Here is a 72,089-nt window from a genome sequence, read left to right on the forward strand (position 1 = left end):
CCGGCACTGTCTGGATAAGATTGCCCACCCCTGGTCTACAACATCTACGCACACTCTACGGCGTGGGTCAAGTGTACGGTGTGGGGTGAGGTCAAACTAAAGTAGAGCAGCGCGCACTTTATTTCACGTTATGACAGGTCATTAGTGCCAATGGATCGGCGCGGGCAGACATTTGGCTCTCGCGGGCCGCACCTGGAATCTGTCAGACTCTCTATTTAAAGTTTAAACTAGAAATTATAGTCTGACGGAGTCGGTCTTCCGTCACGCTAGAGGGCGCACTGGTCTTTTATACTGGGTCATTTTGAGAGTGCCCTCGCAGCCACCTTGCGTAGTTTAGACAGCCTGATCTGTCGGAACTATAAAGTCGTAATTAAAACACCCCGTCGGTCATAATGTCGAAACGCGTGGCCGTGGTTCTCGCAGGTTGTGGGGTTTTTGACGGGAGTGAAATCCACGAAGCCTCCGCCGTTCTGGTTCATCTCAGCAGAGGAGCCGCCACGGTGAGTCCCGACAAGCTTTTCATCTGAAGTAGTTTAGTTAAAAGTCATTCATTCAACTCAAGACTAGTTTAATGTTAATGTGTTCGCGAGAAGCTGTTCCGACCAAAAAAGGCAGTATCATGATGACATCACAGAATGGTTTAGTGTGAAAATATCGGAAGCAACGAGATCAGCCCAGGACCGAAACGGTGGGAGCAGACTTGTTTAGCAAGTATGACGTCCTGATGGTGCTGGCAACCCTCGCTGACGAGGAGTCCCTGAAGAAGAAGAAGAAGAAGAAGAAGAAGCTGTCCCGAAACCTCACCATGACTTGAGAATTCCTCACATAATTGTTGTTTGTCAATCTTATTAATTGTTATTATTATTATTATTTTTTGTGGCGATCAGTCGGTCAAGCCTTTTTCATGGAGCAAATGCGCTTTACATTCAGCAAAAGTGGACGGATAAAAGTAGGAAAGAAGAGAACTTCTTTATAATTTTATAGGAAAGGAAAACAAAAAAAACCTACTACTACCATCAATGATGATGACGCTAATACTACTACTACTACTACTTTCGGCTGCTCCCGTTAGGGGGCGCCACAGCGGATCATCCGTTTCCATTTCTTCCTGTCTTCTGCATCTTCCTCTGTCACACCAGCCACCTGCATGTCCTCCCTCACCACATCCATAAACCTCCTCTTTGGCCTTCCTCTTTTCCTCTTCCCTGGCAGCTCCATATTCAGCATCCTTCTCCCAGTATACCCAGCATCTCTCCTCCACACATGACCAAGCCATCTCAATCTTGCCTCTCTTGCTTTGTCTCCAATCTGTCCAACCTGAGCTGTCCCTCTAATATACTCGTTCCTAATCCTGTCCTTCTTCGTCACTCCCAATGAAAATCTTAGCATCTTCAACTCTGCCACCTCCAGCTCCACCTCCACCTCCTGTCTTTTTGTCGGTGCCACTGTATCCAAACCATATAACAAAGCTGGTCTCACAACCATCTTGTAAACCTTCTCTTTAACTCTTGCTGGTACCCCTCTGTCGCAAATCACTCCTGACACTCTTCTCCACCCACTCCACCCTGCCTGCACTCTCTTCTTCACCTCTCTTCTGCACGCCCCGTTACTTTGGACAGTTGACCCCAAGTATTTTTTTAAAATTTATTTCTGATTTTCTCCCAATTTAGTGACCAATCGATCCCTATTTTAGTTCAAACACCCACCCCCATACTGCATGCATTCGCCAACTGCATCTCTCCGGCTGGCAGTCTCAAAGGAGATGCGTCGCCACTTTCGTGACGAGGCGAATCCAGGCCAAACCACTGCTTTTTCTGACACACACAGAGACGCATTCATGTGTCGAACACAAGCCGACTCCGCCCCCCTCCCAAAGACAGCGTTGCCAATGATTGCTGCTTCATCGAGTCCGGCCGTAGTCGGATCTGACGAGACCGAGGTGCGAACCCCGGTCTCCAGTGGGCAACTGCATCGGCACAAAGCTGATGCTTAGACCGCTACACCACTGCAGACCCTGGCCCCAAGTACTTAAACTCATATGCCTTCGTCACCTCTACTCCTTGCATCCTCACCATTCCGCTGTCCTCCCTCTCATTTACGCATATGTATTCCGTCTTACTCCTACTGACTTGTCATTCTTCTTCTCTCCAGTGCATACTTCCACCTCTCCAGGCTCTCCTCAACCTACACCCTACTCTCACTACAGATCACAATGTCATCCGCAAACATCATAGTCCACGGAGACTCCTGCCTGATCTCGTCCGTCAACCTGTCCATCACCATGGTGATGATGATGCTAATAACAATAAGTAATAAAAAGAAATATAATTAAATCAAAATGTTAACGCAATCAAATCAAAATAAGATGTTAAAGAACTAAGAGAATCAGAATCAGTAATTAGCTTGGCAGTATTGGTATTTGAGTGTGATAAAAATAGTCTTAAATAAAATAGAATAAAATAAAAATAATAAAATAATAACAGGCTTTACCTGTGCCCCTGCTCACGGGGTTAGTGGTTGTGTCAGGAAGGGCATCCGACATGAAATTTTGCCAAATCATTATGTGGCGTGACAAGACTGCCATCGGTGCTGTGCCCTCACAGGGTACCGATGGAAACTACCAAATCCGCTGTGGCGACCCCTGGGAAACAGGGAACAAGCCGAAAGAAGAAGAAGAAAATAGAATAAAATAAGTATGTGATATATATAACTTTGTTATAAGAAACACTCAACCGCGGGGAAAGTGCTCAACAAATAAGGAGCAAAATAATCCAGTGAGTCAAGTAAATTCTTTATGAGACAGTACAAGCCATGGCATGGAACAGGCTTGTACTGTCTCATAAAGAATTTACTTTTACTTGACTCACTGGATATATATAATATATATATATATTTACAGATCTAGGAAACTATGTACAGATCGCAATATTTTTTACGTTTGTGTGTATGTGTGTGGGAGCGAGGCTGTCAAGGCAGTTCGAGGGACAGGGGTAAAGTTAGTTTTGATTTGGGTACTGGATATTGGACATTCAAGGGAATTCTGATCATTTGATAAGTGAGCAGCTGCTGTGCGTCCAGCACGTTATCTTGTTGTGGAATGTAAACACTGACCAGAATGAATGATGCGAACTCACAGGGGTATAAAGGGGTTTGCAGTCAGTGTAAATGATTCCAGATCAGGAGAATGTGTCTGCAACGTCACTGTCACATCTCTGCACCAGCCATCATTGATGTAAAAGCAGATCCCTCCACCCTTAGCCTTGCCCGTCAGATCCATGTCGCAGTCAGCTCAGAAAAGTTGGAAAGCAGGCAGCTGCAGCGCAGAGTCTGATATAATTCCACCCAGCCCCGACTCGGTGAAGCACAACGCTGAGAATAGAGAGAAGTCTTTGTTTTTCTCTGCCGTCAGCAGTAGTTCATCCAGTTTATTGCACGGTGAGCACACATCGGAGAGAAATACGACCAGCAGTGCCATGCGTAAACCTCTCTTCCAACAACACACAAGCACTCCGGAGCACTTTCCACTCCTGCGTCTCACCACTCATCCAAGGGCCACAACTGCTTTCACCACAATGTCAAATAATTCCATGGCAGTAGCAAGAAAAGTTTGGAATAAATCCAGAGGAGTGGCTCCCCTGATGTTGAGGATTTCTTCTCTCATGAAAACTGTCCGTGTACCGTCGTTACAAACATTAAAACAAAAAAAGCACGCAAAACGGTATGTACCACATCGCCGAGGCAGCCATAAGCAGTGCCATCTTAGACAGATTTAGATGTATTTAGAGTGGGAGAACTGCACAAAGTGAAATATGGCATGAATCGAAAGTAAAATTGAAAAAGATACAAGATGTGATTGACATGAGGGGCTTTATTGTAGGTTTTTTTTGTGTGTGTATTTTAAGGTGATAAATTTTCACCTGTGCCTTTTTATTAACTTTTTTTGAATGCAGGTGAAGATTTTCGCCCCGGATGTGGAGCAGATGCATGTCATGGATCACATGCAGGGCATCCAGACTGATGAGAAGCGGAATGTGCTGGTGGAGAGCGCCCGGCTGGCACGCGGGAACATCCAGAAACTGTCCCAACTGAATGTGCACGACTTTGACGCCGTCATCTTCCCAGGTGCGAACGGGACGACCCTCTTTGAATGTACCCGTGGGTCTCATTTCCAGTTTCATTTTGACAAAGATGCTGGATGCACTCATAACAAATACAGAAACACTCCAGGTGTAAAGCTGGGTACACACTGTACGAGTTGAGCTTGGTTTTTAACCCCCGTTTAGTCGTCGCCGACTCATTATAAAGTCAGGCTGAATTTCCTCATCAGCTGTCATTTGATGTGCAGTTTGAGGGGGGTCGCAGCACCCGATTAATTGCCCCCAAATGATCAACGATCTGGCTGTTGGACAATTGGATGGATTTCTGGCATGTCAGACATTATGGTCAGCTGTCTGGCAGTTTGAGTGGTATCATGGTCCGATTTCCCATAACTCAGTGCAAAGCTACCTGAGTGCGCCTGCGCGATCCAACAATAACAACATGGCGCAGACGAGAGAGCGCGTACAGTGGACTGAATGTGTGGAGACCAGATGGATTGAGGTTTGGCAAGCCCATTAGCTTATATAGGGTTTCTGCCATGGTGCTCAAATCCAGTCTTGACTGCAACCTGCACCTTGCTTCTAGCCTTCTTTGCAAACATTTCTTAAAATGTAAAGTAAAACTCAAAAATAAAACTCCGCATTTTGGAGGATGCGTCCATATTGTTTGAATAAAACTTTATTGGAATTGTCAATAGACAAAACTGTTAGGAGTTTTCCATGTAAACCAGCAGTGTGAGCGTAGACATCTTAGGCTTTGGTCATGCAGAAAGAGCGATTTAAACATGTAGTGTGACGTAACACAATGGTCAACATTACTCAAATCGCACAGTGTCTGTCCAGCTTTAGAATTACACTCACTGGCCACTTTATTAGGTACACCTTGCTAGTACCGGGTTGGACCCCCTTTTGCCTTCAGAACTGCCTTAATCCTTCATGGCATAGATTCAACAAGGTACTGGAAACAGTCCTCAGAGAGTTTGGTCCATATTGACATGATAGCATCACGCAGTTGCTGCAGATTTGTAGGCTGCACATCCATGATGCGAATCTCCTGGTCCACCACATCCCAAAGGTGCTCTATTGGATTGAGATCTGGTGACTGTGGAGGCCATTTGAGTACAGTGAACTCATTGTCATGTTCAAGAAACCAGTCTGAGATGATTCGAGCTTTATGACATGGCGCGTTATCCTGCTGGAAGTAGCCATCAGAAGATGGGAACACTGTGGTCATAAAGGGATGGACATGGTCAGCAACAATACTCAGGTAGGCTGTGGCGTTGACACGATGCTCAATTGGTACTAAGGGGCCCAAAGTGTGCCAAGAAAATATCCCCCACACCATTACAGCACCACCACCAGCCTGAACCGTTGATACAAGGCAGGATGGATCCATGCTTTCATGTTGTTGACGCCAAATTCTGACCCTACCATCCGAATGTCGCAGCAGAAATCGAGACTCATCAGACCAGGCAACGTTTTTCCAATCTTCTATTGTCCAATTTTGGTGAGCCTGTGCGAATTGTAGCCTCAGTTTCCTGTTCTTAGCTGACAGGAGTGGCACCCGGTGTGGTCTTCTGCTGCTGTAGCCCATCTGCCTCAAGGTTCGACGTGTTGTGCGTTCAGAGATGCTCTTCTGAATACCTCGGTTGTAATGAGTGGTTATTTGAGTTACTGTTGCCTTTCTATCAGCTCGAACCAGTCTGGCCATTCTCCTCTGACCTCTGGCATCAACAAGGCATTTTCGCCCACAGAACTGCCGCTCACTGGATATTTTCTCTTTTTCGGACCATTCTCTGTAAACCTAGAGATGGTTGTGCGTGAAAATCCCACTAGATCAGCAGTTTCTGAAATACTCAGACCAGCCCGTCTGGCACCAACAACCATGCCACGTTCAAAGTCACTTAAATCACCTTTCTTCCCCATTCTGATGCTCGGTTTGAACTGCAGCAGATCGTCTTGACCATGTCTACATGCCTAAATGCATTGAGTTGCTGCCATGTGATTGGCTGATTAGAAATTTACGTTAACGAGCAGTTGGACGGGTGTGCCTAATAAAGTGGCCGGTGAGTGTATAAGAAGTCATCAAAACAAGGGGACCCCCCCCCCCCAAAAAAAAGAAAAAAAGACTGCACGCTGCAAAAGAGATGCTGGGACAGTGTTGTAGTCCAAAAATCTAAAGTAATTTATTCAGTGTGCTACTGAGGTCCAGATGAGAAAAAACAAAACAAAACTGCATCCTCCTTTTCCCGCTCTTTATGCAGGCAAGCGATGTGCATGTGTTCCACGTCCCTGCACTTATACTAACTGAGCTCACATATACTGTTTTAGCTATGGGCTTTAATGGCACCATTACATATTTATAATTCATAAAAACATCAGACTATGGAGTCTGAATTGGTCGTGGATCGGTAACGTCAGTCTGATATCTGATGAGTGAATTACACCAGTATTGGCATCTGATACCGATACTGGATCGGCTCACTCCTAGCTCTAGTTTTGGTTACATTAAGCTGTAAAAAGGCAGCATCACAACAAAATCATCAACAACTGGAGCATGGCCTGTCTCTTCCTCCTCCAGTAAGCTGACAGTAACAGAATCATCAGTAAACTTCAAGATGTGTCTGTTCTCGTATTGGCTACAGCAGTCATTTGTGTACAGAATATACAACAGGGTCGACAGGACACCCCGCTGTGGCGATCCAGTAGAGGACACTGGTATTTCAGAGAGGCAGCAATGGGCTTTTACCCTCTGGGTTCTCCGAGTCAAAAAGTCTAAAATCCATCCCACCATTTTCAAATCTAGATTAAAGACTAAAATATGGGGCTGGATCGTATTAAAAGTAGATGAAAAATCAATAAAATCAGTTTTGTGTATTTCGTAGAGCACTACAAATGCTTGAACGCCATATTTAGCAGTGTGGCAGTTGCGTCGTCCACCCCTCAGTTTGCCCTTACTTTTAATCAGGAACATTTGTCATTTCACTCCATGCACCTGCGCACATGAAATGAAATATTGTTTCCCCCAGCAGTGCAACACAAAGACAAAAACATATCCAAACTACAAGAACATATACGTATATTCAAACTACAAAAAAACTACAAAAATACATATATCTAACATATAAAAAAAAAAAATCACGAAAATCATGTGAAAGTTCCCATGATATTTTCCATATTGCCAAGCACTAGCTAAATTTCTGTTTTGCTTCCTCTCTGTATCGTCCCGTATTCTTGTACAGGAGGCTTTGGGGTAGCCAAGAACCTTTGCACCTGGGCGGTTGAAAGTAAGGACTGTTCCGTCAACTCGGAGGTGAAGGCCACGCTCCAGGCCTTCCACAGCCAAAGCAAACCCATCGGCCTGTGCTGTATCTCACCAGTTCTGGCGGCCAAAGTGTTCCCGGGATGTGAGGTCACTGTGGGCATTGAGAAGGATAAAAAGTGCGTGTCATTCAGCCAAATAGACTAGATAGATAAGCCTGTCCTCAGTCTGAAAGTGCAGGAACCCAAATACAGCTGCCAGGCAACATCTGCACATGAATGACGTCATATTTCCGTCCTTGCAGGTACCCGAACACAACTGACACAGCAGAAGCCATCGCACAGCTCGGTTGCAAGCACGTGAGTAAGAGTGTCGGTGAAAGCCACGTGGATGTAAAGAACAAGCTGGTCACCACCTGCGCCTTCATGTGCGATGCCCCTCTGCATGACATCTTCGACGGAATTGGAACGATGGTGCAGAATGTGCTAAAGCTTGCCTGAGTTTCTGCAGACTGCACGAACGACGGAAGCAGAGAAAAACTTGGCACTTTTTATGATGTTTTTTTCTGCTCCGCGTAACGCACTCCACTGCAAATGGTTAATGAACTGACGTAGACGGTGGCAGCAAACCCACTAAATTTGCACCGTTTCAGGAAATATTTGCGTCTGCCACCTCTTTTGCACTTTGTTCTACCGCAACGATTGAAGTCAAATGATATTTTGCATGTGATGTGCATTGCCCTGTGTACTCACACAATATGGTGCCTGTGTTTTTACATTATTATTTATCTTTTATCAGCCAAGGATCTTTCTCTGTTCAGCTCATCTCATGCGGAGTATTTTCTTAGGTGGCAGATTCACTGTAACCTTCACACCAGTTTTTTTTTTAATAAATATGAAACTTTGGTTTGGAACTGTATGAGGCATTCAATAAAATATGCTATAAAACAATGTTTATTTCATCTTTGTGGATTTCTTGTGGAAATGCTAATTATTGCAAGTACATGACCCATTAAACATTTGCGCAGAAGGGACATTTGCCAAAGAAGCCCTCATAAAATTCATTTACAAAATGCTTGGTATAATGTCAAATAAGGAGCACTGTACATTACTCTTTTGGTTCACTTGTCATTTTCAGATAAGAAAAAAGACGAGAGCAATCTCTCGTTGTCTCCATGTCTTTGATAACATCAAGAACCCCTTCCACACCCTCTGAGGACAGTGCAGCAGAGGCGTTGGCCCTGAACTTCCCCACCAGGTCGGTGTGGCTCAGCGGCTTCCTCCAGTGGCCATAAAAGGTATTACACCTGGCTGCATAACTTTGCCCCTGTTTCGTCTTTATCACAACCTCACAATACATCCGGTCGAAGCTGGGATGGTTGTCCTCGGGGCTCTCCACCTCCACTTTGGAAAGGAGCTCCTTAAGTGCGGGCCTTTGTATCTGAGCTTCATGGAAGGAGCCCACCGTCACCTGGTTATCCAGCAGCGCTGAACAGGCGTTAAACTGAAATGAGTGCCTGGCCTGGTGTTCTGTGGCTGGAATGGGGCAGTTAATGTACTTAGTTGGAGGCACACGGAGCAACACCCTGCTGATCTGACCAGCGTCGAAGCTCCCAACTTCATTTTCTAGCTTTCTTCTGGCAGTCAGTGCAGCGTCCACCACCCAGTGCATTCCCAAATGGGCTGGGAAGCGTTTGGTGGCCACGGCTTGATCCTCCAGCAACCATCTGAATCCAGCTGTGGCAGAGTCAGCCATGGCTGAAGGACCATAGTCTGTGTAGAAAACTCCAAACCCAGAATCCAGATCCAGGATATCAGGATTCCCCTCCAGGCCCATCCAGGCCAGCTGGGCCGACTCCAGACCTCTCCGAGCGGCATTCCCGATGTGAAGAGGTTTGGTCTGGGTACCTGCGCTAGCCAAGGGAGATCCAGCGGAAGAGGCTGCGATGGCCAGAGCGTGGATACACTGGGACGGGGACAGACGAAGGAGTTTGGCTGAGGCCGCAGCGCTGCCCATCACACCTACGACAGTGGGTGGGTGGAATCTGAGAGAAAGAGAGAGAGAGATAAAGGGGGGAGGGAGACGACATACATCAGGACTTTAATTCACAGTGAATGACACATCGCTTCAGATTCATGTCTCCATTGTACATCAAACCTGCTACAAAGAGTTTTTTACTGATCATTTATCATTCAGTTAAATATTGATGACTATATGACTGACAATTGGTGGCACGGTGATGCAGTGGTTAGTGCTGTCGCTTCACAGCAAGAAGGTCCTGGGTTTGAACCCCAGGTTTGTCCAACCTTGGGGTCATCCCAGGTCGTCCTCTGTGTGGAGTTTGCATGTTCTCCCCATGTCTGCGGTGGGTTTTCTCTGGGTGCTCTGGTTTCCCCCACCATTAAAAAGACATGCATGTTAGGGTTAATACTCCTGTCTGTGCCCTTGACCGAGGCAAGACGAACTGGAGTTGGTCCCTGGGTGCTGCACGGCGGCTGCCCACTGCTCCTAGCTCCACAGCTAGGATGGGTTAAATGCAGAGCTAATTTTTTTTTACGGGGATCATTAAAATAAATAAATAAATAAATATATTTTTTTTAAATCAAATGACCATCAGCAAGAAGATTAGCTATTGTTATATAATGATTCCAAATGCTTGTGTTGAGGTCAGATTCCCTACAAAAGCTGACAAAACAATTTACAACAAACAGACGGGATACATAGCCACAACTGACACATCACCTCCTGGCTGTAACGGCCAGGAGAAAGTGTTACATAGTGTTGTAGATAAGTAGAAAATGCTGGAATACAAACGAGGCATTTCAGGCAGTGTTTTCTTTTGGAGAGAACTCCCTTTGGCTTGAACTTTGGGCTTTGTAACTCTGCAGATGTTCTACATGCACCTCCCAGCTGTATAACACTATTTGCCGGCAGCCATACCAACATGTACCGTGGCTCTGCCAAATGACAGAAGCTAAGCAGGTACGGGCTTGACTAGTACTTGGATGGAAGACCTCCTGGGAAAAACTGAGTTCTACCAGAAGTGGTGTTGGTGGGCCAGTAGGGGGCAGTATTCCCTCTGGTCCTAATTAAAAACAACAAATATCAAAATCCCAATGCCCCAGTGCAGCGACAGGGACACTGTGCTGTAGGAAATGCCATCCTTTGGATGAAACTTTAAACCGAGGTCTTGACTCACTGTGGTCATTAAAGATCCCATGGCACTTATCGCAAAGAGTAGGGGGTTCCCGGTGGCCTGGCAAAATTCCCAACCTGTCTCTCTCCATCTAGCCACCTAAGCATCCCCCCATGTAATTGGCTCAATGGTTCCTCCCTCTCTACCTCAAGCTGATGTGTGGTGAGCGTTCTGGTGCAAAATGGCTGCCGTGCATCACCCAGGTGGGTGCTACACAATTGGTGGTGGTTGAGGTGACTTCCTCGCTTTAACGTGAAGCGCTTTGGGTGCCTAGGAAAGTGCTATATAAATGGAATGATTATTATTATTATTATTATTAAAGGAAAGGGAAAAAAACCCCAAACCATGATATGACCTGTTTAACCTGGAGATGCCCTCAGAGCAAACGACTTTTTTTTCTAATTCTAAAACTGAGATTTGGTTTATTGTTGGCAAAAGCCCGACCTTTTAGGGATGTCGTAGGCTTCTTTGGAGAACCTCAGTAGTCTGCCTTGCACCTCGATGCCAACATTGAAGGCCAGCAGCAGGTCCAGACCAGAGGGCTGACTGGGCATGGCCTCAGCCAGGGCCAGCAGGGCAGGAAGAACTGCCCCGGAAGGGTGAGTAGCAGGGTGCCAGGTGTCATCAAAATCCATAGAGTGTACCTAATGCCAGGTAATTTGACAACAGAGTATCAGAGATCAAACCATACCAGAACCATATCATGTTTAAGTCGTACACATAGATACTATAGTTATTATGATACTATACTGTACTGTACTATAGTTACTCTAATTATGATAGGATGATTATGCAGTGCTCTGTGATGGCAGTTGGTAACAATCAAATGTATCTTTAATTGCTGAGTCTTGGAAGTCCCTTTGAAGAAAACCTGCTACATCATGTAAAGGTACATGTATAGGAACATTAAGTAGATAATGATATAAAGGCTTTGAGAGCCAAGCTTACCGCTACACCGTTAACAAAGGCAGCATACTGAGAAGGAAGAGTTATCGCTGATCTGCCCCAAACGCCAGTCTCCTGGTCTGAGAAATGCCTCTGTAATCACACCATCCCATATATGAAACTAAAGCAGCTCAGGAAGTAAGTCAAGTATATTTATAAAGCACCTTTCACACACTTCACCTTTAATTTGTCACCTTTCACATTACACAGTGCTTCACGGTGAAAGAAAAGGGGGGGGGAACAATATAAATAAATAGATGAATAAATAAAAATCTAAAAGATAGAGATTATATAAGACAAACAATAACAAGCAAGGCACAAATTAGACGACTAAACAAAAGCCAGACTAAATGGGTGAGTTTTTAGCTGCTTTTCAGAAACTGTCCAGAGTCAACAGAACACAAAGCCAAGGGAAGAGTGTTCCACAGTTGAGCGGCAACTACTGTGAAAGCTCGTCCCCCCTCCCCCGGTTTGGAGTCTGGTACGAGGTGCAGACAATGCACATTTATCAGAGGCCCTCAGTGATCTGGATGTCATGTAGGGGCAAATTACATCAGAGATGTAGGAGGGTGCCTGACCATGCAAGGCTCTATATGTAATCACTAAAACCTTAAATTTAACCCTATAGCCAACTGCAAGCCAGTGTGAGGATGCCAGAATGGCAGTAATGTGAGAGCATTACTAGTTCTAGTTACAGCTCTGGCAACAGCATTCTGAATCATGTGTAGCAGATCCAGAGAGGATTTGCTAAGACAAGTAAAAAGTGAAATACAGTAGTTTAGGCATGTAGAGATGAACGCATGAACAATCGTTTCCATCTCAGCACTCGACGCAGCAGGCTTAAAGCCTAGCAATGTTTCTCAAATGATGAAAACAGGAACAGATCAGCATCTTGACATGGGAAGTAAATGATATGCTGTGATCGAATATCACACCAAGGTTTCCAAGACTGAAGCGGACAAAACACTTCTGCTCAAGGTAAAACAACAAAACAGATTGTAGAACTGGATACAGGCAGTAATGTTGAGGTACTCTATCGATAAAGTGACTTAATAAAGAAATAAATTGAATTCCTCTTAACAATTTAACGAGACTTGTCAATCGGGTTCCCTCCGGGTCTACCTGGCTGTACTGGAGGACTTTGTTGAAGACAGCCGTCTTGGTTCCCAGCAGTCCAACGCCGAGCGTGTCCAGCATCATACGTTTGCTTCTGTAAATCACTCCATCTGTCAAGTGGGTGGCGTTCAAGGTGTAAATCGCTGCTCCGAAGCTCTCTGTAATACCCTGTAGAGATCAGACAAGGTTAAAAACATTAAAACTCCATCGAGAGGTCATTAATTAACATCCTGCAAATATTTAAGGTCCTAAATAAAACTAGAAGTTTGAGAGGCTAGTTCTCTGTCTGTCCTTAAACTCTTAAAAAAATAATGGAGAAGGTGTCTGGAGTCCAACTCTTTTGGAGTCTAAAAGTTTGAACAGATGAAAATGGTATATAGCCAAATTATTTCAAGTGTGACAGAGAAAATGTGTCAGTTTGCTATCAATTACCTTTACCCGGCGAAACATTGTGGTGTTTCTCCAATCTCTGGAAGTGGCAAATCATCCTGAAGAAGTGCCTTTTAATACCATATTCCCTCCTCAGATGGTCTGAAGACCGGGCGGCCAACATTCCAGGATGGCAAAACTATGATGTGAGGGGAAGTAAATACTTTCGATATGACAACTATTTCTGGCACTAAAGACACAGGCGTTGGAAACTTCATACACTAGTTACCATCTTTCGCAATGGCCTTTTTCACACTGCATGCAGTGAGGGTTCAGCAGTGTTCCTGCCAGTCAGACACTGGGTTTAAATAAGGAAATGAAACAATGTGGTGAACACAAGACGATGTGTTTTCCAACCTGAAACAATGGGAAATTTACATTGTCTTCACAATAAGGAAGAGAGGTTAATAACAGGCCGGGGAAAGAGAAATACAGACATGGGTATGTGGGAGTTTGAACGCTGTTGACATTTAATATGAAAATAAGGAAATCAAATGAGAACTACCACAACACCATTGAGCAGTTATGCCTAAAACGCGTTCGAGTTGTTATTGTAACTCCGTTACTGCTTTGTTTTCCTGATATTCTTATCTGTTGGAGAATGGGCTGGGATTGTAAAGCCCTTCGTAGCTGAACTGTGAGCTACAGATTAGATTTACACCTGTCTGATTTTGGCCGCTTTTCCATCTCAGCCAGATCCAGTCACCTGTTGATTCCAGGTGACGTATCTGGATAGGCCAACAGATTACATATCAATAGCGTGTGACTATGCATAGGGTGTGAGTGATACAAAAGCCTACATCAGCTGGTAAAAAGCAGCCCTTAATTTTTTGATTTTGATTTTGATATACTTTAATGATCCCCGTGCATTTAACCCATCCTAGCTGTGTAGCTAGGAGCAGTGGGCAGCTGCCGTGCAGTGCCTGGGGACCAGCTCCAGTTCATCTAGCCATACCTCAGTCAAAGGCACAGACAGGAGTACTAACCCTAACATAACATGCATGGTTTTTTTTTAATGGTGGGGGAAACCGGAGCACCCGGAGAAAACCCATGGAAACACGGGGAGAACATGCCAACTCCACACAGAGGACGACCTCAGATGACCCCAAGTTTGGACAACCCTGGGGTTCAAACCCAAGACCTTCTTGCTGTGAGGCGACAGCGCTAACCACTGCGCCACCATGCCGCATGAATTAATAATTAATTAATAATTGTAGAGCCGTAAACTCTACAAGGGGTCTGTCACTGATTAGTTCGTTTGACTTTATGGTATCATTTGCCACAATCAAATAAATGAGACGATTAGACAGTATTGTTAATTAATGATTCTCAGTGCATGTCACTGGACTGGATTCCCCACATCAGACACAACAATTTATGGCACAGACGGGATACACAGCCACAATTACAGCTGTTTTATCAAAACACCACTTCATCTCTCACTCTTCCCTACAAAACAAATGCACTAGTTACTAAAGAATATCGTAAAGGGATGTCATAAAATATCATTATATTGAATATATGCCAATTCATTTATTAAAAATCTTCATTTCATTATATTTTTTCACCTTTCTTGTTATGATGTATAATTATAATCATTATATAGGCTATTTAACATGTTTATCAATCAGTCTAAAGCCATCGCCACTAGCTTCATTTGAGATTTTGATGATATATTTTGATAATCATCAGGAATTTTTAGTGATTACTGATACTTGAAAGAGGGACTGATGACAAGCCTGGTGAATGTAGCTCTTTGTGAAACAAGACACAACATGCGTGTACACACACACACACACACACACACACACACACACACATATATATATATATATATATATATATATATATATATATATATACACACACGACGTTCTTCCACGAAATACTACCATTTTTGTCCACAGGGGGCACAAAATCAACAAAAAACCCAAAGTCCTCATAGCTTAAAGCTGCATAAAATTAAAAAAATAAATAAATAGAGGAATATTTGACCGAGCTACTTTCCCGCCCGGTGCGGGATTCGTTCGAGGTGTACTGCACCACAAGGCGACGTCACTTGCTGCTCGAAGGGGGCCGAACCCCCCCAGCCAATCGGCCAGTGAGTCTTTTGTAGTTTACAGCAGTCACCCTTTCCCTTCCCGGAAGCCTTACGTTAACTCCGTAGACGCCAATGGGCCAATTATTTAACAGCAATGGCGGATCATGGGAGCCCCGGATAGTTCCAAATAGTGCGACCCGGGGCAATAGGATTTCTATGGCGAAGGTATGTTTCTCGCATTAATCAAAGGTTAATTTACAGGTAAGAAGCTACAGTTGACATTTTAATGATGACCATTTTACAAGCACGTTTGAATCAAATTAACGATGTAATTTAAAGCGTGACAGCTCGTCAATTCCTACACATGCGCATAGAATATGTGTCACGTTGGAATATATCTATATCTATATATAAATGTAAAAATCTGAAAATATTGGTTAGTAGTTACCAGAAATCGCGGCTAAGCGGTTCATTTAAATGACCCGCCAAGCTTCGTTTGGAACTATTCGGCGGCTACATGAACCACGTGACCCTCTCGCGTTCTGACCCTTCATACGCCCATTTCACGCCGCGGCCATCGGGTTAAAAAAAAAACCAAGCGTCGGGAATTTAGCCACGCCCCCTTCTTACTCAATCGGGAATCAATGCAGCCGGGGCCAGCAGCAGCAAACATGGTTTGGACTACCAACCTCGAGCACCTACCGTCATTTACCACAATATGAAAACTAAGCTGGATCTTTTCTTTTTCCAGTACTTTCTGCCTCTCCTGTGCCAGTGAGGAGAGACACACACACAGGGCTGTATTCAAAGAAGTTGTTTAAAAAAATAAGATAGATTTCATTTTTATACTGTATGTAATGAATGAAAGGTCACGTGTTTAACTTGACCTACTCACGGGTGTACGTGCAGTGCGTGTGACGTATACAGGAAGTGAGAAGCGCATGTTATGAAGGTTGTATGTCGGATGAACGCTAGTAAAAGCTACACAGTTAAGAACCTACGAAGTCGGCTCGTTCTTGAATTATTCTTATGTCAGTATGACAAGGCGTCTACGGACATTACATGGTGTCAGAATAGTCTGTGTATCTGAACACGAGCGGTCATGCCGAAGTTTAATCCGCCGAGTGAATTCAAGTTTGACTGCCCCGTTGAATGGCCGGAGTGGAGACAACGGTTTTCGCGCTTCAGGCTCGCGACAAAGCTGGATAAAGACGACGGGGAGATTCAAGTGAGTTCGCTGATTTATGCAATGGGCAGCGAGGCTGAAAAGATATTCAGCTCGTTTGACTTTGCGGCGGAGGGTGATAAAGTGGACTATGATATCGTACTGAAAAAGTTCGACGACTACTTTATTCCCCGCCGTAACATCATACATGAGAGGGCGTGCTTCTATCAACGTAGCCAGCAGCCAGGAGAGACAGCGGAGATGTACATCCGGACATTGTACGAGCTGTCTGAACACTGTGAGTTTGGGGACAAGAGGGATGAACATATCAGAGATCGTCTGGTAGTGGGCATAAAAGATAAGGTGCTCTCCCGTCAGTTCCAGCTCACAGCGGACCTTACTCTGGTGAAAGTCATTGAACAAGTGCGCCAGGCGGAGGCAATAACAAAGCAGCTCAGCCTCCAAGCTAACCAACCAGAGGCCCTGCTGGCTAACGTCAACGTTGTCCGATGGCGGGACGAACGCCAAAACAAAAAGGGCGGACAGCGTCATGGTGGCGGCAGTCCGGCAACCAACAAAGTAGACGAATGCGGGAGGTGCGGCAAGACGCAGCACACCGATGAGCGGAAGTGTCCTGCAACGAACAGTAAGTGCAACAAGTGTCATAAAAAGGGACATTGGGAGCGTGTATGTCACTCTAAAGCGGTGAGAGAAGTCACTGAAGAGGTTAAACAGCTGTACTTTCTGGGAGAAGTTGGCAAAGAGAGCAGTCAGGAAGATTGGACTGTTAGTTTAACAATAAGTGATGTACCAATAACCTTTAAAATTGACACGGGGGCTGACGCTACTGTTATCAACCAAGGGACATTTAAAAAGCTGAAGCCAAACATAAAACTGGGACCTCCTGACACATGCTTCATAAGCCCAGGTGGAAACATCCGCTGCATAGGACAGTTTCAAGCCACAACCAACTACAAGGAGAAACAATACTCCTTTCCAGTGTATGTGATCAAGGGGAGAGGCAGCTGTCTGCTGAGTCGTCCAGAGGCAGTGGAGATGGGTCTAGTGAAGCGGATGAATGAGGTCAGTGGAGTTTTCGGTTCAAGTGGACTGCTGAAAACAGACCCAGTGAAAATAGCTCTGGTGGAGGGTGCCCAGCCATACGCGGTGCATACAGCCAGACGGATACCGCTGCCACTTGTACCACTGGTTAAGAAAGAACTGCAGCGCATGGAAAATGAGGGCATTATTGAAAAAGTGACTCAGCCCACAGAATGGTGCGCCGCTATGGTGCCGGTGCTGAAACCGAACAAGAAAGAGGTTCGCTGCTGCGCTGACCTCAGGAGGCTGAATCGAGCGGTGAAACGTGAGAAATACGTGCTGCCCACTATGGAGGAAATAATGCCAAGGCTCGCAGGGTCAAAGTTCTTCACAACGTTGGATGCAGCAAGTGGGTTTTACCAGATCCCCTTGCATGAAGACAGCAGGGGGCTCACCACTTTCATCACCCCATTTGGGAGGTATGCTTTCTGCCGCCTTCCATTTGGTATAACGAGTGCTCCAGAGATTTTCCAGAGAAAGATGGCGGAAACTCTGACCGGGCTAGAGGGCACAGAGGTGTACATGGATGACATCCTTATACATGGAGAGACTGAGGAAATCCATGACCGGCGCCTAGCAGAGGCGCTGGGGGTCATTGAAACAGCAGGTCTCAAACTGAACCAAGCGAAATGCAAGTTCAAACAGAAACAAGTCCGCTTCCTTGGTCATATCATCAACGAGGCAGGCATCAGACCTGACCCGGACAAAGTGGCCGGAATAGAGAACTTTCCTCAGCCCCAGAACGTGACGGAACTCAAGAGGTTCCTCGGGATGGTGAACTATTTGGCAAAATACGTCCCAGAGCTGTCCACTGTAGGTCAGCCGCTTTATGGACTGCTTAAAGCAACGACAGAGTGGCTGTGGGGACCTGCACAGAACACAGCATTCCAAGACCTTAAAGTAGCACTCGCCACTGCCCCGGTACTCACCTTTTATGATGTCACTAAGGCTACGGTGGTGTCAGCAGATGCCAGCAGCTACGGGCTGGGGGGCGTTCTGCTCCAGCAGCACGGGGAACACTGGAAGCCCGTGGCCTACTGCTCCCGACGGCTGAGTGACGCAGAGACAAGGTACGCACAGATCGAGAAAGAGTGCTTAGCCAGCGTCTGGGCATGTGAAAGGTTCGAGAAGTACTTGTTTGGGCTTGACAATTTCAGACTTGTCACCGATCATAAACCACTAGTGCCCCTCATGAACAGCAAAGACTTGGATAATGTGCCCATTAGGTGCCAGAGACTGTTAATGAGGCTGATGCGTTTCAATGCAGTGGCTGAATACGCACCAGGCAAAACTTTAGCTGTGGCTGATGCACTCTCCAGAGGCCCAGAGCAGCGCTACGGAGATGGTGCTTCTCATGATGATGTTGCAGCGCACATTGATGCCATCGTGTGCCAGGTGCCTGCCACACCTCAAAGGATGCAGGAGATAAAACAGAGCACGGATGGGGATCTGCAGCTCCAGACAGTGTTGGGCTTCATCAGACACGGCTGGCCTGAGTATGTCGATAAAGTGCCGGAGACAGTCAGAGACTTTTATCAGGTGAGAGGGGAGTTATCTGAGGTAGATGGTTTAGTCATCAGAGGCAGTCGTATCGTCATTCCCACAGAGATGAGGGAGGTGATCTTAGACAGAATACACGACGGGCACCAGGGGATAGTTAAGTGCAGAGAGAGAGCTAGCCAGTCAGTGTGGTGGCCCAAAATGACAGAGCACATTACAACAAAGATACAGCAATGTCAATTCTGCAGAGAACACAAGAACACACAGAGAAAAGAGCCTTTAATGTCAAGTGAGCTCCCATCCAGACCATGGCAGAAAGTTGGCATAGACCTGTGTGAGTACAAAAAGCAAAACTACTTGATAGTGTCTGACTATTATTCCAGGTTTTTGGAGATCCTAAATCTACCAACAACTACTAGCAGTCAGGTTGTAGCTAGGCTGAAGGCTACATTTGCACGTTTTGGTATCCCTGAAATTGTAGTTAGTGATAATGGGCCACAGCTAGTTTCAGAAGAGATGAGGAGGTTCAGTGAGGATTATGATTTCATCCATGTGACTTCAAGCCCACACTACCCCCAGAGTAATGGACAGGCAGAGAGGGCTGTTCAGATAGCCAAAAGCATATTAAGGCAGGAAGACCCTCTCCTCGCCCTGTTGACATACAGAGCTACACCCTCTTCTTCCACTGGAGCCAGTCCAGCGGAATTGCTCATGGGTAGGAGACTCAGAACCACCTTACCCACATTGCAGCATAACCTGAAACCGGCCTGGCCTAAAGAGGAACTGATCAAAACCACTGACGCCGCAGCCAAATCGAGGCAGGCTTTCTACTACAACCGCAGGAACGGCGTGCGGACACTGCGCCCACTGAACTCGGGTGACGCAGTACTCACCAAACCTGATGGACAGAAAACATGGACAATGCCAGCAGTTGTTCACAGTCAGAGCTCCACTCCCAGATCCTACATAGTGGAGACAGCTCAAGGTGAACATTACAGAAGGAACAGGCGCCACCTGTTGGCCACACCCAAAACACTCACCTTTGTCAGCAGGGATCCTGACCATGTCACTCCAGGGGAGAATGGAAACATGGATGAGTCCCGAGCAGCAGAAATGCCAACTTCCACACCATATGTTACTCGCTCTGGCAGGGTGAGCAAGCCAGCAATCCGGCTGGATTTGTGAGGCGTATGGACTTGTGTACTGTGGGAGATTTTTTATTTTTTTTTGTGAAAAGGGGGGTGATATACAGGTTAAAATTGTTGGCAGTAAATGTTCAGAGAAATGTTTAGAAAATAATCTTAGAGGGGGAGATGTAATGAATGAAAGGTCACGTGTTTAACTTGACCTACTCACGGGTGTACGTGCTGTGCGTGTGACGTATACAGGAAGTGAGAAGCGCATGTTATGAAGGTTGTATGTCGGATGAACGCTAGTAAAAGCTACACAGTTAAGAACCTACGAAGTCGGCTCGTTCTTGAATTATTCTTATGTCAGTAAGACAAGGCGTCTACGGACATTACACTGTACATTCAATATTTATACATTAGATTGTCCCATCTTCAATATTTTCATTCTTTGTCCTTTAACTTTAACAACACTCTTGGTTCATTTTAAACTAAAGTATGTTCGAGGTTGGTTGTCCAAACCATGTTTGCTGCTGCTGGCCCCGGCTGCATTGATTTCCGATTGAGTAAGAAGGGGGGCGTGGCTAAGTTCCCACCACTTGGTTTTTTAAAAATCCAAGATGGCCGCGGCGTGAAATGGGCGTATACCCTTGCGCTGGAGAGGCGATTAGGGCAATGACTCTTCACTGACCAGAGTAGGGAGCAGCTAGCCAGCCGCCGCTGGCAAAAGGGAGGCTTAACGGGTCCCTACGCTGCAGATGTGCAGCTACACGCCCAACACGGTTACCCGCGGCTCAACGCAGCTGCCCAAGAGGAACTGGCCCTCCATGGTTTCCTGCGCGGGCTCACGCCGGAGCGGTTGCGCCAGCATGTTCGTCTCGGGACACCCCGGTCCCTCGGCAAGGCTCTCTGCGAAGCTGAATGGGCCTAGGTCAGCGGTCGGGAACCTATGGCTCGCGAGCCATATATGGCTCTTCCGGTGACGGCATATGGCTCCCAGACAATTTTGAGTTGAAAATTATTTTTTTTTCAAAAAAATCAGTTTGGAACTGATTTTAAAATACTTGTGATATTTCTTAATAATACTGTGTCATTTTAAAGTAAACAGAAATTAGTTTTGAAGATAAATTTCACGGGTCACGGGTCACCCGTGGGTCGGGTCGGGAACCAATGGCTCGCGAGCATGTCCGGGTCATTGTAAAGGTGAAGAAATCAATTTTATCAGATAGCCAACTCGTTTATCCGCTTCAACCCTTGTAACGGAAAAGATGGCGAAAAGAAAAAAAGACGATGATTACCGTGCATTCCAGGCTGCGTGGACAGAGGAATTTGCATTTGTGGAGAGAGCAGGATCTGCGGTATGTCTAATATGCAATGATAAAATTGCATCGATGAAACGGTCAAATATAAAGCGGCACTTCGATACGCACCATGCTTCATTTGCATCGAAATATCCAGCGGGGGAAAGCAGGAAAAGGGCATGCGAGGAGCTACAGCGGAGAGTGCAGACGAGTCAGCAGCAACTACGTGTGGACCAAGCAAGGTGACGGGAATTCCGCTAGCTTTGCGGGGGCTTTGGCAATAGTAAGGAATGGAAAGTCATTCACAGATGGCGAGTATGCCAAAACATTCATGCTTGATGTGGCCAATGAACTGTTTGATGACTTCCCAAATAAAGACAAGATAATCAAACGAATAAAAGACATGCCCCTGTCAGCAAGAACTGTGCACGATCGTAGCATCATGATGGCAAATCAAGTCGAGGAAACACAAATTAAGGACATAAACGCCGGGACATACTTTTCTCTCGCGTTAGATGAGTCAACAGACGTTAGCCATCTATCTCAGTGCAGTATCATTGCCAGGTATGCTGCAGGTGACACACTGCGTGAGGAAAGCTTGGCTGTTTTGCCAATGAAAGGGACAACAAGAGGAGAGGATTTATTCATGTCTTTCATGGAGTTTGCTAAAGAAAAAGAACTACCGATGGATAAACTTATTTCTGTCTGTACTGATGGTGCACCCTGTATGTTGGGGAAGAACAAAGGATTTTTAGCGCTTCTCCGTGAACATGAAAAGAGAGCCATCCTAAGTTTTCATTGCATCCTGCACCAGGAGGCGCTTTGCGCTCAGACGTGTGGCCAGGAGCTTGGTGAGGTGATGTCTCTGGTCATTCGAGTGGTCAACTTTATTGTTGCCCGAGCTTTAAATGATCGCCAGTTTAAAGCTCTGTTAGAAGAAGTTGGGAATCATTATCCCGGTCTGCTTTTACACAGCAACGTGCGTTGGTTGTCAAGGGGGAAGGTGCTCAGCCGTTTTGCAGCTTGCCTGAGTGAAATCCGGACTTTTCTTGAAATGAAAGGCGTCAAGCATCCTGAGCTAGACAACACTGACTGGCTCCTGCAGTTTCACTATCTCGTGGACATAACTGGCCATCTGAACCAGCTCAATGTGAAAATGCAAGGTATTGGAAATACAATCTCATCCCTTCAACAAGCAGTGTTTGCATTTGAAAGCAAGCTGGAAGTCTTTCTCAGGGACATTGAAACAGGTCGTCTTCTGCACTTTGAAAGACTGCAACAATTTAGAGATGCATGCTTAGCAAGTGACTCCACTCAACATCTGGATCTCCAGCAGCTAGCTGGCTTTACGTTCAATCTCCTGCAGTCATTCAAAGCACGTTTTGGAGAATTTCGTGCGCGCACTGGTCTTTTCAAGTTCATCACTCATCCACATGAGTGTGCAGTGGACAAAATCGACCTGACATGCATCCCCGGGGTCTCTATCGGAGACTTTGAGCTGGAAGTTGCTGACCTGAAGGCATCAGACATGTGGATGAGTAAGTTCAAGTCACTTAATGGAGAGTTGGAAAGTCTTGCGCGACAGCGAGCAGAGCTGGCGAGGGAACACAAGTGGACAGAAATGAAAAATCTTCAACCTGAAGACCAGCTGATTCTTAAAACTTGGAACGAGCTTCCTGTGACATACCACACAATGCAGCGTGTGAGTATTGCCGTATTGACCATGTTTGGCTCTACATATGCATGTGAACAGTCTTTCTCGCATATGAGGAACATTAAGACCAACCTACGCTCACGTTTAACTGATGGAAGCCTCAACGCCTGCATGAAGCTCAACCTCACCACGTATGAACCAGACTACAAGGCCATCAGCAAAACCATGCAGCACCAGAAGTCGCATTAAAAGTAAGACATATTTAATTTATTATACGTTAAAAATACTATATGGCTCTCAATGAAATATATTTAGAAATATTTGGCTTTTATGGCTCTCCCAGTCAAAAAGGTTCCCGACCCCTGAATTAAGGTATATAACACGCTTGACTTCGATGAAGACGCAGATGACTATGATAGATTGAAAGAGCTATTCTGCCAACATTGTGAGCCAAGGAAAAATGTGACATATTTGAGGCACCTGTTCTTCACTCGAGTGCAAGGAAAATCAGAATCTGTTGATGCATATGTGACTGAATTAAAGAATAAAGCGAAAGACTGCGAGTTTGAGTACCTTACCGACTCACCGATACGAGATAGAACCGTGTGTGGAATCACGGATGACCAAGTGAGAGGACGACTTCTGAGAGAACCGGACCTCACGCTAAACAAAGCAATAGACATTTGCAGAGCCAGTGAGTTGAGTCGGAGTCAGCTAAACAGTCTACATGAGGAGGTTGAAATCCCTGTTAATAAAGTCACCAAGCAAAAACAACGTGACAAACAGAAAGACAGTGGTGCCACAGCACAGAGGGTAAAGACGAGAAATCAAGGAACCTGCACAAGATGCGGCTACAGGCATGAGCCAAATAAGTGTCCTGCCTATGGACAAGTGTGCAAAGCCTGCCACGGGAAAAATCATGCAAAAATGTGCAACTCACGCAAGCACACAAACAACCATAAGTTGCAGCATATAAACAAAGACAGAAACAATACTTTGACCACGGAACCAGGACACTGTCTGACCTCCAAGATGGTGAAAATGTGAGGATTAGACAAGGCAACAAGTGGGAACCAGCCACTGTGGTACAGAAACACATACAGCCGAGATCATACATTGTTAAAACCACAAGTGGAGAAATGTACAGGAGAAATCGCAGACACCTGCTCAAAACAAGAGAGACTTCATTCCCAGGGACACCTGATGACATCGCACCAGAGCACTCATATCATGTGGAGCAAGACACTCTGCCAAGTGCTGATCCACCCAGCCCTACTCCAGACTGTTCCACTGTACCGCATAGTCCAAGAGTAGTGACTGACAATACTGTATCCACAAACAGTCCTGTGAGAACAACATGCTGTGGAAGGCCTGTTAGAGTGCCAAGGCGTTATCTGTATTAGAAAAAAAAAACTTGAGAAAGGGAGATGTAGTGTATTTGAATAAGAAGTGCATTACTCGGTGTGACTGCTAGGCGGCACTGTAACTTTGCTGTTGTGTTACTGTGTTTGTATTGAGACCACAGAATAAAACCGTCGTTGACTGACTAGACGTGGCTTCCACCACATCATATATTACACTCTCCATTCGGCTTGCCCAGCAGAAGGCCCCCGCTTTCAGACCCTGGCCGACGACGATGAAGAGGAATAGGTCTACCAAGTTCACTTTCCACTACAGCAGTCTCGGCGATGGCCTTCAACATCCAGGCGACGTCCACCCCGGCCGACTGACCGCCGTTGTCTTAGACGAGCATAGTCATATAGCCTGCAACTGCCCAGCACGGCGCCAAAAACCAGAGTCAACCGGCTGGTGGGGAAACGACGGCGGAGCGGCCTGGTGAGGGGACCGCCACTCCAGCCCCCCTTCAAGGCTGATGCAAGCTGGTTGGCTGCTGAGGTCACACCAATGGACTGTATTTGGACTGCCAGCTCAATGGTTGATCCTGCCAGGCCCTGGTAGACATGGGGTCTACCATTTCCCTGGTGCAACCTGGCGTCCTCCCGGTCACCCCCGGCCCCTTCGCAGTGGCATGGTCACGAACCAACACCCGTCTGATGACTGTGACAGGGGAGAAGGCCGGCACGAGAGGGAAGAAGTCACTGTGAGTCCAGGCTGGAGACCAGGAGCTGGCGCACGAGTTCTGGCTCACCAGCATCCAGAACCCGTGCATCATCAGCCTGGACCTGCTGACACGCTGGGGAGCCCGTGTTAACGTGCTGGAGGGAACCATCACCCTTGGCACAAAGACCATGGCGCTCCGGAGGAGCAGGCTTAGAGACCGGTGAGGCAGTTGCCGAGCAACCACCGTTCCGCAGGCAGAGCCCTGCTGCGGCATTGGAGTGCTGCTACTGCCGGCGGCAAGACGAACGGGGCCAGATGACGCTGACAGTGGCGGCCTTCCAGACTGTCAGCAACGAGGAGCGGTAGTTCCCACTGACCACGCAGCAATTGAGGCAACAGCAGGAGGCAGACGTGGCCCTTGCTCTGGTGTGGGGCTGGCTGGAGATGGGGCGGCGCCCCGAGTGTACAGAGGTGTCAGCACTGGGGCCTGAGGTAAAGACCTACCACTCTCCATAGGTTAACCTCGAACGGTTGGCGTACTGGACGGGGCAAGCTCCTGGATGACAGAGCGGTCTCCTGCAGTTACTGGTGCCTCGTGTGCTGCGTCCCTAGGTTCTCCAGATGGTCCATGGCTCAGTGGGGGTGGGGCACTACGGGTACACCAAGACCCTCCACCGCCTCAGGGGGCGGTTCTACTGGCCTGTTTGTCGACGAGACATGGAGCTGCACGTGCAGTGCTGCGACTCCTGCACCCGTTGGTCCCGGGCCGGCTCCGTTGTGCGACAGAAGAGGGTCTATGACACGGTGCTTTGGGCGGTCTGTTCGCCAGCGGCAACACCCTGGTCATTTGAGGGACTATGTATTGGGTGACGGGGTCGTCGGGGACGACTGACCCCTCAGTTGGGGGCTGTGTAGCGGCCGGGGTAGCGCAAGGACTCATGGAAGTATTAATATTTGAGTTGATTGCGTTATATTTTTGCGTGTTCGGGTGTTCTGTTCATGTTGGGATGTGTTGTTGTTCGGGGGTTTGACTTGGACTGGGTAGAGGACTGTTACTGACTGACTGACCTTTAGGACCGTGACTTACGCCTATTGTGACATCGGAAGGGCGGGGGGGGATTTGTAACGTTGTTGTCGGTTCTGGCCATTGTGGAAATGAAAGCGCACTCCTGGGTCACAGGAGCTGCCGTTAAAACGAGGTCTCTGCCGCTCGACTCATTTCTTCCACGCCAGCTCGCCACAATATGCGTCTCGTCTGTTCTCTGATGGTCTGAATAAGTCGCCAAATTTTTTTCGCTAGTAACTTTTTAGAGATAAAGTCGCTAAGACGGTCCGAAAAGTCGCAAAATCTAGTGAGAAAGTCGCCAAATTGACAACGGGTTTAGATTCACTTACGCCATAGATATAATTATAATCAATTAACTTTCCTTTTTTAATCCCCTTGGGGAAATTCAATTACTGCAAATTAACCCATTTTAGCTGTGATGTGTGTAGCTAGGAGCAGTGGGCTGCGCCCGGGGACCAACACCAGTTCTTTTCCTATTGCATTACATGGACAGGAGTACAAGCCCCAACATGCATGTTACTTTTGATGGTGGGGGAAACCGGAGCACCCGGAGAAAACCCACCGCAGATACGTGGAGAACATGCAAACTCCACACAGAGGACGACCTAGGACAAACCCCCCCCAAGGTTGGACAACCCCAGGGTTCGAACCCAGGGCCTTCGTGCTGTGAGGCGACAGCGCTAACCACTGGGCCACCGTGCCGCGATATATGTTAAACATAAGCGAACACACTCTCTGACGTAAGCGCTCCGAGACACAACACCCAACTGACGCTTTATTTGAACATTTACAGAGGAAGGACTAAAATAAAACCAATCACTGCCAAAGGACCAACGCAAATTTTTTAAATCTGGATTTAGTCTACTGGTTAACGTTGTCGCCCATGGTGCTGGAGATTCGGGTTCGTGTCCCGGCTGCCCCCCTGAATTCGCTACAATGTACAGTCCATTTACATTGCAGTCCATTTACCATTTGTATATTGTTAAAAGGGCGGCACGGTGGCGCAGTGGTTAGCGCGGTCGCCTCACAGCAAGAAGGTCCTGGGTTCGAGCCCCGGGGTAGTCCAACCTTGGTAGTAAGTCATCACGGGTTGTCTTCTGTGTGGAGTTTGCATGTTCTCCCCCGTGTCTTCGTGGGTTTCCCCCAAAGACATGTAAATCAGGTGAAATGGTGGTACTAAATTGTCCCTAGGAATGTGTGTGTGTGTGTGTGTTAGTCGGCCCTGTGGTGGCCTTGCGGCTTGTCCAGGGTGTCTCCCCGCCTGCCTCCCAATGACTGCTGGAATAGGCTCCAGCATCCCTGAGAGCGGGATAAGCGGTTCAGATAATGGATGGATGGATTTGATAAACAGTGTCTGCACTTCCATCAATCTGCCAGTAGATGTCGGTCTTCACATATATTCTAAACATATCTCTATTACACACTTACAGCCCGGAATAGTCCAAGTTTGGCGTTGCTCATTTGGCTTTTGACAAAATGTTACCTATCACCTTACTCATCATCCGCGTCAGATGACATTTTCACATGTATGACACACAGATTCATACTCTGATAGGATGTTATAATAGTAGCGTCACACCGGGGATATCGGGAAATGGAGAAATGCTGTGCGCGTCACGCAGTGTCTGGAACACCAGCATGTTGCACGGAAGACAGTCGTTAAATAGTTAAATGGAGAATCGGCGGTCGAAATCCCCTCCTACATCCACTTACAGACGATAGACGACATAAATTACCCGCTTCCACTTTTCGACCCCAGTCTTTCTGTCTGGACATCATGGCTCTGGCTGACGCGGAACGCGGGTCCAGCGGCGCCGAGTCCGGCTCCCCGTTCTCCGACATCATCGAGCTGAACGTGGGCGGACAGGTTTATGTCACCAGGCACACAACTTTAGTGGCCGTGCCAGACTCATTACTATGGACCATGTTCAGCAAGAAGTCCCCCAAAGACTTGGCGAGAGACAGCAAGGGGCGCTTCTTCTTGGACCGGGACGGGTTCTTGTTCCGTTATATTCTAGACTACCTTCGGGACCTCCAGCTGGTCCTGCCGGACTATTTCCCGGAGAAGAGCCGGCTCCAGAGGGAGGCTGAGTACTTCCAGCTGCGGGAGCTTTCCAAGCGTCTGATTCCCAGAATGAGCAAAGAGAATTCAATCAGCGAGGAGATCTGCCAGAGTGACACGGAGGAGGGCGCCCCCCCGAGCAGCCTCGGCTCCTCCGGAGGCGCAGAGACTCAGTTATTACGCACGGCACCCGCGGCCGGTGGCGTCTCCCCCTCGCTGGACCCGCGGAAGTCGGGCTACATCACAGTCGGGTACCGGGGCTCCTACACCATCGGCAGAGACATCCAGACCGACGCCAAGTTCCGGCGGGTGGCGCGCATCACCGTGTGCGGGAAGACGTCCCTGGCCAAGGAGGTGTTTGGGGACACTTTGAACGAGAGCCGGGACCCGGACCGGCCCCCGGAGCGGTACACGTCCCGGTACTACCTCAAGTACAACTTCCTGGAGCAGGCTTTCGATAAGCTGACCGAGGTGGGCTTTCACATGGTGACCTGCAGCTCCACGGGGACGTGCGCGTACACAAGCAATGACCCGAACGAGGACAAAATCTGGACCAGCTACACCGAATATGTCTTTTGTAGGGAATAACTGAGAAATGCTCCAAAATGACGAGCTCGCCTGGCTGACAGGACGCAACTTCGGTGTCTGGTGGTGACCACTGCATATTGGAGTGAATAGGAATCTCATAATCTATAGGAAGATGTACTAAAAAAAAAAATGAAATGTTGGATTTACTTAAACATGTTGACCCATGTCAAGTGGTTCAACAAAGCTGTGTTGAGTAAATTCTGACGACAGAACAATAAATCAACATAGAACCACATGACAACGTTTTGAAAGGAAATCCAACATTTTATTTTATTTTTTTGCACTTGCTGTCTTAATAGTTAAAAAGTTTACCAGAGGCCAGTGAACGGCAGCTATAGTCATGAGTCTGTATATTTATATTTTGCCTTTCAGAAAACTGTTGCTCCGTAACACACCCCAAGAAAAACAGCCTAAGAAGTGAAGAAGAGCTGACAGGTGGGTGCAAAGTTCCACAAACAAGAATAGACCCCCCCCTTTTCTCCCACCCGCCAACATAATTTGACTCTAAAGAAAAAGGGAGATTATGCCAGTCACGTTTCCAAAAAGACAAAAGGGAAGTATTACTGCACAATTGATCCTTGAATTGACACGGACATCAGAAACACCACAAGACATCGTCTTACAAAGCGGCTGGTAGCTGCAGGACCGTCCCGCTCATATCTGACCCAGTCAAGTGTGCAGCGGATGGCGTTGAACGACACTAGAGCCCCACCGTTGCAAGTGTTAATGTAATCACAGTTACTAGTCAGTGTTGATTTAATCTCGAGGTTTGCTTGAACCAGGTTTTGGGTTTGTTTCTTTCTGCAGCAGATTGCTATGGTATGCACTTGCTTTGTAGCATTGTATTTGTTAACCCGTTCAATGAAATAAAATCTTCTACCATGTTCTTCTCAACCTGTTGTTAATCAAACTAAGTGGCTGTTTAGCATCGGTGCGGTGTGAGCTTACGACACAGGCTATATTGATTACCTCCTATTGTTTGTTTTTTTAACTTAAACTGTATTTAATAGGAAACAAAAGAGGGCTGCAAGAAAACAGGGTACCCTGAGAATGAAGTCCATCTGGTTGAGATCTGCCCACTACACACAGTTTTACCCCCGAAGGAACCAAATAAGTCAAATTCTATCACAGGCAGGATTTTGTGTGTATTTTGTATTTCCCAATGGAAGTCTGAATTTTTAAGCAGATTTCAATCACACTGATTGATGGCAGGGGTGGCACGGTGGCGCAGTGGTTAGCGCAGTTGCCTCACAGTAAGAAGGTCCTGGGTTCGAACCCCGGGGTAGTCCAACCTTGGGGGTCATCCCGGGTCGTCCTCTGTGTGGAGTTTGCATGTTGTCCCCGTGTCTGCGTGGGTTTTCTCCGGGTGCTCCGGTTTCCTCCCACGGTCCAAAGACATGAAGGTGAGGTGAATTGGCCTTACTAAATTGTCCCTAGGTATGAATGTGTGTGTGTGTGTGTGTGTGTGTGTGTGTGTGTGTGTGTGTGTGTGTGTGTGTGTGTGTGTGTGTGTGTGTGTGTGTGTGTGTGTGTGTGTGGGCCCTGTGATGGCCTGGCAGCCTGTCTCCCCGCCTGTCGCCCAATGGCTGCTGGGATAGGCTCCAGCATCCCCGCGACCCTGAAAGCAGGATAAGCGGTTTGGAGAATGAATGAATGATTGATGGTATGCTTTCATAACTGATACACAGACACAACACAACACAACTTCTCAAGTTTCCAGTTGAGAAGTAGAGAATGGGCATTCATCCCATGTTGGACCACTTTGAGTGGAAAGGCGCTTGGGGCCCCGATTCTGCCATTTACCATTTCAAATGAGCACTGTGGACGTAATATCCATCCTCACAACCGAGTAACTCCAGTCTGTTATTAACTTAGACCACCGCAGAGCTCCACATCTGAGTGCAGTTAGCGTGCAAATATTGCAGGGGTATTGGTTTCCGCCTCCCCATTTGGTCGCACAAAATTCAGCTGCACGTTATCTGCATGCAAATAGCGCAGCTGTGCACATATGATGTCATTATCATTTCAAGTGTAAATAATGAGAGAGTCCATCTGCAGAGAAATGGAGGGATCAATCTGCCAGGGAGCGTGAATGAGAGGAGCACGTCCCGCCGATGAGGACTGGTGTGCAGCCGAGCCCGCTTTACTTATTCGTTTAAAAAGAAAAGACAAAGTTTGTTGAAAATGCAGCAGAAACCACAAGTCTTATTTTGATTCCCTTCAAGAAAACAAATAGCATGGCTTTGTTTGATTGACTGAATAAAATGATATTTTCTGGGTCTGTTGTAAATATTAATGTTTTAAAGGAGTAAATACGAGCAATGATTTTAAGTAATGTTAGGGATCTTTGATTTGATTTTAGATGATGGCTGCCAGTGTTTAATGTCAATGTTGAATCCGTTACTTGATTTTAGTTTTGGCTTGACTCTGTCGTTGCCAATATTTTAGATTGAGAAACTTAAATTATACATCTCATTAAGGTGTAATTAATTTAGATTTCTCCTTCAATTCTTCATTTTTTCATGATGGCAGCCCTATCAACAGAGTATTCAGCAGTCGACCAGATTGAACCCACTTCTCACTGTTGACAATCAACCATCAGACAAATAGAGAAGCATTATACATCCACAATCAGCCAGCTTCATATGGAAATAAGAAACAGAATCATACAAAGGGTTTTTTTGTTGAACAGTTGTGTCCCTGGCATCACAGGATGAAGGGTGACTCAAGCTTTGCTCATTGCATTTGCAGCTCACAAAGTCTTATGAGGCCAGACAAACATTTTAACAAACACTGGAAACTCATCTACATGTTATCCAACGTGTGAAAACGAATACGTTTCAAATGGCTGAGACAGCAGGCTTTGATATCTCCAGAGTGGTGCTTACCAGCTGTAATCCAAATCAAAAGCTCTACTACTGTATACCTGAGCCAGAGAACACAGGTCAGCATGGGAGCAATGAAAGACCGCTGCCACATGAAAGAAGGCGGTAAACAAAGCATTATAGTAGTACGGGCACAGTGACATAAAAACATGAATAATTTTCTAATTGTCTTTAAAGGTCCAATCCGTGATTTATTTGGCCATAAATGACTGAAAAGTTTCAGTCACAGATTGAAAATAAGCACTTTATATCTTTCTCAACCGGTGGTAATTGAAAACATGGGTCTGTTTTGCTCCAATCTTTACAACCACTGGTGATGTGAACAAACCTTTTACACCATCAGAAAACATTAGAAACTCAGATTTAGCTGTTGTTTAGTGTGTGAAAGGTGGGGTGACGTGCTCTTTTTGGGTTGGTTGAAGACCAAACATGCTGCTGCATTCTGGATCATCTGCAGAGTTTTAAATGTACATGTGGAGAGGCCTGCCAGTAAGGAGTTGCAGTAGTCAATATGCGTGCTATTACAAGAGCCTGTACCAGGAGTTGTGCTGCATGCCAAGACAGGAAGGGTCTAATTTTCCTTATGTTATACAGGGCAAATCAGCATGACTGAGCAATCGAAGGCCACGTGAACTTTAAAGGTTAGTTGGCCATCAATCATGACACCCAGGTTTCGGGCAGACTTTGTTGGCATGAGTTGGGTTGATCCGAGCTGGATACTGATCTCTTTTTGTAAAGAGAGACTGGCAAGGATGACAAGGAGCTCAGTCTTGGAGAGATCAAGTTGAAGGTGGCATTTTTTCACCCATGCCGATATATTGGCACAGCATGAAGAGATCCGAGCCAAAACTGTGTGGTCTTCTGGTGGGAATGAGAGGAAGGGCTGGGTATCATCAACATAGCAATGGTATGAGAAACCATGGGAGCTGATGATTGCATCAAGTGAGATGGTGTATATTGAGAAGAGAAGGGGACCGAGCGCTGACCCTTGAGGAATCCCTGTGGATATGCCGTGCTGTTTGGACACTTCTCCCCTCCAAGATACTCAAAAATGTCTTCCCAAGAGGTAGGACATGAACCAACAGAGGGCAGTTCTTGCTAGTGAGTGTGGAGAGGATGATTTGGTGGGTAACCATGTTTGAGGCATGACAAGGCCAGTTTGATTTTTGTCATGTTTCTCAGCTGAAAAAAAGCACACTGTATAAACTGTTCAAAGTTTAGAGTATGGTCTGAGATGACACCTACATTTAACTTGACACTTAATATAAGTAAGCACTCATTTTCAGCTTGTCTCCTCCACTCAAATTTAGAGATAGGTAAAAAAAAGAAGGGGTGTAGATGTAGAGGACCAAGATGGCAGTGTCCATGTTCATGAGATTCAGAACTTTGTCCAGTGGTGCGACAAACACTTCCTCACCCTCAACATTATGAAATAAAATGATATGGTGTTTGACCCCAAATCCATTGGCGACCATTCACCATTGGTTATCCACGACCAGGACATAGTAGCTCAGATTGACTCTGACTTATACCTGGGCATACACATAGACAACAAACTGGCATGCAGTATTCAGGTAGAAAATGTCTGAACTAGGGTCCAACAGCGGCTACACTTCCTTCGTAGGCTAAGGGTCTTTGGTGTCAACTAGAAAGTGCGGCTCCTCTTCTACCATCCTGTAGCTGACAGTATCCTGTAGGATGGTATCTCAGCCTGGTTTGGCAACCTCAGTGTAGAGCTGAAAGCATAGGCGTTTCTAGCCCATTTTTGGGGGTGCTGCAGCACCCCTAAATTGAACCCCAGCACCCCTAAAATTGAAGAGATTTTTTATTTTTTATTTTTGCTGTATGTCCATGTTTAATAAGCTGAAGAAATGTCAAAACCATATCCAGTATATGGTTTAAACGTAATATTTTAACAACAAAAATACAGCACCCCCATGCTTCGAAAATGGTTTGATCCACCCCCCCCCAAATTTATCTTGCCTGGCCGGCCAGCACTCTGGATACTCAGCACCCCTAAAGCTCTGATCCTAGAATCGCCCCTGGCTGAAAGTCCAGATTACCCAGCTAATACAGAGAGCCATGTAAATCATGGCAGTCAGGCAGCATCTCACACTCCGGGCTTCGATGAAACAGTCATCAGACAGGCCCAACATTTTTTTCACACCCCACCGATGTCCTCCATTCTGAGTACCAGCTTCTTCCCCCAGGCAGACACTTCAGAGACCCCAGTGCAGGCTCAACCACTTTAAGAACTCCTTTGTCTCCCTGTCCATCAAAGCCCTAAATGGCAAGCTAGCCAGAGCTTAACCCCTGTAACGCTGCTTTTAATTTTAACTGTATATATGTACACTTTGTGACACTTTGTTGATGAGGCTGCTTTACTCTTACTGCACATATTATGTACACCATTATGACTGTGTTGTATGATGGGCAGTGTGCAATTTGTTGGTTGATGGCAATTTATACATGTACTGTTGGTATTGTGTGTGTGCATTTATATGTTTGTCTAAGACAAATTTCCTTCTGGACAATAAAGTCTATCTTATCTTATGTGTAAAGGATATAAAGGGGTGTAGATGTGGACAGTGATGGTGGTGTGGATGTGTCGTCTATCTACTCACCTCATATTTTATCCATCTTAATGTGCTGGACTTGACGTGTGTTGCCTACCTCAGATGGGTCTCACAGTCTTTGATGCTCCCATATGATGTAGGCAATTCAGATGGTGTTGACGGTGATGTGTGTGTCCCCCCCCCCCCCCCCGACATAAGAAAAAGCATAGATTTGAGTCTCATTGTTTTGTTGAATTTATCATGAAGACAATAATTTATACCATCTGAGAACCATTCTAACATGTTTGCAGATCAAAATAGGTAAAAAATTAAAGAAAAGAAAATAGGAATACTACCCCTTTAAATATATAAAAAAGGGTGGGAGATATTGACAAAATCAAATATGTTTTCTTTTGACTGAACACCTAAATATTGGTATCATGTTATATAGTATATCGTATGTGTACCGATGTGATGACAATATTTAGTGGATGACTATTGGTGCTCTCATAAGATATGTACACAGCAGAAAATGTTGATAAATGATCATTAGTAATGTGGATATGACAACCAAGCAGGTAGAGACAGTCATTGTTCATTTCACTAAAACAGTGGATTAAGTCCAGAAAATTGTCTCACTTTGGGCAGCACGGTGGCCCAGTGGTTAGCGCTGTCGCCTCACATCAAGAAAGTCCTGGGTTCGAACCCCGGGGTTGTCTATCCTTGGGGGTCATCCCAGGTCATCCTCTGTGTGGAGTTTGCATGTTCTTCTCGTGTCTGCGGTGGGTTTCCTCCGGGTGCTCCGGTTTCCCCCACCATTAAAAAGACATGCATGTTAGGGTTAGTGACCCTGTCTGTGCCCCTGAGCAAGGCAATGGGAAGAGAACTGGAGTTGGTCCCTGGGTGCTGCACGCCGGCTGCCCCCTACTCTGAGCTACACTGATCACAGCTAGGATAGGTTAATTTGAAGTAACTGAATTTCCCCAAGGGGATCAATCAAGGAAATTTAATTCAATTTACTGTAATGCAGCCTTTAAGACCAGGGAATGACAACATTTAAGTTATATCACCAGATTACCAGAACCACAATCCCACAACACATCTAGTCTCATATCTGTAAATTCACCAGCTCTATATCTGTAGGATGGAGGAATAGAAAAGAAAGAAAAGAGAAAAAAAACCCAGAGAAAGTGTGTTAGAGACTGAAATGGAAAATGTCAGCAACGAGGTGTCTGTTGGAAATAAAAAGGGCTTTACCTGGCTTCACCTCGCCTGTGTGTATATTGTGTGCATGCTGTGTGCATGTTGTGTGCATGCTGTGTGCATGTTGTGTGCATGCTGTGTGCAGGGCTGCCCGATATGAGGCTCAGCAGAATGCGGCTGTTTGAACCCAGTGCATTTGTTTCAGGGTGCTCCTCTGCTTCCCGAGTTATTTTAGATCAAAGTCTGTTTCATTAGCACTTCACAACAGTGACTCCAGACCACGGGCTTCATTATTCTAATTGAATTCTGAGTCAGAAATACATTTTCGACTTTACTCACCAACAGGGGATAGACAACAGTCAGCATTCACAGCTGAATAGATCATGGCAGGTTTAAGAAAACACAACAGTTCTGCATTTCATGTTTTAAAAAAAAAGGAAATCAAACTAATAAAGACATACTGCCAATAAAACCCAGAAGCCAAAAGGAAAACTGTCAGTGAAAGCAGTAACTATTGACTTTGAAATTCAATCCAACTTCTATGGTACTAGGACTACTTGTGGTGCTGTTGATGGGTAATATGAGGTCAGAGAGAGAAAAATAAATCAATAAATAAATCCATTCATTTTGTTTGAGAGCATGTCATAAACCTTCCCATCCCCTGTTGAATATGAATGCTGGACAGACAGAAGCATGGAAGACAAAAAAGGGATTATGGGATACTAGAAAATCCTCCACCGTTTTATTTTTTTGTTATGCCATCTTTTATGAGAAAATCCTCCACCATCTCTTTCCTCATATCCCTCTAAAAACAAGGATATGAGGGAGGAAAATTGCTAGTCTAAGTCTCACCAAGTCCTTGGTGTGATGCAATGTTCTTAAGCTACAGCTGCTATCGTTAATAACATCAGGCTACGCACGTCTCACATATGGCAAATTATGTTGCAGAGGGTGCAGTGCATAGAAAACTGATTGCTAAGGATGTCTACGCCCCTTCATGTGCTCCGGCGATTCAAAGGTATTTATTATACATTTTAGACTTCCCCTTGAAACTCATATAATTTGCAATCAGCAGCCTTGTGACTGATGAAACGCGCGCTAGTTAGGTGGCCTGAGATGCCCGTGTAGTTCCTGTGACCATCATGCATCTCACCTTTTTAAAACCAAACGACTTCCTTTGGAAGATGACAGTCATCGAACATGTGACGGGTTTCTCCATCTGCTCCTATTTATGGACTTACAGAGATTTAGTGCACGGAAGCCGTTTCAACCTCTGGCCTTTCACAGAGAGATCATTCATTTAAGAGTCTTCTCCACATTCTCAGGCGTACTGCTAACCAGCTGGACTTTTTAGCAAAGCACGTGTGCTGTGCATGTCGGCATCCACAAGTTGTATTCCTGTTTAGCAAACCTTACTTTAAATTTCCCATCGATTGATTGCATGTAGCAGGTATCTGCTACATGCAATCAATTGATGGGGAATTTTTTTGCACAGTCAATATTGAAAACAGGCGGCACGGTGACACAGTGGTTAGCGCAGTCGCCTCACAGCAACAGGGTCCTGGGGTTCGAGTCCTGGGGTAGTCCAACCTTGGGGGTCATCCTAGGTCATCCTCTGTGTGGAGTTTGCGTGTTCTCCCCATGTCTGCGTGGGTTTCTGCCGGGTGCTCCGGTTTCCTCCCACAATCCAAAGACATGTAGGTCAGGTGACTGGGCCATAATAGATTGTCCCTAGGTGTGAATGTGAATGTGTGTGTGTGTGTGTGTGCGTGTGTGTGTCTGTGTGTGTGTGTGTGTGTGTGTGTGTGTGTGTGTGTGTGTCGGCCCTGTGATGGCCTGGCAGTCTGTCCACGGTGTCTCCCCACCTGCCACCCAGTGACTGTTGGGATAGGCTCCAGCATCCCGCGACCCTGAGAGCAGGATAAGCGGTTTGGGTAATGGCATGGAATATTGAAAACATACAAAAGAGGAGATGGTAACTGTACACAGTAAGCTCAGCACACACTCACATCCACAAGCTATAAAGGTTCATCAAAAGGATAAAGAAGCACTTATGCTTAAAATAATTCTGAACAAAAGTGCATTCGAACAAACATACTACATACTGGCTTTTTACTGGCTCTTTCTAATTCCTGCATCAAACAATTTGTAGCCATTTTGGATACAAAACCATTCTGAAACTATTCTCTTCAGTATGAAATTCAGTTTTTGAGTATTCAAGTCAAGTATAGCACCTTGTCTGCTCAGTGATTCAATATTGTACAGCACTGGGTGATGTTGGTAGTTTTTAAATGAGCTTTATGATTAATAAATTTGACTTGAAATGTCTTATTTTGACCGTCTGACTTCTTGTGGGAAACGTTAAAACTAGAGTACTTCCTTCATTTGGGGAGAAGCAAACACAGCATGTAAGCCTCTCATGCCTCCAGGTCTGTGCTGACTGGGTTAAGGTCAAAGGGCAATGCTCATCTTGTCCAGTTGAGGAATTTGTCATAAACTGTCCAAGTCCTGCGTGGGATTGAAGTAAAGCTACAATGACAGATTTCGGTTCTGTGCTCAGCTGTTTCCTCAGTGGCCGTCGAATGAATTCAGAGGACCAGTGGTTGTCTATGTTGTGGTTTCAGTCTCCACACATCTGGGGACAGCTCAGGTTGACTCATCTCCACTATTGGATCCTGTCTCTGGGGCAAACGGTGGAAAAGCATGCATGGTAACGTCTGCATGGACAAGATGAGGAATCAACCGAGGGAAGTCGTTCTGCAGTTTGGAGGAAACAGTCATGGGCAGAGATGAATCTGGACGAGGGTTTACAATTCAACCCATCGGTGCACGAATCAAAACTGCTCAGAAGAAGCAACTGCCCCATATGAAATTCATGGTTATTAATTCTCCCCAATGCGAAAGGGAAATTAATTCTCAAGAGCCCTTTTCTCATTAAGGTCTCTCAGGTCTCTCAACATTATGCACAATTAACTCGAGGTCCTATCGGGGAATAGTTATATCTGCTATGTTCATGAAATTATTGGTTGATTGGATTGGATAGTTTTTATAGTCCCCAAGAGGCAATCTGGTTTGCAAGCAAGAGTCAACACAACCATTACACATCATAAAATAAGCAAAAGACATAAATGCATATAACATACAGTAGATGTCAACATGATAAAATTCAATGAACTATAAAAAACCAACAGTTCCTCGGTCCTTGTTAAAGTGTGTGTGCAACAGCAACTAGGCAGGTCTACAGCTTGTCTAAAAACCCAACAGCTGAGGGAACAAATGATCTCAGATATCGGTTTGATTTGGCCCTCCTAGGTGAAGTGTACCTCCTCCCTGATGGCAGGAATAAAAACTCTGCAGGAAGAGGATGTTGAGGGTCTGCCAGCATGGCCTTTGCCCTCTGAGGGGCTGTAACTTGATAAACATGGCCAAGATCATTCAAGTTAGTGCCAGTGATCTTTTGGCAAAGTTTAACAATCTTTCCCAGCCTACTTTTGTTAACCATAGTGAGGTTGCCAAACCAACAAATCATTGCAAAAGTTAAAACTGACTCAAAATAGAAAAAAGAAAAAAAGAAAGATGAAATGTAATATGATGATGACCTGTTTGTATTCCACAACATCTGCTACTGAGTTCTCATGTTTAATGCACTATCCTGGCTGTGTGCAGTTTGCATTATATAGGTAGGAATCAGCCATTGGTATGACCTGTGCTGTACGGCTAGTATACTAGTTCATCTATTTTATTGTGAGTATGCTTCTGTACAGAAAAGTATTTCTTGAAGACTGACTGGTTGTGGAAAAGAAAAATGTGATAGCTTAAATAAATCCCCACAGTTTTCTTGAGCGTTTGATGTCAAATATTTCTGACCACAGTGTGTTTGTTGCTAAACCCTTCCCACGTCCTGTCACTGTAAACCACAAAGTCAAAGTCAAGCTTGGATTTCAAGAGGGAAAAAAAAACCCCAACAAAAAACAAAAACAAAAAGCCCAAATAGTTCTAAAATGTGGAAACAGATTGACATCCACTCACAGTGTATTATTATGATATTATAAACTTCTATGTTGCTGTTTGCGGAGGGCGGTGCTTTCCCTGCGGTTCACATCAGATCTCAGTTCCCTTGGCCGCAGCTTTTTTAAACATAGTTGAAAATAATTCTTCCCCCCTCGCTGACCTCACAGTCTCAGCACTTTACATCAAATCTTAACTGTAATCAATCCACTGAGGAGACGCCAGCCATACTTGCAGAAATGAATGAAGTTGACTTATTATCATCTATTTTTATCTATAAACTGCAAACTGGGAGGCTATTATTCCAATTATCCCGTTTACTGCGGGTTGTGAAATGTGTGACGTCATCCGGCATTTTAAATCCCGATGACGCTCGCGTTGTGGTTAGACCTCGACTGAAGTCTGTGGGGGGGGGGGGGGATGAATCCCCTTTTTTTCAATCAAACTTAAAAGGTTTCGCTATAGAGACAAGGGGTGGTTTTTTGGGTTTGTTGTGCTGCTTGGCGTTAAGAGGCCAGTTTTTTTCCGATGGCCCTTCTATGAACTCAGTACCGCCCACCTGCAGAGCCTAACGCTCTCCTAGCCTATCAAAATGCAGCAACCGTTCTTAAAACGTTAACATTTCTTTGCGGAAGTTGCATTTTGATAAGAAACAATAGGCGGGCGTCCTGGTAGTGTAGCGGTCTATTCCGTTGCCTAGCAACACGGGGATCGTAGGTTCGAATCCTCGTATTACCCCCGGCTTGGTCGGGCGTCCCTACAGACCCAATTGGCCGTGTCTGCGGGTGGGAAAGCCGGGTGTGGATATGTGTACTGGTCGCTATATTAGCGCCTCCTCTGGTCGGTCGGGGCGCCTGTCCGGGGGCGGGGGGACTCGGGGGAATAGCGTGACCTTCCCACGCGTTACGTCCCCCTGGCGAAACTCCTCACTGTCAGGTGAGAAGAAGCGGCTGGCGACTCCAAATGTATCGGAGGAGGCATGTGGTAGTCTGCAGCCCTCCCCGGATCGGCAGAGGGGGTGGAGCAGCGACCGGAACGGCTCGGAAGAGTGGGGTAATTGGCCAAGTACATTTGGGGGAGGAAAAAAAAAAAGGGGGGGGGGGGGAGAAATAAAAGGCAAGAATGAGATTGCTAAACTTGAATGAGAACATTCACAGACATTACAAAACCTGTTTTTGATGTTGTGGCACATTTGGTGTATTTTAGCAAGTATATATTTGAGTCTCTGTGTTGCCTGAAAGGAGGGAAATACTGCTCCTAACTTCACAATATTTCCTCCAAACTACTAAAGATTTTGTCCTTGGCTGAAAGCAAGATTTTAATCATTTTCAACACGTGGAAACAGGTGTTGTAATTCAGTTCTTTCATCACAAATGTGCCGCTCCACCAAAATAAGGATTGCTCAGTGAGTATTTAGGAATGCTGATTTCCACAGAACAGACTCAGTTCTCTCCCTCAAACACTTCAGTGGGGCAGGATTCTGCGAGTCAGAGGTGTTGAGAATGCTCACGGACGTTTCATGTGGAAGCAAAACCCATGTACGAGTTTTCCAATGAAAATACTGGAACTCGAAATCCGCACAATAAATAAAAATCAGATTAATGAAAAAAAACAAAAACAAAAAAAACTACATTTTAAGTGAGATTTTTGATTTGGTTTAAAACTGCAAAAGTCAGGAAATTCGAATGAGCAGTTTTAAAGCAAACATCAGTCTCTCTATACTATCAGGTACTTCTAGTACTCTGTTTTTTATTTTTTATATCTGACTGTTATACATTGCTGTAGCTACATGTTGGCATGCTGTATTTCAAACAACATGCAGGCCTGCTCACCACTGGGCACAGGTTACTTCAAACCTTCTCTCAAGAGACAACTCATAGTCTTAGAGAAGGTAATCCCACCCATATTAGGTAATTGTGTAACAAATACTTTTGTATGTTTTTTCTATTAATCTCACAGCTCACACCACATCACATCATAGCTAGACTAACAAGTATACTGGTAGGCTTATGTTTATGCTTTGATTTCATTTGGCTGTATACATGTAAAAGTAGGTGCTCAAGCCACCCTGATAGTTATTCCTTGAGTGAATTCTTATAAAATACTTATAAGATACTTTATATTTCTGCTTTATTGGGACATTAGGGGAGCACGGCAGCGGGAGCGATGGGAAGGATGGGGAAAGAGAGGAGGGAGGACAAAGTTGTTACCATTAGGAATAGAACTGGTGACCTTGTCGTTGTCAATGCTCTAGTCTAGTGTACTGCCCCACCCTTGGCTGTTAAGTAATTTTGGGTGGTGGTAATCGCTTCAGGCCAGGCCAAATGTCCAAGATGTATCATGTTAGTAACTTTGGGTGGTAGTCAAATGTCCAATATGCACTCTATGATGGTACGAGTAACAATTTAAAACTCATATTACATGTACGTGTAGCAAATTCAGGGGGCATCCGGGAATCTGCTGCAGCCGGGAATCACACCCGGGTAGCTCGGACCGCAGGCGACTGCGCTAACCAGTCCACTAAAGGGTCCGACCCATTAGCCAATGGGCTAGCGAGTCTAGTCAATATTCGTGATCATTACACTACCTCCCTCTTTTGGGAAGCGCGTCCCCGCGCTTCAGCATATCACCTCCCTCACGCCTCTGAGTGCACATGCATCCCACCATCCGTCCATCCATTATCCAAACCGCTTATCCTACAACCTATCCCAGCAGTCATTGGGCGGCAGTCGGGGAGACACCCTGGACAGGCCGCCAGGCCATCACAGGGCCCCCCCCCCCACACACACACACACCTAGGGACAATTTAGTACGGCCAATTCACCTGACCTACATATCTTTGGACTGTGAGAGGAAACCGGAGCACCCGGAGGAAACCCACGCAGACGCGGGCAAACTACACAGAGGAGAGGACGACGCAGGATGCACCCCCCCCCCCCAAGGTTGGACTACCCGGGGTTCAAACCCAGGACCTTCTTGCCGCTAACCACTGCGCCACCGTGCCGCCAAAACTACAATCCACACTCGTGAAATAAACTGAAAGTTATTTGTGGAGTAGGCGCAAGTAAGGAAGAGAGCCAAGTATGCAGAACTGGTGGTAGCTGAGAGTTGGAGGAATGGGTGGAAGGCCCACTGTGAGCCAGTTGAAGTGGGTTGCAGTGGCTTTGAAGGACAGTCTCTAAACCAGGTTCTGAGACTCTTGGGGCTGCAAAGAAGAAGAGCCATTGGGAACATTTGCATCCCACTGCTGCAACCAAATGTTGCAAATTCAGGGGGCCTCCGGGAATCCGCCACAGCCGGGAATCGAACCTGGGTAGCCCGGGCCACGGGCGACTGCGCTAACCGGTCAACTAAAGGGTCTGACCCATTAGCCAAACAGGCTAGCGAGTCTAGTCATTCGTGATGGTTACATATGGTTTACATTAGGGGGCGCGGTAGCGCTAATTATGGTTAATAATGTCAGATTGTCGGACATTTAGCCACATTGCCTTATTTAACATAGCAAATACAAAGATACTACTGTGCCACCCTTAATGAATTATATAGCCTACGTTAAAACACACTCCAGAGAGTGTGCACACGTATGTGCACATGTATGTTGCCCTTTGATTTAAAAGTACTTTTATACTTTAAAAGTACTTTTATAAGTACTGTGGTGGACACGTATTGGGGACAGAATTCAACCCAGGAACTAAGGGTTAAGTCATGGTTGCCCTGGCAGGTTAACGCAGGGTTAAGTTATGGTTGTCCAGCCAGTTTTCTGGGGATTCTTGCCACCTCCGCTCAGTCGAGCTGTGGTTTGGTTGTCTCTCTGATTTACCGTGGATTAAAGAAAGTTGCCTACACGGCTAAAGTGTGAACCTACGGTCTTCTCCGTTCCTTCGGCTCTACAGTACTTTAATTTCCTGCTTGTGTGTTGAGCCAGCAAAACAAACATTTCATCATGAGAATACGTGTAAACTTGTTTTCATATTGAAATATATTCATAATCATAATATTTTCATATTTCATATTGCTTCCGCTTCTGGTGTGGGAAGATGGTGGCGCGCACTTACATTTGCGGCGGCCTCACCCAGTACCGTCCATGCATTGTCTTTGTCCACGTCTGCGTGACTGCGTCTGTTTGTGTCTTCGTTTGATGGCTGGGAGAGCTGGCGCTTGATCGGCTGGGAGAGCTTGGTCTGCTGCGGCCTGTGGGCCCAAGGACCATGGCCTTGACTCGAGCTGCGCCCGAAGAGGAAACACCGAGGGCGGTCTGACAGGACGTGGAAGCGGGGCAGGCTAAGCTAACTGCTAGCCCATGCAGACCGGCAGTTCCGAGTCATCCTGGCGTTCGCTCTCTTGGACACTGAATTTTTTTTTTTTTTTTATATGTTCGATATATGTGTTCTTGTAGTTTGGATGTGTTTTTGTCTTCGTGTTGCACTGCTGTGGGCTGGGGTAAACGATATTTCGTTTCATTTCATGTGCGCAGGTGCATGGAATAAAATGACAAATAAATGTTCCTGATTCCTGATACATCACAAATAAACTTGAACCTCGATGTGGTGCATGAAAAAGCAGCTACATCCACACAAAAGCGAATACTTGTGTGTATCTGGGATAGAAGATCCAGTGCAAGTCCACTTATACCAAAAAAATTCATTGTGTAATTCTCAGGTGAATTCATCCTACTCACTTTCAGCTTTGCCACTCTATTTATGGGATGTGTGCATTAGTTTGACAATCATTGCAGATGGAGAATAAGCACTTGGAGAGTTGAAGGAAGCTGCTCACAACCATTATGTAACATGTGTTTAATCAATGCCAGTCTACCGGGAAATACATTTGCTTCTTTGTGGCAAGCCTTTTCTTTTAATTTCATCTCCCCTTTCAAACAGAGAGATTGTTTAAAAATGAAGCAGAGATCCATCGGTACCTACTCTTAATAGCTATGCAATTAATAACAAGGGGATATGTGGAGATAGGATTGTGTGGATTCTTCTGCTGTTGTGTAAAGGCAGCCTTTGTCCACAGATGAAACATTGACTCATAGAGCGAAAAACTTTCTGGCATACGTGTGATCACAGCTCTGATTATCCCCATGCCTGCATGCTTGAGACAATGTTCCGTCAAGATGCAGTTGTCTGTTCAAAGCTACAGAAATACTGGCTTAGCAAACGCCTAACATCTGCCCGGCATTTTTCCAACTGACAGATGTCCGCCCCCTCCGAAGCGCTTGTTTACAGGTTACAGCTTGATTAGGTAACTGGGTCGAGGATATCTCCCTTACCAGAGACGGCTTTTCATGTTCATGCACCATACACGCTGCAGACAAATGCTTAGGTGTATGTGGGTCTTCTGTGAACATACCACGGCGAGGCTTACACCACTTACCAAAGACGTGCACTATATGAACTTTATATTATAGCTTTTCATTCATCTGAAATACTGTCAAAGTCTTCCTCGTGTAAAATGCTAATATATCAATTTGCCAATGTTGCTTTTCAGGGTAGATGCAGATAAAGGGATCCCGCTGCATGAACCGTAATGAAATGCTGTTCCAATCCACAGAAGCTGCTCCCCGAAGGCAAAGCTTAGACTGCATATTCTGGTGCGCATCCTCGGACTTAATTTGATGCAAAGGGGAACATCGCATAAGAGAACAACTTTTAAAAATACATTTGGATGCACCGGCGTTTCCGCCAATTTTGCTGCTGCCCCAAAGCTTCACAGGCATGTGTGCATGCATTAATTATACAACTTTTACAATTCAGGGAAATGTCACCATTGCGGAGCCACTTCATGTACCTGGTAATCTGGTGGCATGCATGTTGAGGAGGCCAGATGTGCAGACGGGGTGGGTTGCAGCGGGAGCTGTGGAGGAAGTGTGGATTTAGATGAGAGGAAAGTGGCTGTCGCTATGTGATAAAGGCCCTTTGGGGTCAGGGGGTCACCTGGGTTAATGAAACCCTGGGTCACCGTTTCAAAATGATCATTTTCAAGGCAAGGATGGAGATGGTGTCTATTCAATTTCTACAGTCATGAGATGACTGTGGGGCTTTTGGTGGCTCAAATCAGGCCGAGGGCAAGCGAAGAGCTCAGAGTGGTGAGTACCTTTTTCTGGACACGTAGTCATCCATACTATAAACTCACACATTATCTATTCTATTCACAGCTGTTGAGGATGGAATATGATAGTCAAATTTATTTATATGGGTTATTCTCAATCACGTGACTTTTTCATTGACAACGAACAGCTCCGCCATGTTGGAGGATAGCTAGACCTTAGCAACCGCTGTTTACACTGAAGTTCTCATTGTCGATCTGTGTTCACAAAAACAAAATTTTAAGTGAAAATCTGACAAACGTACAGAAATAAAACATCACAGCAGCTGTGACTGACTCTTCGAAAAACAGTTTGCAAAATACATTTTACAAAGTTCTGGCCTAACAGTCCAAAGGATCAGATTCGATTTGAGGATTTTTGGCAGTTAGGCCAATCTCATGCAATTCCGCGCAATAATTATGTACAAGCTTTAGATGGAAAAACCAAGGAGAGATAAATGGGAAAAACTCGCACTTATCGATATGTAAGACCGATATGTTAACAAATTTACAAAACAAAAGCAGTTTCTCTCCATCTTGTACTAATTATATTCCAACCATATAATTTTATGATTTAGTTTATAACTGCTGATGATGATTGACACACAATTGAAAAATGTCTAATAAAATTGAAATGCCTTTATTTTTAAATGCTTTTGTTTCTCAAAAAGTATAACAGTTTTATGCAATGATGATAATACAACTTGAAAGTTGTATCAGTCTGAAGGAACTACTGATCCGTTTGTGTAGTGGTTGTTTGGTTTCTCCTATGTATAGGTCAGTGCAATCCTCATTGCATTGTACAGTATACACCAGATTGTTGTACAATGCAATGAGGATTGCACTGACCTATACATAGGAGAAACCAAACAACCACTACACAAAGGGATGGCCCAACACAGAAGGCCAAACTCCTCAGGACAAGACTCAGCAGTCTATCTACACATAAAGGAAAAGACACACTCCTTCGAGGACAGCAACGTACACATTTTGTACAGGGAAGCTAGATGGTTTGAAAGAGGGGTGAAGGAAGCCATCTATGCGAAACTGGAAAAACCATCCCTCAACAGAGGAGGAGGTCTGCGACACCACCTATTTCCCACTTACAATGCCGTCCTTCCATCTCTACCCAGGAGACTCAAGAAGCCTAGCCTCCAAGAACAACAGTCGGTCACTAACGGCTCCAACGATTCTCATGACCACTGAATAATGAAGTCGAAACTAACACCCCCAACGACCGTTGCTGCTTAACAGAGCCATAGACATCATTAGCTCTGATAATGACTCCAAAGAGGATAAATATCTGAGTTTCATCACCAGCCAGTCAGACTAGCTTGGTATAGTCAGAAAGGCACGAACTGATGAAGCCTCTTGGATGAGAGGCGAAACATCTTCACGGATACATACCAAGTCCAGTTGCACTTGATTCAATTCCTTTGGATAACCATGACCTGGATGAATGAGAACATTCACAGACAACATGGCGGATGTGTTGCCGTCACATGATATGTGACGTAATACGAGACTAACCAATAGCACTGAATCACAGTTTAGTCCAAGGGGGATTCAAAATCATATTACGTGACAACCTATACTTAGACCCTTGATTCAGATGAGGAAAAAATCTATGCAATAACCTTGTTAGGGAGAAAAAAAATGAGAGAAACGTCAGAGCATCAGAGGAGAGCTCCTTCTTCCAGGGATGGACAGACATGTAATAGATAGCTTGTGGACAGAGTAGACGAGCAGCACCGCATTTACTTAATGATTACACAAGTTAGAATGAAACAATTCAGAATATATAAGATTAATACTTATATCATATGTAATGTGATTGATTGTAAAGACCCATTGGACTGTGATTTTGGGCTGTACTAAAAAAGACTTATTGGATGACAAGCATGGGTGTGAGTCCATGAATACTGGAATAGCATCCAGCGCTTTACCTGTGCCCCCATCCATAGGGTTAGTGGTTGTGTCAGGAAGGGCATCTGACGTAAAATTTTGCCAAGTCAGTATGCGGATTGAAAAGACCATATGAGATCAGTCGAGGCCTGGGTTAACAACGGCCGCCATTGGTGCTGTGCCCTCACAGGGTACCGATGGAAACTGTAATGCTGTGATCCAAGCAAGTTTTCGGTTGCCTTTCTATAATCAAATTTCTTTCATCGCAGAATATGGCCATCTGGATCTTCAATGTCATAGATCTCAGCAAGTTTAAATTCTGATTCAAGCAGAAGCAGGCCTGGATTAACACAGTGTGGTGCCCTAGGGTGACCACACTTGAAGTGCCCCCCCTCCTCCCACTTTACACGTAAAAAACTGAAATATACTATGGGTGTAAAGACTATAGATTTTTACATGAACTTAGAGATAACGTAGAGACTTAACACACATATTACAGTAAAATGAAAGACTCAACCAAAAAACCTTACACCATAGATAGGCATGGGCCTACAAATGCCGTACTAGCCCTTAAAGTGATGCTCAAATCTAAATGCATCTCACATCCCTATGCAACACGTCATGCTAAATATCCTTATTTCCATCATGAACGGCCTGTACTCTTGAGGTCTCAATGCAAAACCATTACAGAATATGTCTAAAAAATTCATCACATCCATATACCAAATAAGGCAAGCCCAATAACGACTGCCGCAAGCAACCATTTCAACAGCTGAATGATCATGGAGCACCAGGTGAGTTGATAAGAAGGTATGGGGAATAGCCCATTGAGACAATGTATTGCAATGTTTAGGCTTTTAGAGATCATGATTGTTTTGTTGTTCTGTTTTCAGAAACAGAAATTAAAGGAAAACAGAATAGTGATTTCATTTTCATTTCAAAATCCACAAATGAAAAGGCATTTTTCATTTTCCTGGTCAGAAAAGGCAGATACAACATTTATAACGGGCTTGATTTGCCTTCTCGCCTTTATGAAACAGAAAGTAATTATTGTACTTATTCCACACAGGAGGGCGGATTAGAAAAATTGTATCTGAAATTTTTTTTATCAGCAATAAATGGAAGAAATCGATCTGCCTGTCTCGTGGTGACCGGACGAACAGCGCCACTCGTCTGCAATTGCAGCCACCGTTGTGGTCAGAGGGGGCATTACATCCGAACGGGCACTGCACTAGTTACTGAAATAGCAATTCAGTTCAAATCAATTCAATTCAGTTCAATTCAATTCATTCATCCATCCATCCATTATCTAAACCGCTCATCCTGCTATCAGGGTTGCGGGGATGCTGGAGTCTCGCCTCAATTCAATTCAATTCATTTCAGTTCTGCTTTATTGGCAAGACTGCATTCATTATAATGTTGCCAAATCAGGTGACAGTGAAATAGGTTAATATAGTATTAAACAAAACAACAACAAAAAATAGAAAAAGGAATAGGCAGAATTGGTAGATAGCTCTCTCTCCTCGCCAACCATAGGCGGTTTTGGGGAGGGGCCAACAGGGGCCAGTGCCCCTATAACACTGAGCTTGGACCCCCCCCCCCGTGGCCCCCCTCCGAACGAGGAGTCTACAATAATAATAAAATTATCGATTTCTTGCGACGATGTGGCGCTGACTCGAAAGGCGGAACCAATGTGGCGCAACATTCTAGTCGGATCCCTTAAAGCGGTGCACCGCCACTGGCTGGCTGAAGCGTGAAAGAAAGTAGGCCACGCACCACCTGTAAGCTCTGACCAGAAGCAAGAATCAAAGCTAAACGTTGTGAGACCATCACGAAGAACTGAAGGTGGGCAAAACTATTTTATTTATGCAATTGTTACAAGGTAAGACTTCTGGTCGGGAAATGATGTTGTCGACAAATTAACTTAATGACAGTCAGCGTAAACAGCTACGATACACGGTCCAACCCTCGGAGTCGCCCTCTGTGTGGAGTTTGCATGTTCTCCCCGTGTCTGTATGGGCTTCCTGCGGGTGCTCCGGTTTCCTCCCACAGTCCAAAGACATGTAGGTCAGGCGAATCGGCCGTACGAAGTGGTCCCTAGGTGTGTGTGTGTGTGTGTGTGTGTGTGTGTGTGTGTGTGTGTGTGTGTGTGTGTGTGTGTGTGTGTGTGAGAGCGTGAGCCCTGTGATGGCCTTTGGGGCCTACCCAGGGTGTCTCCCCGCCTGCCACCCGATGACTGCTGCAGCATCCCCGCGACCCCGAGAGCAGGATAGGCGGGTTGGATAATGGATGGACGGTAAACAGCTACAGCTAACAGTCTGCTTGCATTAACTCTTTCGCACGTAACGTCACACCAGTGTGATTAGCCGTTTAGCGCGTGTGCTAAAACCGGTGCGATTAGAAAACCAGATTGTAGAAATGCTAGCTAATTTTAGCTTTTGAGGAAGCTGCGATTTAACATTGAAATATAGCAAGTGCTAGCTGACAACGATGAGAAGCGTTATAACGCTAATGAAAACGTAACGGACCATGCATGTAACGTAACGCGCCCTACGTAGCATAAAAATAAGTTACGTGCGAAAGGGTTAATACTTGTAGGCTTTGCGATGGTGTCGGGAAGAAAATGTCTCTCTTCATGAATGGTTAGCCAGAGCTGATGGCGTGCTATGCGTTCGTCTCCATCGGCTTTGCTCTATGGTTGTGAAATGTAAGCGCAAAGGCTACCCACCGCAACACAAATTAATTCAAGCAAGCGAGCAACCGTATATTAATATTCTGGGTTGCTGAAGTGTTATGCATTCCTCTCCATTGTTTTTGCTCTATAGTTATCAAAAATGAAGAGAAAAAAGGGACATTAAGTCCTATTCCGCTGACCCCCAAAATAAAAACGAACAATGATGAGGCAGACATTGAGACAAAGCCAGATGACCCAGGTGTTGAGAGAGCTGAAGAGAAAAGCAGGAAATGGAGAGTGCCACAGAAAGCCAGAGGACTTGTTAGTTGGAGGGACTGGTTTTCAAAGTGAGGGCACAGAGCAGGAAGGACGGACAGATGAAGATCCCGAAAGTGAGGCTGAGGGTGACATACAAGTGTGTGAGACACCGACAGAGGATACATGTGCATCCACAAGCACTGGACCATTAGGTTTGTTTTGTGATTTTGAAAAAATATTCGCCTGCTTGTAAAGAAGTGCAGTTACAGTTCATATGGCGTGTCCATGTTAGAAGTGTGTAGTCTTATGATGTTATGGTGTTTCTTGATTGCTATTTTATATATATATATATATATATATATATATATATATATATATGCCAATAACGGTGCTGCCACCATGAGTGGTAAGCATTCTGGGGTCCAGGCTAGAATCAAAGAGCAAGCGAGAAACACCTTTTACATCCATTGCAATGCCCACTGTTTAAATTTCTTACAGTCAAAGCTGTCCCAGAGGCAGAGGAGTTCTTCTTACTAGAAAAACTATATGTGTTCACATCTGAGTCATATGTCCATCCTAATTGGCTAACTATACAAGAGAGCTGTACGAAGGTGCACCAAGAGAACTCCAGCGATTAAATGACACTCAATGGGCATGTCAATTTATAGCTCTACATAACATTATGGATAGATTGCGTACCCTTAAGTGAGTACTGCATGAGATAACCCAAGAATGAAATGGTGAAAGATCTATTGAGGCTCGAGGTCTGCTGGCCCAGATGGATCTTGATTTCATTGTGCATCTTGTTACACTCTGTAAAGAGTTTGGAGAAACAAAACTTCTGATATGTTGCAGTTTTCGTCACTTTTCAAAAGCTGTTGATTTAGTTGAAGCTTTAGTTCAGACATTGAATGACTTCAGGCAGGAGTCATTTTTTGATAAGTTGTGGGATTAAGTGTTGAACATTTCTGAGCAGTGTGATACTGCAATACATCCAGCTGCAAAACGACAAGAAAGGCTAAGCTCTAAACTCGGTGAAAACTGTGTACTGACTACTGTTGGTCAGAGTCAGAACCAGATAGAGATGGGTTTCGTACAGCCTTTTTCTACCTCGTCATTGATCAGATGGTCAATGAGCTTAACAGGCAGTTTTCAAAGACAACCTGTGACATAATGAATAGCATCCAAGCTCTAAACCCGAAAAGTGATGCATTTCTGAAAGAGACAGCTCTGTTTTCATTTGCTTAATTGTATGATTATGATTGTATGTATGATGTATGATATATTGATGACTTGGGGCATGAACTACATCAGTTCAGTGAATTTTAGAAAGGAAAATGGAGACTGGGATGCAGAGACCTTCTAGTACAGTAGAGCTGGTACTGTTCATTGAGCCGTATAAAGAAGTGTTTTTTGAGCTCTTCAGACTCTTCAAAATAGCAGTTGCGATCCCAGTGAGTTCTGCATCTTGTGAGCAGAGTTTTTCTATGCTGAAGCTGGGGAAAACTTACCTCAGGTCCACGATAACCGATGAGAGACTGAGAAACCTGGGTGTACTAAGTATTGAGTCTTGGAGGGCAAAAGCTTTGACTCCTGATTAATTTCTTGATTGGTTTGCCAAAAAACACAGAATACAGTTGCTGTAATGTGAAATTATAGAAAGGAAAATACAGACTGGGATGCAGAGACCCTTTAGTACAGTAGAGCTTGTACTGTTCATTGAGACTTATAAAGAAGTGTTGCAGCAAAGAATGTGCTGTAACTTGAGCTGAAGCTGACAGGAATGTGTTTTATTTTGTTTTCAATATTGTAATTTAATAAAATTGTAATTGTAAGTTACTGAAACAAATACTGTTACTGAAACAAATACCAATCATGGTATTTATGTTGGGTTTTTTTGTGTGCTATTACTTTATATATTGTTCTAAACATTTTGAAAGCTTGAACACTCTCTTTGTCTCTTTTGTCCTGGGTCCACTGTGCCCCTCTGACAACACAACTGGCCCCAGCCTGCCCCCCCCCCCAGTAAAATTGGTCTAGAACTGCCATTGTCGGCAACCTCAATGCCTCCATGGTACTGAAAGATGTACAGAAAATATGACAAATATTTTAAAATATTTTGAAAAGTCTAGTCATCTTAATCATTTGGTGCCCCCTATCATGGCAAATTGGCTGGTACACCCGGGAACTCGCCCGATATCATATGATAATCTGGCCCAGGATTCAAGAGACGTGATCTTGTCCTGTTTTGTGGTTTTCAGCTGTGTCACTTCAGAAATAAAACACAACAGAGATTGTCATTAGCATTATTTTGGGGGGGGGGGCATGTGAAGGCTCTGCCGTCACCCAAATTCGTTAAATGGTGATTTGTTGTTGTGTTAAAGGTAGAATGAGTGGGATTTCTCAGTTGCGGTTTGTAAACATAACGTTCAAAGTTGCCATCCTCCCCGGCTCAACGACATCAGAAGCACACGCACCCTGACCGCAGTTGCCAGAACACATCCAGTGTACAGACCAACTCCGTGTCGCTCTTCATCCCCATCCTCTCCTTCAGTGCTCGCCAGTGGATGAAAGCTAACCCCAGATTCACTGTCGTTTTGGAACGAGCTTTATCTGGTTGGCATTTCGTCTTTCAATATCTGCATATTTTCGGCACCATGTCTGCCATTGTTGTAGCTTCCTTCTAAGCTAGCAGCTTTTAGGATGCATGTTTATGATCTCGAACCGGCACCTGGTCGCTACATTTTTATAGACTCCCGTTGCCTGAAGGTTAACGCTCAGAAATGTCTCGTACACAGCAAAATAAGACAAATAAAAAAATGCAGGCAGAGGACAGGGTCTCTGCGGATACAGACACTGCCACACGTTTAGTGGGTCATAAGTGGTGATTGAGAGGGATTATTTTTGTGCGAGTCTATGCATTGATTTTTAAGAAAATCCTCCCCAGTCTACCTTTAAGCAATCCTCTATTTCGCTTTTAAGTTTAAGATGTTCAGCTGTAGTCGATACTGGCAATTAAGCCAGTGAATTTCTTTTTGAAAAAGTTTTATACACAGGCTCCTACAACCAAACGGGTTCTGTTCTGGTGACTTTTTGGACCACCCTGCAACATTTCAGGGCATCAGTTCAATGAGTTGGCAAAGTTTTAATTTCAATTGATTATCTGGTAGACATATTTTGGATAAGCAATAGTCGGAGAGAGAGAGAGAGAGAGAGGGAGAGAAGTTGAGAAACATGCATCCAATCAGCCAAGTCCAATACCAGTGATTGAACAAGGTGGAGGAGACATAATGCCTGGAGGCATTTTTCTGCTCACTGTCAACGTTTCAAAGCTGGTTTGATAGTTTTTCGATCATAATGAAGCACCTGACTAATTGGATAAAGCAAGTGGTAAGTTTGTTCGGCTCCTGTTGGTATGTACACACAGCCATTTGTTTGATGGGGGAAAAAATAGTTGTGCAGGGAGATCATCATTCAGCTAAAGAACCCGACAGATTGGATTGGGCCTGTGTTGCACTGAAAATGGTGGCCATCAAAATGTGTGACTGCCAAGGTTTCAAGGGAAAAACCCTTACTTTTCCATTTTCAGTTGTGTAATTTCTCAGTCAGGTCCTCAGATACCACCAATGGTTCTAGTTTTTTATTCTGTTAGGTGATTAAATACATACACATTTTGCTCCAGGTATAAATCCTCCCTGATATGAAGCTGGAACAACAGGTGAATGTAATAGACTACCTGGTACAATAGGACACGTGCGGTACTGGTGGTACCTGAGGATCTGATTGAGAACTACCAGAACCAGGATTTGCTTCACATCTAAAAAGCTGACAAAGGTCCCAGAATATTCCCAGACACCCTCCAATAGTTATTTTATGGGTTATCAGCAGCTGTGAGTTTTTAAAATGTTTTCTCCCCTTTGTTCCCAATTTATCGTGTCCACTTCCCTGTTTTCCTCAGGTGCTACCATTTTACAATACATATGGGGATTTGGGAGGGTGTAGACTACCACATGCATGCCAAAAATACAGGGGAGCATGCATGTCATTATAAAACCACATATTCATTTCAAATTTTAGCTTAGTCATAGTAGGTGTTGAGTCCAAGTCAAGCCTCAAGTCATATATTATCAAGTGAAAAAAAAATTTAAATTTCTAGACTCCTGCGACCCCAAGTAGACTAAGCGGCTTGGATAATGGATGGATGGATGGATTTAAATCAAGCAAATCCAAATGTCTAGACTCAGGTCTTGAGTTTGGACATTTGGACCTGCTTGATGGAAATTTTAGCGGAAATAAAAATGGGAATCAATTTCTTTTTGAAAATATACTCAGAAATGGATTGATAAGGCGCCCTGGTAGCTGGATGGTTACGGTGCATGCCACATAACCACAACATCCCTGGTTTGATTTCACACAGTGACCTTTGTAGCATGTCGAACCCAAGCTCTTGTTTCCTGTCTCACTTCACTATCCAACAGAGGCAAAAATGCAAAAAAAATTTAAAAAAAAAATAATAAAAAAAATTCTTTGAAAAAAAAGAAATGGGTTAATAAATCTAAAAATTAATCTAGAAATATACATTTCTGTGAATCAGAATTCATTTACTGTAATTGCACTCAGTTGTTCCCCAGACAGATGACTTTGCTGCTCCCCCTTTGGCATATAGACTTATATAGAATGGTTGACAACATATGAATGTTAAAGAATCACTTGTATACATAATCACAATTATAATCTAGTCTAGTAGTATTAACCATAACCTTTCTGCATTACACATGAAAACACCCTGATCTTCCAAACATGCTGTCTCCTCAAGAACTGTGTATTGGCAAGAACTTGGCGATATGATTCATATCACAATACGAGCGTCATGATCTAATATATTGTGGTATATTATGATACTAATGATACTACTAACACTGTGATATGTTGCTATATTTTGTCAAAATTTTAGGAAAATGACAAAAAGAAAACATCTCAATATCAAATAAGAGTAATCAGTCATAGCTAGTGTGACCAGCCCTGTTACAACACTGACCTTCCACCTAGAGGTTAGACATGGACAATACACCTCTCTTTGTGCGTATTCTTAAGAATTGATGGGAGTGTTTTTGAAAATCGATACAAATATTGTGAAAAATACGATCGCAATAGTTCCCTCTGTGTTGCTTTTCTACTTGTAAATATCAATCAACCCTTTTTGTCGGCTGCTGTTACTGGCGGGTTGATTGTTCAATAACAGTAATACAGCACCACTTTCCTCTGTTCTGCACAATGCAGGCAATGGCAGCTGGAGTACAAACCTTCCATCTTCATCATCCTCAGCCTCTCTACCCACTCCTGTTGTTTTCCGCCCACTCAAGTGGGCCTTTAAGAACGTGAGTTTACTCTGTGGTTATAACCGTCAGTGTGTGGGCTAGAGAGGTGTATTGACTGCTAGTGCTATGTATAGCTCTTACCTATACAAGCACCTCGAGAGCTCTAACAACCATGTAAGATTATTGTTTGTGGACTTTACATCACCCTTCAACACCATACAGCCACATCTGGTACTCCAAAAGCTCAGAGTAAGTTTGGCTTGGACAGCGGTGTTGGCTGGGTTCTAGACTTCCTCACGTCCTCACGTGCAGGACACAAAGAGTGAGAGTAAAGAATAAATTTTCCGAGCTGTCTGTAACACCCACTGGCTTTCTCCAGGGGTGCATCCTCTCTCCTCTACTGTACACTGACTGCCGCAGCATGTATGAAAACCATCCCATCTTGAAGTTTGCTGATGATACAGTCATAGTGAGCCTGCTAAACGGCCAAGGAATTTCCCACCGTCCTTCTGTCAGCTATTTTTCAAATTGGTGTCATGATTCATTTTTAGTACTGAATGGGTCAAAGACTTAAGGATGTGTGTATTGATTTTAGACATTTTCACCCATCTCCTGTCAGTACAGTGATTGATGGCCAGCATATGCAAATAGTGGAGTCCTACAAGTATTTAGGAACTATGCTATACAATAAACTGACATTTGAGAGTAATACTGACATGATGCACGAGAAAAGCCAGTAGTATCTCTTTTGTCTCAGGAAATTCTCCCAAGTTCCAGGTTGAAAGGACCCTGATGACAATATTTTATCGATCTTTTACTGAGTCTGTGCCCACTTTCTCCTTTCTCTGCTGGTACCAGTCTCAAGGTAAAACACAAAAATGTCCTCATAAAGTGGTTATTATCTGCAGCAAAATAACTGGCACTGCACAGGAAACTCTGCAGGATCTTTACAACAGTTATATAAGAAAGCCGAATCAATCATGTCTGATTGTTCCCATCCTTTACTTCAACAGTTTCAGTTTCTGCCATCTGGTACCCTCCTCAGACCTCCACTAGCTAAAACCAACAGATATAAACACTCCTTTACACCCTCTTCAATCTCCCTCTTAAGCTTTAGGAGGAAAAAGGTAGTTATTTGCATAATGTTTAACTTGTTTGTTTTAAATTGACTGAGTATTTATGTTTTTTTGGTTTTAGGGTTGTATTTATGTGCCCTCTGCTAAATGTCTCAAACCCACTGCTGCATAACCAATTGCCCCGCTGGGGACAAATAAAGTTATTGATTGATTGATTGATGTGAGCAGCCATGTAAAGTGGAATGAGACAGCAGCACTAATATAGATTGACTGGTGATCAATACTCATGTTTGGTCTGTAAAAGTATGCACAGAAAATCTGATAAATCGCATGGCTCTTATACATGCCATATGGGTGAACATTTTGCAGGAGGGATATAAAAATTAAATCGCTGATAGCACATGGCTGTGTGTGTCGCAGGGCATTTAATTTGTTTTTGTGTATGTATGTATGTATGTATGTATGTATGTATGTATGTATGTATGTATGTATGTATGTATGTATGTATGCGTATATCTGCATGTAGCGATGGGGTATATGCAAATATTTCACATAGCCGCTCGTCACACAGTGCCACTACAACTGTCATGTCACTCTTTTGTAATTTCCACTGTATTTCTTTGTGTATATGATATTGGGGACATGCTATTATATTGTGTTTGTGTGTGTGTATCCAGGGGGCTAGTAAAACATACCAGTCTGCTTTGATGCTTACATTTCTCTGGTCAACTTTCCCGCCTTGTTGCTTTTCTCGCTCTGAAATGAGGATGAGACTCCTGGAAGAAGGACTCCACCAGTCCTCCCCCTCCTCCTCCTCCTCCTCTTCTCTACCTGGGAATAGCTGAGTGTGGTGCTCTTCTTGTTGCTGCGTGGGAGATCCTTGCCCTACAGTGCCGGCTCTGTGGAAATGGTGACAACAGCTCAAGCCTTTACAGTCGCAGGGTGGAGGGGACGGTTTGCAATTTGACCCAAATTAATCTATGCGTTGTGCGGCCTGTCCTTCACATCTGATGTTTGTTCCTCTCGGTGAGGGAGTCAATCCAATTAACAGGGATCTAATTACCGGCCTTTGTTTCCTCATACAGCTCATTCATAGAGTTGCTGAGGATTATGCTGCTTTACACGCTTAGTGTCTTTGACCGTCTTCACAGCAGATTGCAGACTAAAGACAATGTCACCAGTATTATGATTTTACCTTTCTGTTTTTGTGGGCATGCGTGTCATTCTGGAATCAGTCCTGTAAGGTACTGAAAGCAGAACACACAGTGTCCAGAAAAGGCTTCTTTTTTCATTTGCGATTAACAAAACTAAATGAACCCTAGTCAGTGAGTTTTTCTTTGTAATTTAGTGCTTGATCAGGATAGACCACAACATGCTGTCTCAAGACCACAATTTTTCCTGTTGAAGAGAGAATCTATTTCTCCCCCAAACCTGCACGTTCTCAGTGCATCTTCCTTAGGTGGTCGTAGGGAAACATTTCAGTCGAACGGCTATGAAATATGGATTAAGAGCAGTGCAGGGATCAGTCATGGATCTGACCTTGAAATGCAGAGGTGGGCTGAGATTCGGCGTGAGTCATGCACGACCAGAAGCTGCTGCGGAGAAGTGATTATCGATGCTTGGTTGCCATGTTCTCTGAAGTGAACGCCTTAACTGCGTCATGATAGCCTACTTACACTCATGTAAATTACAGGCCTAATTGTGACACGGATGCCTTGATTGTCGGTCGGTTTGGCTCCCTCTCCTATGATGCCATTAGGGAAGAGAAACAATTACATAATGAAGACATTATGTAAGGACCTAATGGCAGTGCCAACACGACAGACATGAAGACAGTTGGCAGTTGTAGCCCAGAGCATCCACATATTTATCAATTTTTGACTGAAAATAAGGATCTGTCTTATTCACTGAATAACCTTGCCAATTACAGCGTAACAAGAAGAACGAGAAAAAAATACACAAGTATGAGCTTTTAAACAAGGAAATGGCCCTATACGTGAGCCACAACTGTTTTGCGACTTTTTTGTGAACTGAACGTTACGGGATCATCGTCTTAGCTTTGAACCTGGAAGTCGGCCTAGACACCATATTTTCAACTGAGAAGCTAACATATCCTGACTGGATGCTAAACATTGACATGGTAAAATAGATTTTTTTTCTTTTTAAAGGGTTCAACAGAGTTAAACTTATCGCATCTGGGTAGTGTTGCGGTCTATTCCGTTGCCTGTTCACACAGGGATCACCGGTTTGAATCCCCGTGTTACCTTTAGCTTGGTCGGGTGTCCCTACAGACACAATTGGGCATGTCTGCGGGTGGGAAGCTGGATGTGGGTATGTGTCCTGGTCACTGCACTAGTGCCTCCTCTGGTCGGTTGGGGCGCCTATTCGAAGGGGAGGGGGAACTGGGGGGAATAGCGTGATCCTCCCACGTGCTACGTCCCCCTGGTGAAACTCCTCACTGTCAGGTGAAAAGAAGCGGCTGATGACTCCACATGTATCGGAGGAGACGTGGTAGTCTGCAGCCCTCCCCGGATCGGCAGCGGGGGCGGAGCAGGGACCGGGACGGCTCGGAAGAGTGGGGTAATTGGCCGGATACAATAGGGGAGAAAAGGGGGGGATTGCTCATCTGAATCGCGCTAACACAGAAAAGCAAGCTGACACGTCAGAAACACTATAAAACTCAAGCAATACATTGATTTGTTTGAGCAAGTTAAAGGTGATGGAGAACGTCTTACGTCTGTGATGGTGTTTTGAATGAAACCACACTGACGATACCAAATGACAGAATACAAGGGAGAGACTAAGAAGTGGGGGGTGCAGAAAAATTATATTATGACAATTTCCTCACCAGTGAGGATTATCATGTTAATTGTAAAAAATATAATTCTTTAACGTCTTTCAGCAGCACATATTTTTAGATGCACCCACTCATTGGTCTTTTTGTTACTGGACATTTACACATGGTACACTTAACTTGAGACTGATGCTGTGGTCCTTGGGAACCTCGCAAGAGCCGTTATGGTGAACTGGTGAGCATGTCAGCCATCGTATGCAGTTGGTCGTGACTTGGGAGGAGAACCGAAAACATAATGGAGCTAGTCCAAAAGCTAACGTTGCTGTGACTAATCTGTGCGTAAGAGACATTAGCAAAGCCGTTATCATTTTATTGCTGGGTAATGAACAGAACACAGTCTGGATTTGGTAAGTCTACAAGTCAAAATAAAAACCATGATTCTCCTTCTTTTGACCCACTTCATCCTGCCGTAGGTTACTCTTTGACAACTTCCAGTCATAAGATCCAGTCACCCATGGCTGGATTAACCCACCAGGGGCCCCAGGGTGAAAATGTTCTTTGGACCCCTACCAACCCGATAATTGTCCATCTCTGTACATCGTGCATGTACAAAAAATGGATATGGGCCCATCGTAAGGCCCGTATCATCTCAGTTGATAATGTGTTTATATGTTACGTTATCATAGTTACCACAGTCATCACAAACAAATGGACACATGGTGAACCTGGAGCCTCTGGGGGTGCGGGGCAGTTGCCCACTTTGGCTGGTCAGTAATCCAGCCTTGCAATTACCTGATTGTGAGAAGTGAAAAGTTACATATACATCACAACTCGGCAACTTAATGATCAAAAATTTCCTTGATTTTCCAACATTGTTTATACAACTTGGCATGTTGTTCACGTGCTATTTTCCAGTCGGAAACTCGTTCATCTGATGTAACTGACTCCACATTAATGCGGGATAAATGTCAGTTTGTGAGTAAGTTGGAGGCCAGATCTAAAGAGTGAGGGTCAGTGTCACAGACATAATAATGCCCTCTGCGGGTATATGCTGGTGATATATGAAAAAAAAAAGCCTCTTCTATGCAGAAACAGATGTGTTCTCAGTAGTGTGTTATTAGCAGGCATGCCCTCTCCCTCTTGCCTCCTCATTAGAGCCGACAGCGCCTGCATGACATCTAGAACTGTCTGAGACATGCACTGGTGCCCTCATGCCCCTGCTGAGCGCTGATCAATCTCCAAGGAAAGAAGGAGTACCACCACGTTTTCCCATCGAGGCTTTCCTCCATGAGGGAGCGAGGTAATCGGACGCCTCACTTCGATTGCTAGCCACCCCACCTGCCGTGGGTCGTCTCCCTCATCCTGCTCACATCACCTGCTTACCTCTCCTGACCTCAGCAGCAACTGGGCCCGGGTAAGACACACTGTGATTAAGGGAAGGCTGGTGTGGGTGGCATATTAGGAATATTGATTCAGTGTAAAATTGAGAAGTTTATGTATTTATTTTTGATTTCAGGAAGTCCAAGGGTGGTCTATTGGAGAACCTGAAGGCCATTGAAGCTTTGCTGCAGCTGGGGAATCAATTAAAAATGCTCATTGGTTAAAAATCCAACTTTCAGATCTGATCAGAATTCGTCTCCATCATGAGGTGAACAGCTGCCATCCCTGAGACAGGAAAGAAGACCAGGGGAGATTACTAAAGGGCACTGGAGATTTAATCAGTAAGGGTGTGTGATCAATCAATACGTATATACACACACACACCTGCCTCAGTTCCATGGTTGTCATTGCCTATTGCATTGCTTCGAGGCGATATCTGGTGGCGCAATTATACTTTTAGACTTAGCCATAGGTGCCACCTATTTCTAACACAAGTAGACAACGTCAATAGCATGACAATACCAATATGACAACTGTCAATAGCAGTTTGCCCAATTTTCGTTTTTTTTCCAGTAAGCCAGATGTAAGCTCAGTGGGAACATTGAAGTCACTGCCTCTCACCACTGAGACTTGAATGCTTAAACTCGGCTGCTATGAATCATGCAGCATATGAAAGGCTGAAGTTCTTGGAAATCAATCAACGGCTTAGAGAAACACATTCAGTCTGACGGAGTGAAACTTCTTGACTTACAATGAGATGCAGGTATTTGTCTAAGACAGCCTGCTTTAGAGGTGATATGGACTGAGGGAAAAGTATTAAAAGATTAATGCAGAATAATGTAAAAGGAGCCTCAGAATGTATTCCATCACAGGAGCCAATGTAACATCAGGTAAAGCCTCAGGAGTTTCTGGGTGCAGGTTTAGTTAGGCTGCAAGGGTTGAGAAAAAATAGCAGAAAAGTTGCCCAAGAACTATGAAAAAGCGCCATCTTAAAGAGCTTTCCAGGAATCAGGAATATTTATTTGTCATTTAATTCCATGCACCTGCGCACATGAAATGAAACGAAATATCGTTTCTCCCAGCCCCCAGCAGTTCAACACGAAGACAAAAACACATATCGAAAACTACAAGAACACATATATATTCAAACTGCAAAAACTACAAAACACATATATCCAACATATATGAAAAATAAAATAAAATTCACTATCCAAGAGAGCGAACGCCAGGATGACTGTTGGAACTGCCGGTCTGCATGGGCTAGCAGTTAGCTTAACCTGCCCCACTTCCGCATCCTGTCAGACTGCCCTCGGTGTTTCCTCCCTGGGCACAGCTCCAGGTAGGGCTGTGGTCCCTGGGCCCACAGGATGCAGCAGACCAAGCTCCCCCACCCGATCCAGCGCCAGCTCTCCCAGCCCGACACCCCCGACACACCTCCCTGCATTCCAGATGGCGACACCAAAAACACAGTCAACGCTAGGCGAGGCTGCTGCCAGACTGCCCTCAGTGTTATCGGAACTGCCAGTCTGCATGGGCTGGCAGTTAGCTTAGCCTGCCCCGCTTCCACATCCCGTTAGACCGCCCTTGGTGTTTCCTCTTCAGGTGCAGCTCCAGGCAGGGCCGTGGTCCCTGGGCCCACAGGATGCAGCAGACCAGGCTCCCCCAGCTGATGCAGCACCAGCTCTCCTAGCCATCAAATGAAGACACAAACTTGGACGCAGATGTGGACAAAGACACCGCATGGACGGTACTTGATGAGGTCACCGCAAACGTAAGTTCGCGCCGCCATCTTCCCACACCGGTAGTGGGTGAGGCCGCTGCAAATGTGAATTCGCACCGCCGCTTTAGATACCCAAAACAACAATAAATGGCAGATTAATGTTGAGAAACCAGGACTTTCACTGATTTTTAGGTTCTATAAAAGCAGTTACTCCATGATCAAGATCATGATCAATGAGACATGATCAGTTCTGTAGCTTTCGGTTCAAAATCAAAACCATCATCATGAGAAAAATAGAGATGTTAAAACAACGGCTTATAACTGCTGTGGACTGAAAGCCTCCAAAAGGTTTACTTAACAGTGCTATTAATAGTTTATTTAATGCGAAAAGAAAAGCCAGATCCCTGTCCCATGTCCTCTCCCCGCCAGATGTTACTGGATTTTATTTTTTTTAAATTATTATTATTATTAATCACTAACAGCTCACCTGACGTCTCTGATGGACCTGTTAACTCATCGCGTTTATCTGCCGCTGTTTCAACATCTTTGCATTTCTCTCCTGTTGATGGTTTTGAATCGAAATCCATAGCTGCAGGTCTGATCGTGTCTCATTATTTGGAGTACCTCTACTTTTTCATTGGACTGAGGTTTAACGAGCTGAAAATGAGTCTTTAAGCACTGTAGAACAGCAGTCCCCAACCTTTTTTGCGCCACGGACCGGTTTAATGTCAGACCATATTTTCACGGACCGGCCTTTAAGGTGTGGCGGATAAATACACAAAATAAAATGATACGACCGGCATGAAAACTGTGGTATTTTCTAAATATAATAATAAACGTGAATCCACTGTGTACTCGTATGCAACTTTATTAGCAGCGTCCTCGTAACATCGCGCCAACAACATAACATGAGTAACATCCTCTCTGCCCCCTAACGCTCTCTGGTCGCCATGGTAACGTTTAAACATGCCTTCAAAATAAGATACAACACAAAAACAAATATAAATTGCATGAAAATACAACTCACCATAACGCTAAATCAGTGGGAGCCCTGAGCTTGTTTCTCTGCAACGAGACGGTCCCATCTAGGGGTAATGGGACACAATGACACCCGAAGTGTGTTGCTTATGTCCAGTCTACTCCGTAATTTTGTTTTGGTTGCTGTCACTGCAGAAAATCCCGCTTCACACAAATAGGATGTCAGAAACGGCAACAGGGTTTTCAGTGCTGTTGTGGCGATCTCAGGGTATTCTACCGTGACTTTAATCCAGAACACCAGCAGAGTTGTTGTCTCGAACATACTTTTAAGGCTGCCGCCATTTGCGATCTCCAGCAGTTGATCTTCTTCTTGCATAGACATGCTGGATTCACCTGGTTTGCTGACAAATGGGTCGCGGATCCATTCCTTGGCAGTTCGTGGGTCTTTTGTGGTTGGGAAGTAGCGCTCAAACTCTTTTAAAAGCAAAGACAGGCGATCGTGACCAGCTGGGAGAATGAAGGCTCGGTCTCAGTCTCTTCCAAAATCCCCGCGAATGTTTGAAACATGTCAAATATACCTCTGTTCACGCGCCATCCCCACAAATCCAGCTTGGCTTTAAATGCAGCTACTTTATCTGCCAACTTGAAGACAGTTGTCATTTCCCCCTGAAGTGACCGATTGAGTTCATTGAGCAGGTTGAATATGTCGCACAAGTAAGCGAGTTTTGCGACCCATTCCTCGTCACTGAAATGTGCTGCCAGCAGTGACTTTTTTTCTGAGAGAAATCTCTGCAGCGGCTCTCGTAATTCAAACACTCTGGCCAGCGATCTCCCTCGGGATAACCATCTTATTTCTGTGTCTAAGAGAAGGTGTCTGTACTCCGCGTCCATCTCCTCACAAAGCTGCTCGAACAGGCGCGAGTTAAGGGCGCGTGCTCTGATGTGGTTAATAACTTTAACGACGTCATTCAATACGCTGTTAAGTTCCGGTGGTATTTTTCGGCTAGCCAGCATTTCCCTGTGAATGACACAATGCGTAGACTAACATTCAGGTGCAACCTCCTTAATCCGAGTAGTTAAACCAGACAGCCGTCCGGTCATGGCAGCAGCTCCGCCTGTGCATATGCCGACACAAAAGGACCATTTCAGTTTTCCTGATATATAATCATCCAGCGACTTGAATAGTTCTGCGGCTGTGGTTTTGGTTGGCAACGATAGTGCACATAACATATCCTCATGCACATCCTCCTGATAAAGATATCGCACATAAACAAGTAGTATTGCCTTGTTGTCAATATCTGTAGACTCGTCAACCTGGAGTGTGTACCACGGTGATGTATTAATCCTCTCCAACAATTGTGTCTCAATGTCCTCTGCTATTTCCTCAATGTGCCGAGTGACGGTGCTGGCCGAAAGAGGCACCTGTGCTATCTTTTTAACCGCAGCCTCTCCTAGAAGTTCACGGCAAATGTCTTTAGTGGCGGGCAGGATCAATTCTTCACCAGTGGTGAATGGCTTCTTAGCCTTAGCAATACGATTAGCCACCCAGTATGACGCTCTCAGTGCACTCGCATTTATTGATGTGGTGGCCCTCAGTAATTGCTTCTGTCCTTCTTGTTCATACTTTTTTCTTTCAAAATACTCCAAAGGCTTGTCTTTTAATGCAGGGTGCTTGGTCTCCAAGTGGCGAAGCCGTTTTGAAGGCTTCATTGCCTCATTAGAGAGCTGGTCGCTGCACATTATGCAGAGCGGGCTTGGTGCGCGGGAATCACCTGTCGCGATAAATCCATATTTTAAGTAGGACTCCTGGTATTGTCTGTTAAATGCAGCTTTCTTTTTCTTGGAAGTCGTAGGCTCTTCTTCTGTCTCCTCACTGGGCCTTTTCCCCTTTGCAAAGAAACTTTCCAAAGACGTTTGTTTTTTACTCATTTTGCCAGCTTGTGGGTTTAATTTTAGCGACAACGTATCACGTGACCGAGACAAGCGTAAAGAGTGAGTCATAGACGGATGTAACAGAGGGAATCCGGTCATTTTTCAAAATAAAACATCGTTCAGACTCCGATAACAAATAAAACGGAAATAATGTAAGTTATTTTTTCTTCTCTGCGGCCCGGTACCAAATGACCCACGGACTGGTACCGGTCCGCGGCCCGGGGGTTGGGGCCCGCTGCTGTAGAAGACACCTGGTAGAGAAGTTGGGCATGTAAAACTCTGACTAGTGATCGAAACGCTCCATAATAACACAATCATATACTATGTAAAAGGTTGGGGCGTCCGGGTAGCATAGCAGTGTATTCCGTTGCCTGCCAACACGGATCCTGGTTCGAATCCCCGTGTTACCTCCGGCTTGGTTGGGTGTCCCTACAGACACAATTGGCCGTGTCTGCGGGTGGGAAGCCAATGGCCTGGTCACTGCACTAGCGCTTCCTCTGGTCGGTCGGGGTGCCTGTTTGGGGGGAGGGGGGACTGGGGGAATAGCGTGATCCTCCCACACATTACATCCCCCTGGCGAAACTCCTCACTGTCAGGTGAAAAGAAGCAGCTGGTGACTCCACATGTATCGGAGGAGGCATTTGGTAGTCTGCAGCCCTCCCCGGATTGGCAGAGTGGGTAGAGCAGTGACCGGGACAGCTCGGAAACGTGGGATAATTGGCTGCATACAATTGGGGAGAAAAAGGGGAAACCCCCCCCCCCCAAAAAAGAAGGTTAGAGGATCTAATGTCATCCAGAAAAAAGGCAAAAATGAGCCCATGTAGTAAGATGTGTCATTAGATTTCTATGACGGTGTGTGTTGGTGTGTTTAATGTAATGGTGCCCAAATGTCCTTGGCTGTCTTTAAATTCTCCAGCGGCTCAGAGGACAATTGCTTTTTAGCTTTGGCCTGACAATGTGAGTCCCTCTGTGATGTGTAAAAACATGCATCAGCCATCCAACCGAAGTCCTAATTATAGTTTGCCTCGCTGTATTTAATCAACAAATAGCAGAATAAAAAAATTTAAAAAATTAAAACTGGAGAGAGACAAGGAAGTCAAATCAAGTCAATTTTGTTTGTATAGCACAACATCTCAAATTTGCCTCAGGGAGCTTTACAGCAATCATGTCCTTAGACCCTCGCATCGGATAAGGAACAACTCCCTAAAATCCTCATTAACAGGGAGAAACCTCAGGGAGAGCAACAGAGGAGGGCTCTCTCTCCCAAGACAGACAGCGTGCGGTGGATGTTGTGTTTACGCAATTTACGGAATACAACATTGAAAGAGGATAACAGAATTATAATGGAATTACGAGATATATGAAGAATATAATTAGGAGGACGCCAAGCAGGAAATGAGCAAGGAAACGAGCTCCCGGTTGCTGTCTCATTACAAAATGGAGGATATGAAATGTTAACTCACCATCTATAATATGACCACTGTATAACAAGTCAGTTAAATCTGTGATGGAGAGTGGAAGAAAAAAATGGGTTTTTACTCCGGTCACATCAGTCAGTCTGGTGTTTAGGTAATACTAAGTGTGTACTGTAAAGGTTAAAAGCATTTGAAGGAGTCAAAGCCATGTGAATAGCATTTCCAGTGGGGCAAGGTGATCTCCGGACATGTTTTGCATAGAAATGGGTTCATGCAGGGCATAATGGCGGTCCATCCATCTCACCCCGTTCTCAGGACATGAACTATCAGCTCAGGCGAGCATGAAATTGAGTTAAAACACAAACGGTGGTTTTATGATCATGCAAAGCAAACACTCAGACCATTAGAAGGTTAACAAGCCAAACATTTCTGGTAAGCTCATTTCTCCTGTGTGTGCTGTCTGTAGGGCCATGGGGCACTCACAGGGTTTAATGGTAAACCGGGGTAATAGCTGACTCACAAAGAGAAAGTAAAGATCTGGATGCAGGCCGCATAGGGCAACTGGTTATGCTCGTCATATCCACTACCTTGGCAATATCTGACAATGGTGTATTCTCGGCCGATTCTGTCAGAAGTGTTTCACATGAAGTGAATCAATATCTGGGCCAGTTATCGAGACAAAAGTTCCTTTAGCGTCATCTCAGAAAGACGACAAATGGAAAAATGGAAGTGTTCAGAAGGAGAAAATTGCAGCTGTAAATGCGCCGTCAAGACTCTTAATTGAGCTGTTTGCTTCGTTAAACGGCACAGATACAGCCCCCCTATCCAAACGGTGATAAAACACAGACTCGGCAAACCACAGTACAATGCTGGATGTATCTACGCAACGATTTACAACAGCTATATCACCAGCAAAAAGTAATTTGGATTTGATTCCCTTTCTATAAGGCGTGCTGTCAGCGTTTGAATATGAATGATGAGCTGTTTATGCAAATCAAACGAGTTGTGATAAAGTGATAGAGGAGGGAGCGCTTCGGCGGATTCCCTAAGGAGGGTTGTGTTCCAGCTCTGCTCCCCCCGGGCCTGCAGTCAAGTATGAAGAAGATGGCAGCTGGCATGTGACATTCTCGTGTGCCCTGAACTCGGAGCGGGGGGCAACAAACCCTCGGAAAAGTTGTGCAAGTTTGCTCATTTGCAAGGTTAAACTCCAAACTAAATGTACCCTCTGTCTTTGCCTGTGAAGATCTTGGAGAATCGGTTGTTTCAAATGAACTGAATGCACAAAGTGCCTCCCATGGCCTCATGGGTAAACAGCCCCCTGCTGACACCATGCTCTTTTTACAGTTCTCTCTATCACACTTACGAGCAGCTGAATATGAATCTTCACAATGCGAGATGGTGTCAATACCTTTTTCAACCCCGATGGTTTTCAACGATTTCTCTGCTCATACTCATTTTTGGTTCTGAGTGCGTTAATTGCTGTATCTTCCCCTCAGTGTTTGGTGCCATGGAAAGACAATTGCTGATGTCAATATATTGACGATATCTCAGCCCCTCTGTGGCGAGACAGACAAAACAAGAAGCTAACAGTTCAGGAAATGATGGGTTTGGAGGAGCTCTTCACCAGACTGTAATTACTACCCTGCAATGGAGATAATGATGTTGAATGGACTACATACAAAAGAGGAACCCGAGGGCTTCACGTTTTCGTTGTGCTTTTTCAGATAAAATACGACTTGGATTCAGCTGCAGCACCAATAAACCCTCTCCCAGATTATCACTCTGCCTTTGAGCCAGGCACTCTGATGCTTTGTATTTCTTTATAGAGCCCCAAAATATGTCAGGGTAACAGGAAGTAAATGGTTGCTTTAGTATAGTCTTAATTATAGTCTAGCTCTGCAATTAATAGAGAAAACAGGAGAGAAATAGGTCGAAAGTTATATAGAGTTATATTTTTTTTCTTTCTTTCTTTCTTTTAACCTCTGCTGTCGGCAGACTTGGCATACAACACCGGGAATTTGTAAATCAATGTGTCCTAGACAGAATTAATCTGCAAGTGGAGTTCAGATTCTCCACCTGCATAGGCAATCTTTATGAATTATCAGGAACCACTTAAATTAACTCCATCCTTTCGATGGTCTGTGGGATGACAAGAGCACGGGGTTTTTGTTGTATGTTAATAGCTGCCACTGCTCCCCCTCTTCAGCATGTTTGATCAGCTAAACAACCAATCGGCATCGTTTCTCCAAGAGGGGGGCAATCCCCACAAGTGAAACAAGGAGACTCGGAAGTGAAAAATTACAACATGTTTCTGACAGACATAGAAACACGCTGACATGTGTTCGATAAAACATAATTAAATCGATCTTATCAGTTTAGGATCACAGTTATAGCGATAAAGGAGAAGACAAAAAAGGGGGGGGGAAGGGGGAGAAAGGCCTAGGAAGAAGGATGTAATCCAGGGAGTGTGTAAGGCAGATACTAGCATGTGATGTGTCCAGCTATGTGTATGTACAGAATTAATCCCAATTCATTTTGGTGTCTGAGATCTTCGACTTATCGTAGTGCCTCCGAGCAGACATCTGCCATGCAGACATCTCATGACCAAGAGAACAGCCAGAGCCCAAAGCATCGGAACCCCAGAAGAACCTCGAGTTAATGGGGGCCAGGAGCTCACAGAGCAACAGCCCCGCACAACCCCAAAGAGCACAAACCAGTCCCCAAAAGCATAAGCCGGGCCTGCGCCCCCAAGGTGCACCCACACCACCAACCCCCCAGGCACAGGCACAAGGCACACCCGCAGGTGTGGGACCCAAGCTGCAGACAGCAAGGCCAGGGTGAATCCCGAGATCGACGGATTGACACATGGCCGGAACCACCCACACACTGGGTGGGCCTCATGCCCATCCACACCCAGCGCAGAAGAGGCCCGCTGCACTGGTGCTGGATAGGCTTCCCTTCCAAATGTATTTACAGAGTATACACCCATGTAGCTGAATACACTCGGCCCAGACCATCCAATGGCAACCTCCCCTGGGATGGACAGGGCCCTGCCAGCGCCTGTAGAGGGTGCAGCTGGAGCAAGTCTGACAACCCCCCCCCCCCACTCTGTGGCCCACACCTATGATGATGAGCCACCACCCAGGGGTCCTGGAAAGCACCTGGCAACATTCACTGCAGCCCTGTAGGAATACGACAGGTGGAACACCACACAGCACTGAGGACAGAGGAATCCACCTGGGCAGGGTGCCCTCCCAGCCGTCCCCCGAACCGACTATCCAGCCATGCTGAAGTCCTGCCCATCCCGGTGGTCCTAGTGATTAATGTTCACACTCATGTAGTGTATGGAGTTAAAATGGCAGGGTGTGTGTATGATTCGTTCAGGCTCACACCCCTCCTGCCCGGCCGACCCTGACTTGGTAGTGAGTGTTGTTTGGAGTATTGTGTGTGTGTGTGTGTGTGTGTGTGTGCATACGTGCACCTGTAAGCCAGCTCCAGGTGCCCCCCAAAACCACAGACCTTTCCTGCACCTCCACTGGCCCAGCCCAGGACCGGGCCCCTCGTAGCCGTGGCACCCAGCTCCTAGGACAAACCATATAGCTGCAGGACATCCAACCAACCCCCCCCCCCCGACATGCCCGAGACCTATGACATCGTCCCGGATCAGGAATATTCACTTGTCGATGGATGGTGCTAAGACATTGATAAAAGTAGCCCATATTTTGTTAAATTAATCCACTTTGTTTTTGGATATCAGCACTAGTTTTTCCACTCAGCTATACGTATGTAATCTATTAATAGATATGACCATTAGGATGTGGTGAGATTATGTACTTTTCCAATTGAGTAGAACTGTTTTCTTGGCAACTGTTAAGGCAGTCAAAATAGGTTTCTGGAGTTTGGGTGGTGGAGAGAGCTCCGAGAAGACAAACTGATGGGCAAACTGGAGTGCTGTGGCCCAGGAGAGAGGACAGTTTGTTAGTTATGTTGGTCCAGAATGTTTGAATTAGGTGGGCAGAGCCAAATAGCATCGAAGTAATCGTTCGTGGTATTGAATGTACAATGTGGGCAAGTGTCTGTGTCTAGGAATCCCATTTTTAACATTTGGTGTTGGGTGATAAGTGCTTTATGTAAGACTGTACTGGATAAATTGCATTTTTGAATTGTGGGTCATAGAAAATGTGTTATTACAAATGTACTTCCTGAAGGTGACATCGGTGGTGGCAGCAAGGTCTCTTTCCCCACTCTGTGGTTGTAATGACACTGTGTAATCGTTTTTTAATAAGAATTTGTATATTCTAGAAAAAGTTTTTTTTTTAAGCTAGCAATATGAGTAAGATCACTGATCACTGGAGGTGGTTGAATGGTGTTGTTGGTTAATTTGATTTTTACTTTTAGAGACAACTGCAGTTGGAGATATTGCAGAAAGCTTTGGCAAAGGATACCATACCTCTGGGTTAATGTTAGGAGTGATAAAAATGAATTGTTTTCGAAAATATGTTCCAGATGAGCGATTCCTAGTTGCTTCCAAGACTTTAAGATAAATGGGTTTTTTTTGTGCCAAATTGGAGTGATTGTATTTGGATATAGAGTGTAACCTGATAGTTTGTTAAATTTCCACCAGGCTGTGAGAGTTGTTGTGATAAATGGATGTTTAAAATTATTATGTTTCTTTATTGATTCGGAGAGAAATGGGAGATCAGATAGTTATAATTTCTGACATTCAGTTTGTCCTATTTCTAGCCAAGTATGATTTAATTATTGCTCTGGGTGCAGCCATTTGGTAATAAATTTAAGATGGTTTACCAGATGGTGGCGGCTGATGTTTGGGGCGGCTAGACCGCCACAGTCTTTTTCAGTCAGTTTTCTGTACTGTTGTCAGTTTAGTTCTGGTGTTTTTGCACTTCCAGTAGAAACTATTGGTTACAGACTCCAGAGCATTGAACTACTTAGCTGTCAGTTGAACTGGGGTCATTGAGAAAATGTAGTTTGTTGGAGATTGGTGGAAATGTCAATACCTGGGTATCTTATATTGTCAGCCGTGATGGTTATAGGAGGATTCTGAGTTACAGTTCCCTCAGTTTTCCCAACCGAGTGGTAGGACTGTAGTTTTCGGCCAGTTTGTTGAGTAGTCTGAAAATGTTGATATTGTGGCGGACACTAGGGGCTATGCCTCTCACCCAGCAGGAC

General features: G+C 45.0%; 3 protein-coding genes across 4 annotated transcripts; 2 read left to right on the top strand and 1 right to left on the bottom strand.

Annotated features, from left to right (window-relative positions):
• Nucleotides 1–299: 299 nt before the first annotated feature.
• Nucleotides 300–8,303, top strand: zgc:162944 (uncharacterized protein LOC569993 homolog). Its single transcript, XM_056289503.1, has 4 exons — nucleotides 300–500; nucleotides 3,951–4,122; nucleotides 7,340–7,538; nucleotides 7,664–8,303. Exons 1-4 carry the CDS (start codon nucleotides 393–395, stop codon nucleotides 7,857–7,859), a joined length of 675 nt encoding a protein of 224 aa, XP_056145478.1. The 5' UTR covers nucleotides 300–392; the 3' UTR covers nucleotides 7,860–8,303.
• Nucleotides 8,304–8,331: 28 nt separating this feature from the next.
• On the bottom strand, nucleotides 8,332–25,269 carry acod1 (aconitate decarboxylase 1). The gene is made up of 5 exons (XM_056289895.1): nucleotides 24,907–25,269; nucleotides 12,623–12,784; nucleotides 11,504–11,593; nucleotides 11,000–11,199; nucleotides 8,332–9,403 (listed from the first exon to the last, which is right to left on the bottom strand). Exons 1-5 carry the CDS (start codon nucleotides 25,267–25,269, stop codon nucleotides 8,467–8,469), a joined length of 1,752 nt encoding a protein of 583 aa, XP_056145870.1. The 3' UTR covers nucleotides 8,332–8,466.
• A 2,568-nt stretch (nucleotides 25,270–27,837) lies between these two features.
• kctd12.1 (potassium channel tetramerisation domain containing 12.1) lies at nucleotides 27,838–29,589 on the top strand. Of its 2 annotated transcripts, XM_056289721.1 has the most exons (2): nucleotides 27,838–28,594; nucleotides 29,084–29,589. In XM_056289721.1, exons 1-2 carry the CDS (start codon nucleotides 27,839–27,841, stop codon nucleotides 29,099–29,101), a joined length of 774 nt encoding a protein of 257 aa, XP_056145696.1. In that variant the 5' UTR covers nucleotide 27,838; the 3' UTR covers nucleotides 29,102–29,589. The 2 variants fall into 2 exon arrangements, with proteins under 2 accessions (XP_056145696.1, XP_056145695.1); XM_056289720.1 differs by having other exon boundaries at nucleotides 27,838–29,589.
• Nucleotides 29,590–72,089: the final 42,500 nt, after the last annotated feature.

Source organism: Lampris incognitus, chromosome 11 (assembly GCF_029633865.1).
Source record: "Lampris incognitus isolate fLamInc1 chromosome 11, fLamInc1.hap2, whole genome shotgun sequence".
Lineage (NCBI taxonomy): Eukaryota > Metazoa > Chordata > Actinopteri > Lampriformes > Lampridae > Lampris > Lampris incognitus.

Coding starts and splice junctions, on each gene's coding strand:
- zgc:162944 (XM_056289503.1), top strand. CDS start 393: ATGTCGAAACGCGTGGCCGTGGTTCTCGCAGGTTGTGGGGTTTTTGAC. Junction 4,123..7,339: donor TGACGCCGTCATCTTCCCAG/GTGCGAACGGGA, acceptor ATTCTTGTACAG/GAGGCTTTGGGGTAGCCAAG. Junction 7,539..7,663: donor GGCATTGAGAAGGATAAAAA/GTGCGTGTCATT, acceptor CCGTCCTTGCAG/GTACCCGAACACAACTGACA.
- acod1 (XM_056289895.1), bottom strand. CDS start 25,269: ATGCCGCAGCAGGGCTCTGCCTGCGGAACGGTGGTTGCTCGGCAACTG. Junction 12,785..24,906: donor CAGGTTGCACCAGGGAAATG/GTAGACCCCATG, acceptor TGATCTCTACAG/GGTATTACAGAGAGCTTCGG. Junction 11,200..11,503: donor CCTTTGTTAACGGTGTAGCG/GTAAGCTTGGCT, acceptor ACCTGGCATTAG/GTACACTCTATGGATTTTGA.
- kctd12.1 (XM_056289720.1), top strand. CDS start 27,839: ATGGCTCTGGCTGACGCGGAACGCGGGTCCAGCGGCGCCGAGTCCGGC.